Source organism: Ornithodoros turicata, chromosome 8 (genome assembly GCF_037126465.1).
Source record: "Ornithodoros turicata isolate Travis chromosome 8, ASM3712646v1, whole genome shotgun sequence".
NCBI classification, from domain to species: Eukaryota; Metazoa; Arthropoda; class Arachnida; order Ixodida; family Argasidae; genus Ornithodoros; species Ornithodoros turicata.
This window is the reverse complement of record NC_088208.1, coordinates 28,112,202-28,184,290: the sequence shown is the minus strand read 5'-3', so window position 1 is coordinate 28,184,290 and position 72,089 is coordinate 28,112,202. Positions and strand designations below refer to the sequence as shown.

At 48.6% G+C, this 72,089-nt stretch overlaps 1 protein-coding gene across 2 annotated transcripts; it reads left to right on the top strand.

The window, feature by feature from the left end:
* The first annotated feature begins 15,143 nt into the window (after window positions 1–15,143).
* Window positions 15,144–60,077, top strand: LOC135366853 (uncharacterized). 2 transcript variants are annotated; one of them, XM_064599796.1, is made up of 10 exons: window positions 15,144–15,412; window positions 30,291–32,098; window positions 46,516–46,549; window positions 47,995–48,347; window positions 50,496–50,603; window positions 53,671–53,840; window positions 56,763–56,908; window positions 57,015–57,098; window positions 57,672–57,804; window positions 58,459–60,077. In XM_064599796.1, exons 2-10 carry the CDS (start codon window positions 30,305–30,307, stop codon window positions 58,703–58,705), a joined length of 3,069 nt encoding a protein of 1,022 aa, XP_064455866.1. In that variant the 5' UTR covers window positions 15,144–15,412; window positions 30,291–30,304; the 3' UTR covers window positions 58,706–60,077. The 2 variants fall into 2 exon arrangements, with proteins under 2 accessions (XP_064455866.1, XP_064455865.1); XM_064599795.1 differs by having other exon boundaries at window positions 15,145–15,412; window positions 30,291–32,104.
* Window positions 60,078–72,089: the final 12,012 nt, after the last annotated feature.

Below are 72,089 nucleotides of genomic sequence, written 5' to 3'. Positions count from 1 at the left end.
CACCGGTATTCAAAGCATCTACATCCCAATCACGTCTCCGCATACAACGTCCTTCACTCTGCTATGGCGTCTCTGTCTCATCACACAATAATGCAAGTCTGAAGACCGTTTTGGGCGATGCACAGACTCCTTTCCCATCTGGGTAAGCTCAAGGCGCCGGGCGGGGCACTTCGCGTTCCATACGGAGGGCTTCTGATAGTGACCCCAGCGCACTTCTTAAAACAAACAGCCTGTCTCAAAGAAGGAAAGCACCCGACATGCGCCCGAGACTTGTCCGCTGTGCTGCCGAAGAGCAGCCCAGATATCGCGTTCTTGTTAATGTTTACGGCGCCTCCTCGAGGCTGCACGCTTCCATTCAGCTGCAGGGGTCGATGACGTTGAGCGGGTGCTCCGCAGGAGAGTATATGACACGTCCATCGGGGCTGCCAGCAAAAAAGGAAACATGAAAACAGACGTGCCCAAACCGAGGACGATATATGCACGGTGTTAAAATTTTGCGTTCAGTTCCATGATATTTGCTTTGATCGTACACTCTTTAAAAAAAAGGGCGTGTTATAACTCCTTTGTGTGGAGTACACTCTTGCCATATCACTCCCTTTTGAGTGTACAATTACTCTCTATTATGGAGTTAAGGAGTCTTCACTCGCTTCCAGGAGTGAGAAGACTCCTTAACTCCATAATAGAGAGTAATTGTACACTCAAAAGGGAGTGATATGGCAAGAGTGTACTCCCCAAAAAGGAGTTACAACACCCCCGCCCCTTTGTAGGTCAGGTTTCGTAACATGTCTCGTGCGAGAGTGCGCAGTCCAAAAGTGAAATTCAGTGCTGAGAAAAGAAACCCCGAAAGAAATCCACGCGACCGGTGATGCAGGCCCACCATCCGAATAAAAACGAACGAAACAAATAAAGCTGCAGACATGATGCGCACGGTACATCATGTCACTTCTATGCCTTGACAGATACGGTATACAGGATACATAAGGCTCCGTGCGGTTGGTTTGCTGACGTTGTTGTTTTGTACATGAGAGTCAATCTAGACGAACCGCCTTTCAGCTCAGCCGCATCTTTTCCCGTTTCCTTTCGATTTCTATTTTATTTTTTTATGTTCTGTCACAAGTAACAGTCACACACGGTCGACACCACTTTACTTGACATTGGAGAAGCCACTCGTAGTGTGCTGCAAAGTGCTAAGTCAGGTCATTGCCTCGGTCTGGGCTCCTTCTTGAGGATGCGACATGTCGAGTAGGCTCGTGGGCTCGCGCTTCTATGTTATGTAGCAGTTTTCTATCGGTAATTCACTAATTCACCGTCGTTCACATCTGTATCCAATCCCATTGGTTGCACTGGGAGGCTGTTGCAACCATAAACCGCGTGGATGACTAGTTAGCGTGCTGGCTATGTCACGTCGAGACTGGGAGGCACCCGGCTTCGAATCCCGCCGCCGGCTGTGCTGTTTGGGTTTTTTTCCTGGGTTTTCCTCAGACGCTGTCAGACATATATGTCGGCACAGTTCTCTTAGAAGTCTGCCCAGGACGCGCATTCTCCCAGAGCGTTAGTCGTGACGTTGCTCACCTCTGTGAGGCCGACAACGGCGAGGAAGCACCACCACCGCCACCACCGCGTGGATGACACGTTGCTGGACCTGCTCGCTGGATAGCAACCAAAGTCTAGTCTCAGTTTAGTTCGGAGTTCTTGGGTGTGGGCTGTTGTTGAGGTGATCAATTTGAACAACTGCGTGCATGGCGCACTGGTTACTGGCGCTGGTTACTGGCTGGTTACTGGCGCTGGTTAAACTGGTTACGTTTTCCTCTTCTTTTTTTCTGCAGGTGTCGAAAACGGACAGAAGTGGATGATGCGTAAACAGTGTTTTTATACCCTGTACTCGCCGCGTATCCGCTTCTCGTGCTGCAAGCCCGCCAGGCTGATGCCGTCTTAGCTTCTCACCTTTTTGGACACCGTAGGACTTCGGTCTTCACTGTGAGGTGACTCACTATTCCATTTCACTACATTACCGCCAGCAGTAGGGTAGTGCGTCGCCCCTGGCGACGAAAGTCCCCAATCATTGAGCATAAAGTCGTTAAAGTCTTTATTAATTCCGGAGATAAACTTTTAAATTTGGATTCGTCGTTGCCGGCTGGCTTTCGGTGACCCAGACTTCGGAGACGCGGCTATATTTCAGGCTTTCAGGGCAGGGCTTCGTAGCCACATGTCCGTGAGGAAGCACTGTACGGCCTTGTGGCGTGCTCTCGCCGCTGGTTGACGTCTACTCGTCCTTTCCGCCACGTTCAGGGTGAGTGGCCAATCATGTTCTAGCCAGCTCGCTAGGACTGTACTGCCCTCCGCAGCGACCCTCCCGTGTTTGGATTGTTCGCTTGGTATGGCCAGTACGAAAAGCAAACGCGCCCAGAGAATGTTGTTATCTAGCTTGAACGATTCTAACGTGAAGTTAGTGTCTGTCCAAAGGGGACTACCTCCATAGGTAGCTCTCCTGCTCGATGACAATACACGTAATCATAAAGTAAAGTTGTTATTTTTTCCTCTCGCAACACTGATTGGACGTTGCCCGCAAACGCGGTATCGTGTTATACCTTTGACGAGTCTTTGACGAGTCATTGACATCCGTGGGACCGGTAGTCTTCCACTGAAATGCCAGGTTTCTGCATGTATCCCCGCGTATGAGGAGATCTTGTAAGCAGAGCGACAGCGGCGTCAGCTTTCGGTCAAGAGAAAAATGACCTCATGACCTCCTCCTGCTTGTGTGGGGCGCCCGAGCAAATGCAGTCATTCTTTTTCGTTGTGGGCACCGCCGAAATGAGGCCTCGCGACGTCTCGCGAGGCCTAATCGCGCCGGCGCGTTATGTCTGGCGACGTAAGGCCCCCAATTATTATTATTACAACGAATAAGGTACTGAGTAACGCATGCATAGAGTTTTAGCAAACCGTTGATAACAGGACTTGTGTCGAACCGTATCAACCGGGACCAATCAATGGATAAGATTCTGAGTCATACACGACTACGATTGGTTCCGATAGACACGATAACCTTACCAACGGTTTGCTAAAACTGCCTGTCTAGTCGGTACGATAACCTCACGGTAACGTTATCAACGGTCTACTAACATTTTCTGTTAGAACGATGAGCCGAGCCGAGCCGGGCCGAGCCGAGCGGGTGCTGGAACGGAATGACTGCTGACATAGAGAATTTGTCGAGTTTGAATGCACATAGAGGGCGGGGTTTCTGCTGGAGGATGCTGCTGAACGTACCCGTTGTGGTTAGATAATGGCCAAGCGGCATTTGTCCCAATATTGGCGGAATGCTGGCAGGTCCAATATTAGCCTAGTATTGTGCCAGCGCTGCCGATACCCAGCCAACATTGGACCAATATATTATGTTACTTGTGTATTTTACACTGTATGCAGCCGTTCAGAGAACACCTTCACATCCAGAAGACATTCAGGACAGGCGCATTCCTTCTGGACGAAACGTTTATACAGAAAAATAAAGTATAATTTCTTCTAACAACGTACATTTTTATCCCCATTTTACGAATTTTAAATACAAATTAGCGACTATCACAACTGGTGTTATCATTGTGACAATTCGACATTTATACATTGAGATTCGGTGAACGCCATCCCTTCCTTCCCTTGCCTTCCTGTCAAAAAGAACCGACTGCTCTTGGAAATCCTAAGAGCCGCATTCGTTTTTGCCTGCTCTTCTCGCAGCCGCCGTCTGCTCTTTCTATTTCCACTTTGTAATAACGGCTGCGACAGCGAACGCCTAAAACTGCGAATCGTTCTCGGGCCGTTGTTGCTTATTCTTCCGCCTTTGCTGCCAGTGTAGGCGTTCGCGAAAGGCAGAAGCGCAGGAAGGGCTTTGTTCTTGCGTTCCACGTGATAAACAAGAGACAGCAGCCTTCCAGAATGGCCAATGCAGCCGCGTTAATTTCCACGCCATCCGGGCGGCGCCGTGCAATGTGAAAGCTCGGCGGCGCGCTTGAACGTGGCGCTCGTAACGTGAAAAGCATGAAAAGGACATGAAAAAAACAAAAGGTTAAAAAGGACAAAAGGACGTGAAAAGCACGATTGCAACTGCATATATACTGTAAAAGGTGTAATTTTCGCAAGTACCTAATTTTTCGCGATGATTATTTTTGTCTTATATATATATATTTATTTATTTATAGTCCTACGGAATATTGCTTACTGTGACGGAGTAAGAGCATGGGGCAAAAAGTTTAATTTGCAAGGAATAAGTTTCGATAAGTCGAATTAAGCTACTGAGTGCAATTTATTGTAGCACTATTTTAGTATACATTCAGAACACTTTGGCAACGTTTATGCGTTTTTGCGGCCACTTGCGTTTCCCTGCAACCGTATATAGCGAACCGATAGTAGCTAGGTGCTTAATCGCGTATACGTCGTCTAACGAGGTAACAAGGCGCGGGATACTCGTCAAGAAAGGCACGTGATACTGCACGCGCACGGCGCCCTCTGCGCGATACATGAAGGACACATCGTACGTCACGTGCAATGTGTCACGTGCCCGTCTTAACGAATAATACGCCACCCGTTAGCTGATTGAGTGGAGTAGCCGACGCGACATGTTGTCTTCCCATTTTCCCCTTGACAAACTAACTGAACCCATTACCGTTCGAAAGGAAAGGTACGGTTCCATGAGATATTGCGCCCAACAGGCGATGGTGTACCCTGAAAGCGATAAAACCCCGGTGCAGGGGACACAGAGAGACAAAACAGACGAAGCACTGAGTCTGTCTCTCTGGGTCCCCTGCACCGGGGTTTTATCGCTTCTAGGATGTACCACCAAACAGCCCGGTTTTTATCGCTTTTTAACCTACTGATGGTGTACCTCTGTATGCCAATGATGGTGGTGGGGGTGGTGGGGGTGGTACTGTTGAAAGAGCTCGCCGTTGTCCTCACAGAGGTGGGCAAGACCTCACAGAGGTGGGCAACATCACGACTAACGCCCCAATAACTAATGTATAATGCATAAACCAATGTAGACACCAACAAACGTACACATATACACACCAACGCACTTTGCACGAGCATTTCCCAGCTTTTTACAGCTGATTTGATCGCTGCCGTAGGCGACAATATGGAATGTCTGCCAACCGCTTTCTTCCTTGAATCGGTCATATTTCACTACAAGTCGTAAAGGTTCTCTCACTTCCCACCGAGCTCTCAGTGACGCCCGAGTCACGGATACACTGCAGAGGATCATTTTATTGGGAAAAATAATCGAGCACGAGACATGATTCAGAGCCATTAAATTGCGGTAAATTGGAGCCAGAAACTGAACCGTTCACAAGGTTTGCTTCCTCGATACCCCCTCACGCACAATTCCAGCACACGCAACACCATTTTATCTTTCACATGCAACGAAAGAGTTCCTGTGGACCTCGTAAGGTCTGCGGGATGAAAGCCAGGGAAAGGCGGCGGCAAGGGGGAAGCAGGAGCTCCCCCCAAGAGGGAAAAAAGTACGAACCGATAGGTGGTGCTTTCGTTTTGCTTCCCAAGTGAGCCGCGAACAAAAATATTGACTATGCGCTCAGCAGCGAAGAAGCTTTCTTCTTCCAAGGTACCTCTATCTCTCTCTCTCGATGCCCAGCTCTTTTTGGTGGTTCTTATTCGGTTGCTATGCGGCCCTGGGGACACTCAACGGCCCGCCCGCCTCGGTGATTCGAGCCGACGGGATCCGGTTTCGATTTTGAGTTTCACGGTTCTAGTCTGCAAACATAGCCGCCGACTCTATGGCTCTGCCTTTTCGGGGAGTGTGTTGGTCCAGATGAGTGGGCGCATGTGTGGGGAAGCGAAGGCTTTGGGGCAGCTTTGGTGGCGGGGTTTGAAATGGAACTTTGTGTGATGGTTGACGGATGTCATGAGTCAACGGCTCCATCAACGCAGGTGACGCCAAGGCGTCTTCCCTACAGGGATGGATGACAGCGATGTGCCTGTACAGTGGATGGGCAAGTAATGGAAGGAGGGGACAAGACATGGACTGTTTACCATCGACCCTGAGTTAACTTTCTGCACCCCTCAGTCTCTTCCGCGCTCCAAAGGAGTGCCTTATCCACCGGCTCCGCCTGAATGTTCCCTGTACTGCTTGGCTGCTTCACAAGATAGGGAAGGCGGACACTGTGGTGTCCTCGAAGATTCGGAGCGTATACTGATTTTACTTTGATGCCCGATCAAAACTGCAGCGCTCGCTCGCGGCGCTAGACAGTCGCCCCTTTTGGTTTATCTACGGTTTGGGGTACCCGACCCCCGCATCAAATGCAGTTTGCGCTGCGTGCCTTGGTCTCGTTCCTGTGTGAAATTGGTGCTGACGATGCGTCCTTGGTCGACTTCAGGTGGAACTATGCCGACATTCGTGTGGAAAGTCTGCCGCATAAACCTCAGACAGCACAGCCGGTGGTGGGATTCGAACCCACCACCTTCCAATCTTCAGCACGACCTTGGCTATCACTAATTAACGAGAAGATGCTGTTACCCCCTCGGCATTGCCGCTGTTATCTGCTATTAATAAGGATTCCACTGAAAGAACTTATCAATGAGTAGATATCCATGTTTACTGAATCCTGTCGAATTCACGCGCCATTCCAATCCACGTGCCATGTTGTGTCCACGTCAGTTAATTACTAGCCAATTAATTACTAGTTTTGAGAAAGATTACGTCGTACTCTGCACAAATTCGTCTGGCAACATAGCTCCTCCAAGGTCGATTTCCGTCTGGACACTACAGCCGCTGTCAGTCTTCCAACGTCGGGCGGAGAGCGTGAAACCGGGAAGGTGCGCGCGCTGTTGCTAGGAGACAGACACACTGCAGATCTCCATGACGTCACCTACTCTTGGTGAATCCGAAACTATGAAGCCTTGCGGGTTCTTTCGAAAATTCGTGGAAATGCGAAATGTTCACTCACGACATTTACATTTTGCTACTCAGTCTCTCTGAGCGAGGTTGAGTTGTGATACGAAATAAAGTAAATGTAATTTTTAGTCCGTCGCAGTCCTCACCGAAGTCAAAATTTTACTCGTGAATAATGTATACTTTATGTGGTTTCAATCGCATAAGCTGCCATGTATGATAAACAAAACAAAAAAAAAGAAAAGAAAAAGAAAAACTGATTCATGAATTAGGTGTGAGCGATAGAATAATGATACGGAATAATGAAGCGGGACCTTATAAAGACACATTGAAGCCCTTTCAAGTTTTGACACTGTGTATTCCTTGACGCCGTCTAAAAAACGGGGTGTATACGCAATTCTTTGCCCCAGACCTGCGTCCAGGCAAAAAGCTTCCCCCGGTACCCTTGTAAACGAAGTGGTAGCATACAGTTTTTGGAGCGTCGGAAAAGTAATTGATGGTTTCCTGGCTGAGCTCCTCTCCTATACCCCCCCCCCCCCTTTGCAGGGGGGCCTAAAAAATTCTGGCTACGTGCCTTTTCCACCTAGATAGAGCGTAACCCGGGAGGGGCACGAAGATTGCCTTCCTGTGAGAAGCTCAGGAAGCAACAACTACCATACCGCGGTTCGGAGAGTACTTCTCGTATATAGACACCTGCTGTGGGATGCTTTTTCTTTAAAAAAAGATTTCGCATTTCTTTCCTCATGGGAATGCGGTTCTGCAATGTGGAGCTCTTTCGACCCAAAAATATTTTTCTCCTCACTTAGGATCCATCCGGGTCGAGTGTTCTTGTCTTCTGCTAGCCAATATTGAATTTGACGTTTCTCTTCAGAGCTTCGATGCTCAACTTTTCGTTAGTCCATAGCGCGCGATAAATGCTCCTCTTCCCTGTGATTCGGCACGAGCTCCCCCTGCGATGCGAATCGCAACGTCTATGCGAAAGCTGGGCCATCCGGACCATACCGGACCATACCGGGCCATACCGGACTATACCGGCTATCGACGCTGCGACTGGGAGGAGACCCAGGTTCGAATCCGAGCGCCGACTGTGCTGTCTGGGTGTCTTACCTGGGTCTTCTTCAGACGTTTTATGACAAACGTCGGCACAGTTCCCCGTGAAGTCGGCCCACGACCAGTCGACCCCCCCCCCCCCTCCCTGCGATAATCGTGACTTTTCCCGCCTGCGCGTGGTCGACTACGGCAAGCAGGCTGGCCGCGTGCCGCTTGCAACGCGCCAACTTTAAAAGAAAACAAAAAAAGGAAACGATAACTGTTCAGTTCAGCATAGAGCCCCTGTACTCGTGTTGTACGTTGCATTAGCGACAGGTCCCGGCAAACGCCACCTATAGTTGAAGAGAGCCTGACGACTTTAGCGGCGTGGCCTAGTCAGAGTCCACCTGGATACTTGGTTCATCTCCCTCTTGCTTGCCGTAGTTTTGCACCATACCCTTTTCAGACTAACCGACAGAACAAGGAGCTTTTAGCAAATCGGAACCACTCTACGAAAACGATACGACAAAGGATAAGCTGTCAAATCAAAGATCAGCAACCTGATGTCAGCCACTTCAGAGGAGTCAGGGGACCGGCTTCTCACGCTCTCTGAACCATCATCATGGACACCTACCGGTCTGCTTAAAATTCGCTATTCTCCCATACCCACGCCACACGATCGTGAAAGCCAGCTCGCACTAAAAAGAGAGAAGAAAAACGCTCGGAAATGGGACACGTCTGCTGACCGCGCATGTTTCGAGTCACGGAACGCACACACGCGAAAGGGAAACTTTTCGAACGCTCTGCCACCCGAGCGAACGGAAAAGCGAACGCCATTAAAACTTTTGCCTTCATGCTTTTGCTGCGGATGCGAGGAAGATTGGTGGCTGGCTGCCGTTCGACGCGGGCGAAATGCCAGCAGGCTCCAAAGTCCCCTGACGACGCGTCGGCCGCAGGGACGCATCGGGTGACGTGCGCTCGCAGACGCCTTCCGCCCCTTCGTTCGCTCATCCGTACTATCTGGCTTTTATCGTTCGCTGTACCGAACAAAGAGCATCGTTGCTTTCCGAGTTACCGATATCACACAATCGTCACTCGTGCTCGTGGTACGCGTGTCAGGCTTCGGTTGCGAAATCAAAGGAACGGAATGAACATTAAAATATGTCTGATGTCTGTAATGAGTTAGATTACAAAATGTCTGTGCCTGTTTTGTTGGGGGGTGGGGGTGGGGGTTAATGACAGAATCAGCTCGCCGTTGTCCCAGGGGCGGTCCCAACGAAGTATTTGGGGGGTGGGGGGGGGCGACGTCTGCGAGCCTTTAGCCAGTCGCTATTCATTTGGGTGCGAGGAGGGGGAGGGGTTCTGGACATGGGCTCAACCTTTTCTCGCACGAAATCCTATCACTGGTTCCAGTGACCAGAGGAAGAGACGAAAACTGGACCAGGCTATGCTTTTGGGGAGGAGGGGCGACCGCCCCGAACGCCCCCACCCCTTGGGACAGCCACTGCGTTGTCCGCACAAGTGGGCATCGTCACGGCTGTAGCTATTGGTTGTTGCAGGTCAACCGCACGGGTAACCTATCAGGTAAGGTCGGGTGAAAAACGTGAACCCGCATGCATGAACGTTGAGGAGATTCCTCAGTGGTGTCCTAAGTAGCTGCGGTAGTGTTTGGGGCACATGCTACTGTCCTCGCAACGCTGCTCCTTCGTAGAGCATTGGAAAGGTTACTGGAGATGGCACTGGGGGGAGGAAGTTCGTTTGCACGAACGTTGAGGGGATTCTTCTGTGCCGTTCTTGTAGTAGCTTTGGCAGTGGTCTGCACAGGAACATCGCTGAGGACTGTAGCGCGTGCACGAAGCACTACCGGCGCCACTGAGGACAGCACTGCGGTATCCCCTCAACGTTCGTGCAAGGGGTCTATTCGACGCGAGGCAGCGTTCACAGTTCGTTCTTTTGTCCCTTCGCACAAGGTGAAGTGAAAAACAAGCCAAAACCGCAGAGAATATCTATAGATCAGTAAGAAGCCCCCCCCCCCCCCTTTTTTTTCTTCCGAAAACTGTTTCAAGAAAGGTAGGTCCTGGTAAATTTGACACAGCCCAATAGGTAACGCACTGTTCTCTGTATGTTTTCAGCTTTTTTAAGTGTTCCACAAAGAAGAGATGAGTCACCGAAAATTGTGTTAACGACAATTTAGAGCTCAACGCTTTATCTTGTTTGTTTTATTTTGACGTGCATTATAGTATAGCGACATCGAAACATATCAAAAGTACACGTTGTCGAAAGAAAGACGTACCTCTTTGACCGCTGGAAAAATCGGGTGTGTCGGAGCAGAACGGGTGTGTGTGTGGGGGGGGGGGGGGGGATACGTTTATTCAAAAAAGAAGGGGAGACAAGGTTAATCAGGCGTAGGCCGACTTTCTATTTCTTTAAAAAACGGACACATACACACAAAAAGGGGGCCGTAGAGGCTGGTCGGAGACATGAAGAAAGCGCAAGAGAGTAGTCGTAACAACGGAGGGTGGCAGAACGGGCATTCACTCTGCCGTCCTCACAACGCACATCATCCACATTAAAAACCCCAGCGCTGTCTCTTGTAAGGGGCAAAAGGAAAACAAAAATACTTCTCAAACCTATTGCCTCTCAGAGTCTTTTCTCTACTACTTACACAAAATTGCCTTTTTACCGCTTCATCGAAGCCCGTGCCACTCTGCATCTTCAACTAATCGAGAAAATATTTCTTTACTCAAGTCACCAGCTGTCACCTGTCCAGCAGGAACCTGCCGGCACTGCACATCAATGACGAACAGTACTTTAGCATTCCACGCGCGGAAAGCGAGCGAGGCGCTGCAGCAGCTGCAAAAATCGAGACGGCGCGCCGACTGAAGCAAGCAAAAGGACGGAGATGCGGAGCAAGGAAAGGTGGCAAGAAGAACGTTCAGCGGCGAACCTTTGGAAGCCGCACGCTAAGGGGGGGGGGGGGAGTAAAGGGGAAAAAACAGCGGCGAGCGGGCGGCGGCGGTGAAGCGTGCGCACAGACGCACTGGGCCGCGTTGATTCATAGCTCCGGGCGAGTTGCCGATCTGCCCTTTCTTTATTTCCTCGGAAGGGGCGCTCGCCGTCGCATGCGAGATGAGCGGCCGTTGTCGATCGCCGCCGCCGCCGCCGCCCTCGCGATCTCCGAACGGAATACTCGAGGGATTTCGCAACTGTATTCCGCGTGCCAGCAGGAGCGTGCGGCTTTGTTGTATCGTGCTGGGGCACCTTTTCTCCAAACGACGATGAAAATTCGATAGGGATGCTTAAGGGATAGGGATCTTAAAATAAAGTTGTTGTTGTTGCTCAATAGGGAGTTTCCGTTCGGAAGCACGCTGCGAAAGCAATACGATAAAGGAAGCTGTCAAATCGAGGATCAGCAATGTGGTATCAGCCACTTCAAAAGAATAAGGCGATTGGCTTATCATGTTTTCTGAGCCGTTGTGGATGGAAGGATGGTGGCAAGTGCCCAACTGATCTTTTAATGAATTACGGTTCGTGTCGGTGCGAGATGACGACGAATGCAACCGGCGATGTTCGTGGCTGTTCTGCTGCATGACCCGCTGAGACGGCATCCGCGGCATGAGGATGAGATGGAGGTGCAAGGCGCTCTTTGGGGTCCCCCAGAGGCATTGAGCATTGGTAATGGCAGAATGGATGTGTTCAAAATCGTGCGGGTCACCAAATGTTGCGACAAAAGAACAACGACCATTCAGGATGGTGACAAGCGCCCAACTGATCTTTTAATCAATGAACCATTTGCGTGTGATGTGGCGCCCTCTCGAATGTCGTCTGCTACTGGCTGAACACAAATGCACGTGAGGAAGCGCCGAGATTTCGTTTTCATGTCTTTCGTTCCAGCGTACTGCGTGTATTCACTGTTTGAGTATCCATCTTAGGTGTCGATCCTTGTTTCTGCTGCTTCTCTCTGTACGAAGTTTGAGTGTCCGTTTGATGTATGCAACATTACCCTGGAGCCGATCGTGCTATTCCATGCCACACCAATAAGCTGTGCCCCATTGTTTGGAAGAAGAGGCAGAAGAAGATTCTTGCGCTTGTTCGGTGTAATGCAGCCATTCCGTATTAAAGCTGCTCGTTATCGTTCCCGAGTCATTTCCCTACACTTTTGGCACCGAAACCCGGGAAGCGTGGCCTCACTCATTGACGGAAGGATTGCAGGATCGGGAAAATGGTATATACAGTAGCGTCAACGTAGTCATGGTTCCGGCTGTTTTCAGCCAGAACGATAGCCGCGCATGCGCTGTGCATTCGCATGCAAATAGTCCATTGCCGTTCGTGCCGGTACGAGATGACGACGAATGCAGCCGACGATGTTGATGGCTGTTCCGCCATTTGACCCACTGAGACTGCATCTACGGCATGAGATGGAGGTACAGGGCGCTCTTTGGGGTCCCCCATCGATACACCTGCACCATCATCGTATCGTTTTCATGAAGTGTCTGCGATATACTAAAATCACCAAATCTATCTACTTAAAAACCACGCAAGAGCTATGAATACTTTGACGATTTCACGGGCAAAACACCCCCAGCCCCACCCCCAGCCCCTTTGTTCAACCCGTGGTTGGAGGTCAAGCTCTATTTCTCTTCAGTTGCTTTCTGTCAATGAGATTTGCGGTGCCAGTGTTGCCGTTTACATCGTTGCAGTATCTTTTTGACAATCGCATTGAACTAGCAAGAGCGGCAAGTTGCCGAACGTCCAACATCAATGAAACAGCGCCAAGGAGCATTCATAAAGGGGAAAAGACAGGGCGAGCACCATATGTTGGTTCGTGCTATCTTTTTTCTCTTTGTCCGTTAGCGTTACTTCATAAAATTTGATATGTTTAGATGTTCCTCAATCGCGCGTGCTTTAATTGGCGATAAGAGCACGTACCTTTGGCGTGAAACGCACAGGGATAAGTCCCCCAGTAAACAACGCCATATTTTCCTGTTATAATGCTTCACAAACACCCCGTAAATCGATCGCTCATATCGCGAATTGATGGTACCGTAGCGCTGACACCGTTATCCAACGTTCACGCAAAACGTATAGCGACGCACGTACATTGCCCGTGGCCACCGACGCAGAGGTGACGGATGGTTCAACAGTGAGATAAATGAGACATCTAAGTATGAAAAATGGCTCCAGCTGAGCTCCCTCATTTTGGGGAGCTGGATAATGAAAGCACAGAGTGTGCGCATTTTCGTCTAATTTTGTGATGCGTCGAACGCCGCGGCTTTCTTCGAGGTTTCCTGCTGCCACTGAAAACCTGACCTCCATTCATACGCACTTTCCTTGTTGGTGGGTGCGACTAATTATTGTAAAAAAAAACTTTCTCAAATCAATCAAGGTTACCATAGCTGGATGACGAACGCAAATGAATTTTTGACTACACTACAAGGAACATAACCATTTTGCTGTACAGTGCCCCCGGAATTATTTCATTTCATGCTCTCAGAGTTTGTAACAAACGTGCAGGGTAGCCATCCTCCAAAATACCCTAACACCGCCAAAGCTGCTACGATACCCCCATACCTGCCATACCTGCCATACCTGCCAAGAAAAGCCAGCAGATGGGGGTGTCGTACACCTTCTACGGAATTCTAAAAAGCTACCGAGATGAAAATCCTGTTCAAATGGTATACCTTCCAGTACCACTCTCCTGTGACACCATCCCTACAATTGTCCTGTATGGTGCTTTCTGGTACAATCGCCTTGTGTGGTACCATCCGTCAAAGTGCACTGTATGGTGCCTTGCGGTACCGTTGCCCTGTATGTCACCATCCGTTGCAATGTCCTGTATGGACCTTTCGGTACCATTGCGCTCTATCGTACCATCCGTACGATTGTCCTGCATGACCCAGTCACTCTCAGCGCAATTCAGTTTGTCGACTTTTAATAGCGCTCGTCAATTCCGCTTGAGCCAAATTCGTTTTCTTGCCCTCTTTAACAGTATCTATCTATCTAAGTTTTCAGTTCGAGTTTTCTCAAACTGACGTACTTCTTTTGGAAGCTTATGACCATAACTACTCCGCTGGCTATCACCCAGACTATTTAAACAGGAGGCTGGTCTCTCAGCTTTCAAGTCAAGAAAGAAAAGTACTTAGTTAACAGTGTGCAGAGCGTCATGCACTTTGACACTTTGACACAAAATTTCTGGCTACGCCCCTGCCTGCATGGTATCTTCCGGAAATCATTTCGAGCGTGATTGCCATCTCTTTGTCCTCAAGCAAGGTTACTCGTAAATCGCGTTTACATCGCGTATACATTGTGTATAACTCATTTCGTACTAATCACTGTCGTTTCATCGTGGAGTCCCGACCAACAATTTTGTGAAGGCCTTCCCGGTTGACTGCTTTCCACGAACAACGAGAAGCCGACCTGCGACTGCCACGCAGCAAAAGCAACATATGCTTCCCATTTTCACTGCTTTCGATGCCTCCTGAGCGATCAATCAGGACATCATTCCACCCGGCTCCCCTTCGTCCGCTCTCCCAAGTCTGCTAACGCAGATTCCCTTCGTTCCGCGTTTCTTCATTCCGCCCTTCATTCTCTCGAATCCAGCAACGACCGATTCCTCCGGGACCCTCTTCCTCGACGACTTCGCAGAAGAAAAGAAGCAAACTCCCTAAAAATCGACGCAATCTACTCTTTTTTTTTTACTTCTTCTTCTTCGCCGCGCAAAAATCTCCCGCCCGCGCGCGCGTGCGACCAGCCACTCCATCTCCGGGCGCCTTTATTTTATCTCGGCAAGCTTTTTCCCACTCCCTTCGCCGCCACTCATTACCATCCCTAGCGCATCCGCGCCGCCACCGAAAGCAGGAACGAGCGAACGCGTGGCGAAAACCCGCCGCACGCGCGCAGAAGAAAACAAAGAGCAAAAGAAAGATAAAAAGAAAGTGGTGCTCTGACGAGCGAACGAACGCTCAGCGGCCAGCGAAAGAGATGAAAAAAAAGAAAGAAAGAAAAGAAAAGAAGTCCGTCCTTCCCCCTATGCTAGCGTGCTCCGAGGGCTGCTGCGAGACAACACCGGGCACCCTCCGTGCTCCAGCGAGCGAGGCAGCAAAAAGAAGCGGCAGGAAAAAAGCGCGCGCGGCGCGGACACTCCTGCTGTGCGGCGCAGACTGCTCTTCCCCGCTCCTCCTTACCGGAACGACGGCGGCTATTCCCTTCCCTTCTCGCTTGCCGGAATCACTTTTACTGCTCCCCGTTCCCAGCTCCCCTCGCGAAGCTCCGCGCCGACGGTCATTCGGCAGGGGAGTTGCCGTCGCGGAGGGTTGTTCGCTACCACGCTCTTGTCCTTGTTGCTCCGCTCGCTGCTTGTTCCGTGTGTGTGCGCGCGCGCGGCGAGTCCACTCTGCGAATGTGTGTCTGTGTGTGCATCTTTGCCTGACTTGCGGATTAAACGATGATCATCCAACTGCGCTTCCAACTGGTGACAGCCCACTACTGAACTAAGTAAGCATGTTATACCGAACTATATTCGCTCCTGAAAGAAAATTTTTGAAAGGGACACGCAACTTCTCACATCCTTGGCACGACTCCAACAAACCAATGCCTATTGTTTCCCACGCTCCACCTCCCTCCCACCTTTAAGTTATCTAAATCATTTTGACATCCATCTATTCAATCATCTATTCAATTAAAAGGCAGCAGTTTCTGTAAGCTCACATTCTTACTCCAGTTATTGTCATGCCTCGGTAAGATTCAATTAATCAAGCGATGCCGCAAAATAATGTATACGAATGTGATCATTGAGTGATACGAAAGAAACCACGTGTTGTATGGCGCACCTGCTCGTACCTGGCGACCACTCGGACCAGCTGACGAGCTATTGACGAATATGTTTACTTCGCGGCTGTGTGTACTTGATTTTGGAAAGTACCGTTCATTTTAGCTCTCCATACACCAGTAGGTGTTGGCCCTGGTAGTGCTGGATTTGTTTTGGGTCCAAAGGTTTACTCGATGGTGTTTCTTCGTTGAGCGCGCAGTGACACGGTACTCTTCCTCCGCAAAGACGGGGAATACTTAGCGTAACTGAGATCGAAGTAGAGTGAGCATTGGAATCGAATATGAAGTTTCCGGGAACATCGTGAAAAATGGCGTGCGCGAAAAGTAAGAATATTTCAAATTATTGCGATGTAATGGTGTGCATGTTGAACCTCACGAGATGTATTATTTCTCTGTCTCTCTGTCCTCTTTCGCTGTTTAGTCGTAAATCGAAGACCAATCCTATCCCATTATTATCTTTTTTCTCCTTCCTTTCGCGTGGATCGTGGAACAGTACGAATAAACTTCATAAACTTATCGTAAGTTGCCTTCTAAAATTTGCATTGTGAGAACAGTTTTCCGCTGGGATTCACGATGTGGACGTAAACAAGAATAGGAGACTCAGGAGGGATTTTTCCCAACAACCTGACCCATTCTTCCCAATAACTCCCGAAGACTTGACAACGTGCTCCGCATTTGTTTTGTATATTCATGTATGAAATGAATTTACACGGCAGTACCCGTGTGAGATCAGACTCACAACCCCCTCTCCCTAAATAAAAGCCTGCAATCCTTGAGAGTTAAAGCTTTCTACCCTTGTAGATGCGCCATTAAAATCATAATCATCGCCGTTCCTCTAAGTTAACTGATTCTTCATTTTAAAAAAAGTTCTCATTGGTATCATTAATAATCCATCGAGCATGAAGATTTTCAATGCGCTAATACAATATTATATATATATATATATATATATATATATATATATTATAAAATATTTTTTAATAGTCGCATATCCACTGTAACAGGCTCCATGTCTATCACTTCGCCCACAGTCTTCGCTGTACACTGACGGCTTATATTTCCCCGTAAATATTTTCCGGATATTGTGTGGCCTGAAGATGCACGTCGTCTGTCTTCGCAAAATATTGACCGCACATACTACCACGATACACCATCGGTATAAACAAAAAATCCACATTTTTTCTTTCGCCTTTAATCTATAATAACATACTTAACTCTTGTGTAATTGCCACCGAATGTATTACTGCAAATCAGTATTCTTTACACGCGAGTCTGCTTCGATTTGACGACCTTCAACCGAAACTTTTACCAGATATGTTACGTAACGAAAGTATGATGCGCCGAAATGCCTAAACAGGATAACTCACATAGCAGGGATGTCCTACGGACGTCGATGGAGGTGTACATCTTCCAAGTCCTTTCTAGTGCGAAAACGGACGTTTATGCTAGATGACATGATTTCAATTAGCACGTTTTGGACGCGGTACATCCCGTTCTCTCCTATATGCAACGTTCTATGTCGGCTCGCTTCGAATACATCGGTGAAGTGCATCTATGGTTCGTGGTGATTTCTGCTTCTTTTATGCAGTGGTCGGATATTGAGGTAGACCACGCCCGTTAGGACAGAGTAATCGCTACTTTTTCTCTATTTAACCGAGTCGATGTCTATACACGTTAGTATGCCAACCCATGCAGTAAAACTCCTACCATCATTATTATCGTTACCATCAATGTCGCCACTCGATGTTGTCTGTAGCAGAGCTAAGTTTTCCTTGCTATGAGCTATGGAAATATGTGATCACGTGGGACGACCTCGTGGCATTTAACAAGTAATGTACGACATGACATCAACAAACTTTCATTCTACAAAGAGACAGAAGTGTTACAAAATAGAAACTAGGCAGGTGCTGTCACAGAGAGCAAATTGAATTTAAAACAGAGTTTTAATCTTTAACTTCAGCAGCTGACCCGAAAATGCATTCACTTTATTTCTTGAACGTCCTTTTCATATTAATTAGCTCTTCGTCCCTCCTACTTTCCAATTGTAGTTTTCAGTTCAATGTTCAGTTCTCCCGTACGATGACGTCATCGCTCATAGAGCTTTTTTCTTTCCTGTAACCGCTGCCTACTCCATATATTCAACCGAGTCCCTCCTATTGCTGGTGCCAAAGACATAATGGGTCATTACGTGGATCATTCATTATCTTTGAGCAGCTTTAACCTGCACAATATGAACGGTCGCTTCCACCGGTCACTGCTTCTTCGCATGATAAACGAACGCCCCTAGTCTGCTTTTTAGCCGTCGTTTTTTCGCCGCCGCAGCTGGTTTTCCGAGAAGACGACCGAGTGGCCCCCGTCTTCGTTGCACCGCCCGCAGGACGGACGGCCCTGCGCAGCTGCGTTCCGTTTTCACTGCGATCCCCCCTCAGGAATGAAACGTTGGTACACCCTCCGTGTACTGAGTCTGAGTCTGACTCAAATTCCTCTCCGGGAAGTCCGGGGAGCGGTTGTCTTTCCATGTCATATTTTTTTAAGACTGTTTCTTTTTCCTTTCTTTTTTTTTTCCTTTGATGTTGACCGCTTCTTTTTGTCGTGTGCAATGCGGAACGTTTCCGACTCTGAACCTTTTTTTTTTTTAAGTTCCGTGTCAGCGCCGCGAAGCAAGTGTGACTATGAGCAGCGTACAGACGTGGGCAGATGGAGAGAGGACAGCAGGGAGGAGGGGGGACAGGGGGGTTAGTGCACGTCCTTGGCCGACTTCGGGGGGAACTGGGCCGACATTCGTCTGGAAAGTGTTCGGAAAACCCAGGGAAAACCTCAGACAGCACAGCAGGTGGTAGGATTCGAACCCACCGCCTCCCGGTCTTCAGCACGACCTTGGCTACTACCAACGCGCGTCCTTTACTAAAGCTCAACTTGCAAGTAAATTGTTTTAGTCCCGTGGATGCAATCCCTTTGCGTGCAATCTCTCTGCGTACTAAAGGACATACGCCGCGCGCGATGGGACGCGAGAGCGCACTGAGCACCCGCTAGTTTTTTTTGTTTTTTTTTGCATACGTAAATAAATTGTGCGGGCAGTAACTAAAGCTCACTATTGCTATCGAGGACCGCGACCGGTACGCATGTGAACGCCGGGTGGTTCGACGCCAACTTGAGCTCCTTGACCGCATAGCATTCAGCGTGTCCAAAGTACTTGGCCCATGGAGCTGCCCTGCGCATCAGTGCCGGGCTCTTCGCTCCCATTTTTGCTTTCGTCCAGGCTATACTGGTCTCCTCGAAGACCTCTGAACAGAACTCCGCCCTGTCTTCGCTTCGCGCTCACCATTAATTCATCCTCTCATATTAACCTGTGTGAAGTGGGGTAGGGTCCTTTGGCTACCACTGGGAAACATCACATGTCGTCACCACTTTTCCATAATTTATCGTTGTAGTTTTTGTTGTCACTATTGCTGCTGACTGAAATTTCGAAAAATCGATAGAGAGAGAGTTCGCTCAAGGGGCGAAAAAAAGTAGTAATGGGGACCGTACAGATGCCAGATTATTGCGATTAATAAACAAATATGTAACGCAGCAGAGAACTAAAAAGTACGGTAATTTGATGTTTAATTGACATTGATGTTGACATTTCTTCATTCTATGTTCCTTCTCACAGTCGTGATAGATAGCGCATCCTCAGCTTTACTGCACTATATACCAATGTATTACGATTGTTCCAGGACGTAGAAAACTTAGCCAATTTCCAATTACCAAATTAACCTCAATCGTCCGTGATTCTCCGTGTGCGCGTTCGGTCGGGTGGTAGAGTATCGGGGCGGCCCCATCACATCTCCTTCCACCCATTTCTTTTGCCTCAGCACCCACCGAAATGCCGTCCCCTTCAGCATTCCTTCCTCCCATGGCTATCCATCACAACCGAACGACTGCCACGCATCCGGGCGCGCACGTACTGGCCACCGCTGCAGCAGCCGCGCGCGGCTGTAGAGCAGACAGGCCGTCGGGCCGTTTTCCGATAAGCGACACCACCACAGGACCGCTTGCATGGTGGCTGCGTGCCAGCCTTATCTGCCGTTCGCCGCCCGGTCCTGCCGGCCGCTTTTTGCTATTTCTCGTTTATCGACGCCCTGCCGGCGTTTTATCGCTCTCGCTGGGGTCGCCCGCGGCTAGGAACGGCGAAAATGCAGAGTCTCATCGCCGAGTCTGGGAAAGATGCGAGCGCTCGCGGAATATGCCGCCCGGTGCGTTCTTCTCACGAGTTTCAACTGTCCACCGGAAATTGCTACAGTCCGAATCCCGTGTGAAGGTTGCGGTGAACAGCGGACAAACGTGAAGGGATTTTTCGACGATCTTTGCGTTTTGCTCCGGACGAATCTCGTGGTGTTGGAAGCGGGGTTTTTTACTTTCCTTATTTCTTTGGAAATTTAGCTCGTGCTTATACTTCTGGCTCTTGACAGTGATGAGAAGTCGTGGACAGTCGAAGTTCTCGATGGTGCGTCCGTTCGATGGTTCAGGCTCGCGCACGTCACGGTAGTCGGCCTCTGGATTAATTTTGCCCACTCTTCTTCTTCCTATATGTATCAAGAGTCGTTAGCCATGATGAAAGACTTGCTACTCTCGGCGCACAGCACACCGTATTGAACGTTTTTCGCGGAAGACGGCGTAGAACTCCTAAGGAACTTGTACCAAGACGCCATGTTGCTGGCGTTTTCGGCGAGATTCGAACACGCAATCTGGGGATCAGTGTCAACTTATCCAACCGAGGCCAGTAGTCACTCATGTACAATCTTTGCCGGCATAGACACCTGGCGTGACTATAATAATAGCCTTATACGCAGTGACCGTCATTTTTCATTCTATTGTATTTCTTTTTTTTTTCTTCCATAATTAACATTCCAGAGTTTAAAATTCACCAAAGTACACTCCAAGAACGTCATTGTATCGCAACACCATCCTTGTAACTCCAGGTAAAGACTTTGCGCCTTCCTTCCTTCACTGCGGATGTTGCGGAACCTTAACGACCTTGAGCCTGTTCTCAATGATGCGGTACGGAGTACCCGGACGATATCGTCACTTGTTTTCTGAGACGACGTTGGCGAGTGCAGAGGCGTGGTTCTCCTTGCTTAGCGTCACGGCAGCGCATCCCCTCGGAATCGGCCTATTTCGGTCGCCGGAGCTGCGAGCGTTGCGCAGGGGGAAAAAACAACGAGCTTTTGTCCCGCCAAGGAAATGTTCCGTCGAAGGGGAAATGTGTCGTTTCGGAGAATAATATTGCGTTACAACTTTGGAGGTGAATCACTTCTCGAAGAGTAACGTGAAAGCGAGACTCGTGAAAGCCTTGAGAGCACAAGGATATATACGGATATTGACTTGGGGGACTACTGTTAGGTAATAGATGGGTCACGAAAAGACGTGCACCTCTTCCTCAACACCAGGGACGGATCTAGGATTTTCCCGAGAGGGGGAGGTCCGTTATGGACAAGTGCCACGTGCATGCTGGGATTGGTCCACTGAACCCTATGTTCAAGTGTGTGGAAGTGAGTGGGGGTCCTGACTCCTGGACCCCCCCCCCCCCCACGATTCGCTCCTGCTCAACACTTATCTCACTTACAGTCGAACGTCCTCTACCTTGAAGATAGTCCAAGCACCAGGGTACACATTTCTACTCAACATCTAAAACACCGTGGTATCACAACAGTTAAACACAATTAAAAAACGACAATTGATGATGGAACTAGCACACGTTCCGAAACGTCAGTTGTCCTTGCTCTTTAACTGTTTTTAACTGTTGTGGCGCCAGCGTGTTTTAGACGTTGAGTAAAGATATCCTCCACATTCTTAACGGACTCAACAACTGGCGCAAGTTCTAAAACAATCAAACTGACCTCTAACAAACAGCTGTTAGACAATTGGTCCAATGAGAAACGTGATCACAGGTCGTCGGCGCTATACGCTGCATGGGCACCTTTTCGGGACATCGGACAACAAGCCGAGCACGCCGGCACTTCAAATCAGTGTCTGTAGCCGACTCTCAGCCAAGATTTAGCACACCATCGTCGTTTCTTTCACACACTCAGCCCCTCCACCTTCTCCTCCGCATATCCCCCCCCCCCCACACACACACATTCATACATACAACTTGCAACACAGGACGAGGAAGCGGCTTGACCTGTCAGAAGCTAGGGTGCTTTCGGCATTTCCCGAAACATGCCGAAAAACACCCGTCGAATGCCTGTTTGAAAATTCACCATTTCCAGAATGTCCAACACATGTCCTTTAGTTGCGTTGTACTCCGAATATATAGCCACACCGCTAGAAAGTGTCCGGGAAAGATTTCTTTTCATTCTCGAAGACGGCAGAAAAGCGAGATGGCCAAATGAACTCCCCATGAAATATAGGTAGGGTTTCGGTTTAAAATATCCGGAAAACGTACGCCGGCATGTGAAGCAATGTGAAGCAAAATGTGAAGCAATTCAGATTTATCCGGAAAACTCCTTATTTGTGGGTTCCAGTAAACTGAGCAAGAAAAGCCATGCGCTTGACTGGTTGGATCGCTTCCTCTGGTGTCGAGATTACCTTGCATCGCGGGTTATCAGCCCCTGCGACAAGGAAGGGCGGCTCTGTTAAACCAAATCCACCGTGCAGCTGTCTTTCGTGAAGCATCCCCGCGAAGCACCCGTGTAATGAGGTGAACCCCATCCTTGCAAGAAATAATTCGCCATTGGAGTCACCGGATAGGGTACCTGATTTAGTGACACTATTCGACATGGGAGAATTTTGAGGACATTTCCCAGGTCAGCTTGGAAAACGTCCGGCTCCTAGGGTTGTTCTTTTTCTGTGAATCGTGCTTTCCCCTCAAAGTAGACAAGGAAACACAGATGGCATACAAAATTTTCTTCACGAAAAGGCAGCTCGATGTTGCAGCGCTGATAACATGATCGGACGCAAGCGAAAGCTGAATACCAGGAATGCAAGGTGTTCACGTCGCCAGATGATTCTGGCATAGATGTCGCCGTCTGCAAGTTCCGCACCATACAGGGCCGGAGATAAGAAGGGTGGGGGGCGAGTAAGGCGACCGCCTTAGGACCGCGCTTGCTTAGACCCCGCGCACGAAGCCCTCAACCAGGGATTACTTCAATCTCCCACTGCGAAAATCTTATCATTTCTTATCTATTCAATACTGCTGCTGGTGTGGAACAGGCCCCGCGACGTGCCTTTGCCTCAGGCCCCGCACATCCCTAGCACCGGCCCTGGCAGCATAACATCAGCAGCCCTCACATTATTGCGCGTACGGCTGCGTACAGCATCTTTCGTGTACCTTTGTTCCATCCTGAAGGATGTTCCGCTGGAATAGGGAGTTTTAGTACGTCGCACGCAAAGGCAATAGCGTACGTAACAGATAGCGTTGGTGGTTCTGCTCACTGCGCGAAGCTCTCTTTCTGTTATGGGCGTGCGCAGAACCACCAACGCTATCCCTTACGTACGCAAAGGCGATAGCGTACGATGTACTAAAACTCTGTAATGATTTGCTGTCAACGGACGTAACACGCAAACGTAACCGTAAACGCAGCAGCGTCTCTCTCTCTCTCTCTTTTTTCTTTTGAATATGTCGTTTCACAGCTATAGCCTTTTCTCCTAACTTCGCGTATTAACAGCGATATGATCAAGAAAAGACGAAAAACTCCGAATCCTCGGGACATCCTCGGGACATAATAGACTCCGAAAAACATCCGCCATACATGCAAAAAAAAAAAAAAAAATCCGAAAACCCGGAACCGCAAATATAGCATAAGCACCCGAATTGGGGCATTGATATTGTGCTCCGAATGTTAGCACCAAAAACAAAAAAATCTGCCCTTTTAAAACGGGGTGGATACCAAGAAACGTCCCTGGGACGTTTCTGGGAAAATAAATGTCGAAAACCGGAAAGCCTACTCAAAAGTTAAATTGTCAGGCGATGGCAGCCTTTAGGGTAACCGACGTTTCAACGTGGGCGTGCTTCACAACGAAGCCCGACAAACACATTGTCGGCGCGGAACGATGCTTCAGATGCCAATCCGACTTCGCGAAATGATCGCATTCTGAAGACGTCCGAACGCGCGCGCATTCTCTACTCCTTTGTCTCTCGTTTCTCCCCTCGAGCGCAGGAAGAATGAGAATGTATACCCCGAGTAATCGCGGGTCTCCCGTTCGCCACTCCCGCCTCGGGGATTAGATTTTGCTTCTCTTTTTTCCATCGAGCGCGCTGATAATTTCGACGCTCCCAGATCGAAGCGCGCTTCGCGCCCGCACTTGGCGGGCTTGTCCCGGTGGGAGTCTGCGGGAGGGAAAGCTATACGGCTTGTTTACGCCGCCAGTGTGCTGATTGTGCCCTGGATTTCGAAGGACGGGGATATAGAGCTTGTTGGCTGGCGGCGTGGTAGATGAGATTATTACGTCCTGCCGAAGTTGGATGCGGTTTCAACCGAAAATGGTCGGGACGTTCGCGTTACCGATGGTTCAGGATATAAGAGGTCAAGCTTTCTTGGCCTGGCAGCGGAACATAAATACTTTCGCCGCAGAGCAGTTCTCTTCGCGAGCTGTTTTCGAAGACGCGAAATAGTGCAATTTTTGTTGTCATTCGTTCTTTTCTGCTTTTCATTAAATATGGTAATCGAAACTTATTTTCTTAGTGCATAATTGTCTCATATGTGGCTGTTGGTTGAACGCCTAATGCATAACGTGAAATTATGCAGATGCTTCGAAGTCAGATGCTACCAAGAATGTATTGACTTCAGTCGTTCGTCAAACCAGCTTTGGATTCGAATTCCGTTCCTTTCTTGTTGGCGGCACACACTCACCCCGATATGACCGCTGCGGACCAATCAAAACCGTTCTGTTTGACGCGACGGTATCTTTCTATACTGTATCACTATCTTTCTCGAAGTCCCCTATAATGAAGAACACTGTGACATACCGACTTCATGCCCCCGTGAATTAAACAAAGCCAGAAGTAATAAAACAGTCAACAATCAATCAATCAATCAATTCAATTGTCTTTATCACGTCACCGTCACCACCATTTCAATTAATTTATTTCCTTGTTTTCAAGTGAACTGTCACTCACGTCAACTACGTCTACATCTGGGTTGCGGAGTTGCCATTCCGGAGTTGGAATGATTCCGGAATCATTCCGCGTTTATCAGAGCCCGGAATGGAATCAGAAATGGAATGGCGGAAATTGTCCTAGGAATGGAATGGGAATGGAATTAGGAATTTTTTTCGCAGGAATGGAATGGGGTTGCCGAGCCATTCCGGGAGTGGGAACTGACCATATACATTTTCATTCCGAGGAATTGAAAGGAATGGAATTATCACAAATCTCCATTCCTTGGAATGGAATTGGAATGGAATGATTCACCCCATTCCGCAATCCTGGTCTACGTCACAATCAACAGCACTCATTCGATGTCGTCATTGATGTTCATCGAAGACAACGAAAAAGGGAGCAAATAGGGGTGCCTCAATACTACCGGCATTCAGGCACACCCTAGGAGAAAATCGCCGCTTCGTTGAGGAATCACGAAAGCGCGACGAAATTCTGCCAGCCTTTGTCAATGTGAGGAGTGGCCAGAATTTAATGCGCGCCGTGTCTATGCACCGTGGAGGAGAAACTTGAAAAGTTCATATGTAGCATTGCGCAACCTGCCGAGCTCTCTCTCTACCCGTCTCGAGGGCTTCCGTCTCTTGGACGAGCTCATCGTAAAAGCGTCTATGACGCTTTTCTCGCAATTATCAGGCGCGCGTACCCACGCACGGATATTGGAAGCCTGAAGAGGCGGACGGACGGGCTTTGCCGTTATCGTCCCAGGCTCCCATGGAAGGTCGCACGTCGTTGCGTCGGAGAAGGCGACAAAAAGATGGCACATCCGGGTAGCCGTGGGTCTCGCGGGCATTATATAAGCAGTGAAACACGTGTCAGTATAGGTGTGCTCGTGATTTTGTCGTTCTTTCCCGTTCGAAAAATCCTTTTTCTTTTTTATCTTCTTTTTTTTTTAGGTTCTATGTGACGCAAACTGGTTTGCGGGATGGAGATTCTCTTTGGCGGCATGCAAACTGGGTATCAGGGGAGCAATATATTTCCGTCTGTCTCAGACCTTTTTTTTGTTATATTTGCTTTTTATTTTTTATTTTTTATTTGTGCTTGTTGGGGTTTGTTTAGCTTTTGAGGTTCTTCCAACCCATGTGCCGGCTGAATAGACGGGTGTTTCGAGGCTCCTTCTGGATATGCGGCGTCATGCCCTGGATGAGCTTAGCTCGAATGCAGCGGAGTCGCCGAGATGATTCAGCGATTCAGTGTTCACTTATTGCTCGCTCTTGTACTTCCATTCTTTGCGGGTATTCTATTTCCGTGGTCTTCTTCTGCCGTAACCAGGTCACATAGATTGAGATGTGTTAAAGCAATGTTTCTGAAACTTATTCCGGTACGTGACCCCTTTGAGTAGCACCAAACCTACCATTACCCCCCCCCCCCTCCCCCACTTTTATAAGCCTTCCGAAAATTTACTTTTTTCAATTACGCAGATACATTTACATTGTAATTTATTTAAAAGATATTAACCTCAGAGAGAGCTACAAAGAATGCTTATTAATGTTTTTAACGAGGGTTGATTGAATCGTGTATTTTAACGAGAAGTATGTATTTGCTTTCTTGATACAAGCAAACCAACATGTTGGTCTGTGTGGCTCAAGGCATATCGCATGTCTGCTCGGACCCTCCATGAACCCCAGAAAAAGGCTCATGACCCGCGGTAAACACAGTGTTAACGATTAGCGAGCTGGTAAAGTTTATCTGACACGCTAGACGTGTTGCTTTATTACGCAAACGGCAAAGGAGCTCAGAGTTGCATGTATACACTCTAACTAAAAGGGGATTAAACTGGAGAGTAATAGCAGCTTCTATAGCCTTATGGATCCCAATTGCCTCCCATTTTAGTCCCTTGACCCTGAAATCTACTCCTCACCATGCAAATGGTACTCTCTAAGCTTAACAGTCTCAGTGCAGTGCAGTCTCAGCGAACTAAAATTACTCTTTTTTTTTCTCTCTCGCTCTCTCTAAAGAATGTAGTTTGTAGTCTAAGTTCACCATAATGCTAATCCCACTACGTTGTGCGGACGGCTGCATAACGAAAGCTAAAAGTGTTTCACCGGATATCGTAAGCGCTCTCCGATTCCGTATCGTTGTCAGTCAATCAGATATCGGCAACATGATGGCTTATCGTGTCTTCGGAAACGTTGTCGTGGGACAACGAAATTTGGGCGAGGCAGACCACACTTAGGGACGACACAAACAGTTGTTGCATTCGTTGTCGTTGGACTTCTACGTTTTCCCAAAACTCGCTCCTAACGACACCCGTTCCGGTAAAAATAAACTTCAAAGTTACAGAGTTTCCAGTGTTACAACGGAAATATTCTAAACAAACCCCGCGTGCCTCTCGGTAACCGACACTGTTTAGTATTCCTGTGAGCGCGCTTCGTCATGCCGTCTGACATGGAACCACTGGATGTTTTTCGTTCCCCGGCGCGTCGCACGCTGGCATGGGCGAAACCTGCTTTCACGCGAACTCGCCCGTCGGTTCCGCTTTATGTCCTCCACGTGCTGACGTTCCCGTCGGTCCCTCGCTCGCGGTGGGGTGTAGAGCGGACGCGTCAAGACCCCCGGAGCGCTTCCACCGCTGCAGCGCCTGGTCTGCGGCTTAAATATAGCCTGCACATCCGCGTATATATTTGCGGCTGAATGCTAATCCGTGGGTAGGCAGCGGCTGTGGAGAAGGACGTGGCGTCTCGACAGAGAACAAAGAGAGTCTCGTTGGGGCTTACTTCCAACGGAACAAAGAAGGCTGCAGTTATGAAAGACTTTGCGCGTAACATTGCAGAAAGGGTTTTATATCTCGTTGGAGTTGGAGTTGGAATTAGGAAAGAAAAATAAATATGGAGATGATGGCACCTCGTGATTCACTTTCTGCACATGACTTTCTTACCTATGAATTGCAAATGCTTCTACTGACAATGAGGGCGTTTTTGATCGGAGAGTGATTATGTAAACGGACGGCGCGCAGTGGGCAACCAGCGTTGTTTGACTTTATCAATCAATGATCAGTTAATCTTTATTTGATCCCATGAATCTGTCCAGCTGTGTGAGAAGGTAATTTTTGATTTTTTGATGACGGCCGCTTTCACATCTAAATTCATAGTCCTTGTAGAAGATCGAAGAGTCTGTGGTCCGAATGCAGAAAACAAACTAAAACAAAACAAAAAAGGTGGCCTATGTTGTAACTCTTCTCGGAAGTTTCTCGGTCATTTCCTTCGTGCCTCTCTCAGCATTTTCAAGTGGACCAACTTCTACATATAAGAATGATGTAAAGTAAACTCTCTTTAAATCGAAGTAATCGAGTAATCGAAGTATCGTTAATTCGATAAAACACGCCCACAAACTCACTTGTCTCAGAAGCGCGTGGGAACACCACAGCAGCCTTAAAAGAAGTATTTAAGAAAGCAAACGAACATTAGTAGTGAGCACATTTGTTTACCTTTGAATTTATATGGAGAGATAGAAACGAAGACGTAAGACGGGTTCGCTTCAAGTTCACCCGTCGCACTCAGCGGGGTATGACACTTCGAATAATCGGATTGGAAAGCCTACATTTCGATCGGGACAGCGTGTGGCTTCGAATAAAGCGATATAATTCGAAATAAAAAAGTTTTCGTTATAACGAAGCTTTACTGTATATCCCCCTAGCAGAGCAAGACATACCATGGACCTCATTACACCGCCGCTGCACTGCTGCGGTCAACCCGTGCACAGAATGCGCAAAACAACACTATCCCATCCCGCTACCTGCATGGCCTATTTCGCTTATCCCTGTATGTTATAATTCCTTTTTTGCACGCCGCTGGCACCCGAGGTAACGCTGACGGCCGTTGCTGTAGTAACGCCAGCTGCACCCAGTAAACAATTTATCGCCTACAGTCCCAGCCGCGTCGGCACGCGAAAATAAAAGAGAGACGAAAAGGGCGCATCGCACATTCCTTCCGCACCGCTTTGTCAATCACCGCGTCCTGATTTATGACTGCCCTGCTGGGGAAAAACTGCCTTCTCGCTCGACATTGTAGGTAGCGTCTATCGTATCGAGGTCTCCCGTCTTACGGGAAGGGCGGTGCACGTTGTCTTAGGGATTAATTAATGTTTGCACGTAAGAAAATAAAGCGAACCTCCTATCGGTCAAGGTTCGCCTTCATTGCGCAGTGCGTACGAGGGGGACATCGATACGGTATACGCTATGTAGCAAGCAAGGTACGCCGTAAATTTTTGTACACCTTTCGGGTGTAAACGTCTTGTCATATGACACATGCATATGGGGTGTAAGTTTCGCATCATACAGAAAGTTTTGTAAGACGCCCTTATACATATTGTGTATTCCACAAAAAGCATCATTTCAGAAGGCACATACTGCAGAAAACACTGTTTCAAGGGCTGTGCTCCATTAAAACACTGCTTCAGATGGTATGAAGGGAAGTGCCTCAGGACGAGAGCCGCCGATATTTCGTTCTTCTTTTGGGCCCAGAAGAAGTCGTCTCTGTTCGAAATATCGGCGGCTCTCGTCCTGAGGCACTTCCCTTCGTACTTCCTTTACCGGTTCGCTGGATTTTCTACCCGTCTGCTTCAGATGGGTGTTGTGCAATCACCCTTTTCAACGCTGTCATTGCATTTGTCATGTGAGCCCGCGGAATAAAAAAGGGTGTTGATTTACGAAAACATCCCGTTTACACGCTGGATGGCGTACAGGATTTTATTGTGCAGCATGACACAAAGACACTGTTGTCGCTGACGATGTCCGAATTCTCCATATTATCAAGTTTGAATTTGCTTTGTAAATTCGCAATTTACACAATAATATGCGGAAACTGTGAATTGATTGCAGTAAGTCCAGATGGAAAATGGCAATTTTGTCAGCAACCACTATGGGGACCATTCACTCAAAATTTCAGGCTTCTGCAGAACACTAATCATTCTAACTAATTACTTCTGATTGCCAGACCTCATGAAATTTGCATTGTAGTGCGAACGATAAATGTCAATTGTGTTTGAAGGCTGACTGGACGCAGACTGCTTTTTATGCTCGCCTGAAGCATGTGGCGGTTAATCTGGTTTCTCTATTCGTGAGCAGCAACATATCATTCGGCCGCAATTGTGATATCAGCGCATGTTGCACAAGTCTTCGTTCCCATGTCCCATTCCATTGCCATACTATATTATGACGTTGCAGCAGCTTCTAAGCTTTACGACCATTGTGATGTTCGAGACATTATGCCAAGTTTTGGACAGATATTACGCATTCTGTTCGCTGCTGCAGTTCCCCGATATGTAATATGATCAAAATCGCCCTGTCTTTGTTGGTTTGAATGGTTACTGCATTTCCGTCCTTCACTTTCGTGGCGACGTTTCATTTTTACTGTATGTACACGTGTGACGATTCAACATACTAATTTTAATCGCATTTTCCCCCCGCAGGTGTTTGCGGCGCTATGTATTATGCGAGCTTCTTCCCTCCGCCCATGCGTCAGCTTGACGGCATGGCGGCCTTGGTCGGACGCGGAGAACGGGGCGAAATCCCACTGGACCTCTCACTTAAGCGGGGTGATGCTGACGCTGCCGAAGAACTGCTGCTGTTGGAACACCGGAAGCTAGCAGCGGCCGCCTACGCTGCCGGTCGCCCACTGCTCGACCCGGCCACCTACCTCCGCCTCCAGCAACAATATCAACAACGTGTCGCTGCCGACGCTTTCCTTCAGCAAGCTGCGGCTCAGCACCATGCCCTGGCTGCTGCAGCGCGCCTGGGCTGCTTGGACCAGCATGTTGCTGGCGTGTACCCTTCTCCAAGGACACCTTTCTTGGAGCCCGCACTCGCTGTCAGCATGAGAGGCGCTGGTGCTCCGGCCCTGGCTCCTGGAGACCTCGCTCGCTCATTTTACCCACCGACGGCGGCCACCGCGTTCCCAGCTGGACTGCCCCAGGGCTATTCGTCCATGTTTGCAGACCTGTTGCCAAAGCCGGAGCATCGGCTTGCGGATGAAAATGGTTTGGTCTCCAGCAAGAGCTCTTACCTCAGCACGCGCTCTCCAGTGAACGGTGAGAAACCGTACGATCCAGCACGGTACACGGCGGAACAGTTAGCACAGGCCAAGTACGCGCCTACCACATCATCGTCCTCTTCGTCCTCGCATTCTCGGGACCACAAGCGGTCAAGCAGCACGAAGCACTCTGAGTCAACGTCAAGACACAGCGAGTCATCATCCAGGCATCCTGCGGCATCAACAGCCCACTCTGATCCGTCACCAGCGTTGTCGTCGCCAAGCCTAAACCTTCTTGGCCCGAGGCCATCCCTCGGAGGGGGACTAAGCTCAGCTTTCGGCGAGACGCTAAAAAGGGACGACTACCTCCCAGCGCATCTGTCCTTCTGCCCACCGTGGGGTCTGCCACCTCTTGTCCCACCGGTGTCTGCAGCATCTTCAGGATCTCTGCTTACTCCGAGTCCGCAGAAAAAGAAGGAACCTAAATCTGAACGGGAGTCGCCAAGGAAAAGTCACCACAGTAATAGTCACAGCAGTCGCCATGCGGTCCCTCCAAGCAAGAGGGAAGCGAATCCAACTGCTGACGAGAATGGCGATATCATAGTCATCGATGAAGAGCTGCTTTCATTATCATCCCACAAGACGTCTTCTGCAGGCGGAGGTCGCCCTCCGCCGCCTCCTGAACCACAACGAGCCCGAATGCCCCGCCTTGAGGCAATGCAACCTCCAGATGAAGCTAAGACTTCTCACCTGGACATCAAGCGCCACTCAAAAAGCCCTCTTAGCCCCCCACCCCTGATCGCTGCTGTGCCTCCTGCCACTAGCCCAAAGACGGGCGAAGCTGCTTCCATTGCTGCCATATTGAAAGAAAGTCCACCCCACAAGTCCAGCCGACCAAAGTCACACCACGACGAGAAGCCCACATTGAACTTTTACCACACAAAAATTGGTGTCACAACTACAGCTCCGTCGACCTTGCCCACCGCGACGACGACAACCGACGCCAGTTACCTGCATCAGCACCGCCATTATCTCAACCACCACCAACTTCACCATCATCCACTGGTAAAGCCAATTGTCAACTCTGATGTCCTGCCTCCTGGACTGTCGGAGTCGAGTAAAATATTGGGCGACGGGGACCGCAAGCCAGCTGAGCGCTCCCCAGATGTCCGATACACGAAGGCAGTCTCCGACAAGACCACCGTGGCCGCGAGGCGAGCCGAGGATCAAAGGAAAGAAGAGAGAAAGGTGGAGGTGAGTTTTATATGTCTCAGGGGAACTGTGAGAGTAGGCGTGGGGAATCGCGTTAGTGGCTTAATGTTATTCAGGCGAGTTCTGTTTTGTGCAAGAAGGCAAAACGGTAGCGGAGCGTTTGGTGAGGCACCGTATCGGTTAAGCGTCAAGTAACACGACGCAGGTATAATAGCCTTGTGTTGCGACTCGGCTCTGTGGAAGCGAGCCGAATGGTTATATTATCGACGAGGGGGCGTCCTTGGCAGGCGTGTTTCCCACGGGTTTCGGAATCCTGTCTCCTTGAACAGAAGCGCGCGGTCAGCAGTTGTGATCGGATGTCCAAAGTCCCTTAGCATCTTCAGTGAACATCTCAAGAGATATTACGGTGTTGTGCGTGCTTGGCGTTGTCGTGCGTGCGCCGACTTGGCCGATGGCGTGTCGTCCGGAAGGGCACTCCATCGGAACACTAGGTGGGGACGTTCAAATTAGAGCACTGCACGGGCCGAACTTTTAGGACCAGTCCCGGCTCGAGCAGCCCTTCCCTTGATGTACCCGCCCGGGCCCGGGCCGAAGGCTGCATACCTAGACTGGGCCCGGCCGAAGCCCGAAGGATCCCATGTTTCTCGGCCCCGAGCCCAAGAAATTTATAGGATACCCGGCCAGCCCAGTGTATTAGGCTGTAAAATTTGACTGTGGCTATCTAACAGAGGGGTAACATAGGCTCGAGACCGACCTAGGCCCGGCAATGCACGGGCCCGGGCCCGACCCGGGCCCATAATGGTCAAACCCGAGCCATGCCCAGGCCCGTAAAAAGGAAGCTTTACCCGGCCTTGCGGGCTCGGGTCTTCGGGTAAGCCCGAGCCCGTGCAGTGCTCTATAGTTCAAATAAGCCTTCGAAATGTGCTTCGCAAGCGTACAGCAGTCGACGAAATACGTCGAAGTTTCTTTGACGTTCTTGTTGTACCCACGTCGTAGTTGTGAGCAATTAATCAAGGACATATAGTTGCAGCAACGGGCGCGCATCGCATCAATACCGTCGACTTCCGCTGCTAAATGAAATCGAATTCGCCAGGGGGCCGTACCTTGAACGTCAAGCTTCCACTGCAGCGCTTCGTGTATATCACCAGCTGCCGAAACCACCCGACCTGGACATCTCTCCCTCCACTCTCATCAACAGCCTTTCCGCTTGCTGACATCAGCTAGTTCCGAGAAGAAGAAGAAGAAGAAGAAGAAAAGAAAAAGTTGGGTGTCACCCGCGGGCGCAATCAAAAGCAACCCCGTCGCCGCGCTTTTTAGAAATGCACCGCGGCGCTCCGCGCGAGTGAATTGCGTCCGCACTCTTCCCATAATTTCCGTCTGACGCGGAGAAGGCATACTATCAAGGGCGCGCACGTAGAGAGTTTTATTTATTTATCCCGCGAGAGTCGGCATTTTTGCGCGTAGATGAGGCTTTGTACCCTTAATTGTGCGGGGGAGGGGAGGTGTTGGCGGTTGTTGAACACCACAACGACGTTCTTGCGGTGAAGTGGATGCTGAATAGGACTAGCGACAGGGGGGAAGACTGTTGATACAGCGGGAAGATGTCGAGAGATCGAGGCAGAGGTTACGTGGCAGTAGACAACGTGCTAAAATTGTGCAGAACGGCAGAAAAGATGCCGTGAGTTATCGCGGGATTCAGACAACGCAGCACACGGGCGGTGTGCGTGTTATCTGCTAGTACGAGGACCCAGGAGAATGTAAAATGTATCACGATCACCAACGCAGCTCGCAGGACGCGCGTGAGTCCTGTTTGGCTCGCGCACAAGCACGAGAGAGCATGCAAAATCCTAAGTAGCAAAGAAAAAGAAAAACACATGGAAAACAAGAACAATCTCGTGTTTGTTTCTCTTTTTAAGGATCGCGAAGAAAATGAATGTGCAAGTCTCCGGCGACGCATAATCAAAAATAACGAAGACGATTAAGAGCATCAACTGACCACTATATACAAATTACAACTAAGTCTTTCGTACAGTAGGCTGCACTTCTTCAGGTTTGAGGGCCTGTTACGAGCGGTGAAGGATATATCGAAGTCATGTCACGTGGTACAAGAGAAAAGGGTGAGGGCTGAGAGAAGAATACAAACAAATGCAATATGAATACAAACAAAATGTTTTTGCTTTTGTTTGTATTGGTATTGCATTTGTTATTTGTTGTCTGTTTGTATTACATTTTCACGTTACGTTTAGCCGTCAGTAGTGGAGTTCATATTGAACGTTGCCGTGACAGACACGGTGCCTTAACTTGCACGTTACGTTACGTTTCGTGAAGTAATATTATGCTGCCCGTATGAACAGACATTGGGGCACCGACTGGTCCGCAGTAATTCGATACATCCTTCTAGCGAAACTTGTCCCCAACTTGAACAACACCTCTTCGATATATCCTCGCCAAAGAAAGATCCGCAGCCATCGATTTACCCCTGGCTTGAACGGACACGCTATTGGCAACGCGCTCGGACGACGCGTCGTCGTCCAGGTCGGAAACCGACCCATCGATCCTCGAAGCAGGTGTTCCAAGCGCTGGAACGGAAAAGGAGCCGCACGAAAAACTTCCAGCAGGACAAAAATAAACAAGAAACACCCGGGCAGAAACTTTGCGAGAGCTCGCGAAGGAAGAAGAGCTTATCTAGGCGGAACGACCGGGGCTTCCAGCAATCTGTTTTGTTTTTATCTGTTTGTTTTTTTCCTTCGCGCGGTGGCGGGGTTTTGCGTTATTCCACGATAAGAGCGGCAGGCGGTGATAAAAATTTGCGTGCGCCTCGTAATTATTCATGCCCCAAGCGACGAAGGGCGCGCACGGTGGCTTTCAGGTTGACGGGAGTTTGACGCGCGCGCGCGCAAAGGGGGAATCGAAACAGCAGCGGCTGGTTTCTCCACTCACTCCGTTCGACGTGCTGTGAATGGGCGTGGAGTTTATTGACGCTGGATAATGTGTGTGCGGTCTTTCGGCGCCGCAGCTGCTATTGCGGTTGTTGAGACGGGAGTGTTGGTTCTTGTACGCGGTCCGTCTCGCAAATGCGAAGATTGTTAAAAGCGCTGTTGAGAAAGGTGAAAGAGAGAGCATGATGGCGAACAGGAAATGTCCAAAGCAATTTTTTTCTCTAAGAATGCCTTACCAAGCAACGATTCAATTAAGCGACAAATGATGATGTCACGAGGCGTTTTCCCGGTTAGGCTTCGGGACCCTACTCCATGTAGTTCATGTGGATTTATATTTTTTGACGCGTTTGAGTTAGTTTGACGCGTACGCGAACGTAATATAGGGTAGAGGCTTAGAGTGCGTCTAGCACCATGTTAGGAAGATCATAATTGATAACAAATGGTAGTTCGCAGCTAAAGACACGGATTGTGGAAGTTCCGGACACAGGAGTGTTCTGTGCGTGTCTTCTTATGTCCGTGTCTTTGGCAGAGAACTATAAGATATTATTCAACGACGCCAACTACCCAACGCATCAGCCTCTCATAGTGATCGAAGAGCCCAGCGCTGGTGAAGAGCCCCGAAGAGCCCATTACGCCAAGGTCCAAGAATCTCGGCTATATTGAATGACCTGTATGCGATGGTTTCTAGTTGACGCTTGAGGCTGTGTCATTCCCCCGAGTATCGTTGGCAGGTCTAATGAAAATGGGCTTAATGTTAACGGGACAGCGCAGGTTATGGTACAGCATTGTGTCGCTGAGACCAAACTTATATGCCGAAGCGAAAGGGTAAAGGCGACGTCCAGCCGCGGTGGACGCACAAGTGACGGCAGGCGACGGGGAAACCTGCTTGTCATGCTGAACGATAGTATGAGGTCCACTTGTGCTAGAATGGAAAGCTTTAGCAAAAATGCCTCATGACGTCGCATTGTTGGGCCGCTCCAAGACGATGGTACGCTTCGACTCTACTTTGTTTGCATATATGCGAACATGGATTGTTATCTGTATGGGGGGGGGGGGGGGAGTGAGCGAGGGGCGCAACGAGACAGGGCGAATAATATTACTGAGGCACCGTTCACGTTGGCACCAATGCTAGGTCCCTGACCCACTATCATTCAGCACCGTCACCCACCGCTTTTTCTTCCTGGGCTTCCTAACGGAAATTGATATTTCTAAGGGGACACTATTGACACTCCTTAGTAGAACTGGACTTATACGAACTTTTATGCCTCTGTGCACTGACATCTTTTGGTAATGAGCACTTGATGTAATCGCAAGGATTTGGATGTAGTATTATTCACCCATCACCTCATCATTTCATCTGATACTAACCAGTGTGTCCTGGGGTAACGAGTCGTAAATTGAGCGGCAAATTTACTCACTCGTCATCACTACATATTTGTTGTTTTTGGGCGATATCGATCGCTATGTGATTGATGAATGAGGCGAACCTCCAGCTCGGCCAGAAACGAGATATTTCACGGCTCACTTTGAATTGAGATATTACGCAAAACGAACATTTCATAGTCTCCAGCAAAGGCACTGCCGATCTACTGAAGACTACTGAAGATTGCCCACGTCTGCGTTATTGACCCTCCGGAGTCTTTCGCTGACGAGTTCGCGCACTATTTCGATCCGTGCCATTTCATCGGTCTTCTAAATCAGCCGTTTGCGATCTTTTTTTATTCCGTGCTAGCGCTGCGAAGCGACTGGGGCTATGAGCGGCGTACAGATGTGGTCGCACGGAGAGAGGACAGCAGGAAGGAGTGGGGGACAGGAAGGGTTAGTATGCGTCCCGGGCCGACTTCAGAGGGAACTGCGCCGACATTCGTCTGGAAACTTTTAGGAAAACCCAGGGAAAACCTGAGACAACATAACCGGTTGGTAGGATTCGATCCGAGCTCCTCCTACTCTTCAGCACGATCTTGGCTCCCACCAATGAGCGGGGCGCCTTAACCCGCTCAGCCTATAGCCGCTGATGTTTGCGATGTCTGCAAAACGTGGCCGCTTTGGCCGAGGAATAGAGCTGGCTCCGGGTTCTTTCGGCTAACGTCTCCTCTTTCTTCTTTGGTATTCTGCCACCCCTCCAGACATGGTCGATGTCGCGTTGCTTGCTTGCCTCTATAGCTGTCTGCGCGCATTAGGCGTCGGAACATCATCGTATGACATTTGAGCCGCACTCGCCGTCCGTGCGCGGCTTCGGTATCGCACTCGCCCGTGCAACAATGCTCTCCGTACATTCCGTTGTCACTCAGCTGGAGGAGGCCCAGCAAAGAGCAGCTGTTGCTCCAAGGCACCGAGAGGCAGTGACACGCAGGTGGTGCACTTCACGCTTTCAGTGTCATCAAGGAGATACGGAAAAAGCGTTTTTATTGACTCGCTCGCCTCGGAAGTGACATCTTCCGAGGTTGCCGCAGGGTATTTCATGACGGTGTATCACTGCTTATATATTTGGTATTTCCTCGGTTTCTTTTTCTGTTTTTGTTATCTCTACAAGCAGAAGCCATTACACACGTTGTTGTGGGCTCCTTATATGATAGCATTGCGAACTTGTCTGAGGCGGTTTGATTGGCACTCGCCAAATACATTTTAAGAAGAAAAATGCAGGAGTAAGAAGGAGAGTAATTACAGCTTCTAGTCACCTAGGCTGCAGTTACTTCCCATTTTAGTCCCCTAACCCCGAAATTTACTCCCCAAGACTGCAGAGTCACGAACTTTGCAAATGGTCTCCTGAATGCAACAGTCTACGTAAAGACGTGCTCCACTGCGCACTGCCACGTGATTATGCACACGCGTCGCCTTCTTTTGCGTTTTGAAGTTATAGGTCTTGTTTGTTCACCTCTGTCTTAAGTTCATCTAAGACATAATTGTCGAACTTTGGAGTTTCACAGAGTGAACTGGTCCATCTGTCAGTAGCCTCATATTCAAAATACAGCAAGCTGCTCAATCAAGTAAAAGATTGACGTTTACGGCGGAGTTTATTTTGCGGAATCAAATCGCATTGACAAGGCGTGGCAAAACAAAAAGAAAAATTAGGGAGAGAAAGGACTGGTTCGTTACAGAAATAGAACTGTGCAAGTGTACGTCTGCATTCTTGATCAAACTCTGGAAAGTGTTGATAATGCATCATGAGGTCGCCGTCACTGGCTGGCATATTATACTCAGCACGTGTCATAACCCTACTTGGGTTAAGCGGTTACACAGAGCTGCGGCGTTCTTTCTTTCTTTTCTTTTTTTTTTCATAACAACACCAGGTGCGTTACACCGAAGGCTAAGATGACCATTTTTACGCACTTGCCTTGAGAAGGGTGTTTATTGCTGTCTTCGACTGTCTATATACAGCACAGCGCTGATTGAACGACGACAAGGTGGTACACCCCCTACATTCTGCCAGCACCCCCAAACAAAATTAAAGCCCTGGGAAAATCCCTGTAGACGGGTAGAAATCCAGCGAACCGGTAGGGAAGTATGAAGGGAAAATCTCTGGGTAGGAGCCAACAAAACGTGAAACACACGAACGGAACACGTGTCTAAGCACATACAACTCCTCGCGTGTTCTGATAACGTCCAGCTGAACCTGCGCCAGGACACGGGGCCCAGACAACTTGCCAGAAGCAGGTACTCAATGTCAATCACGCCGCATCTGTTCCTGGGCCATCGCCCCAAAATCCACATTCTTCAGCCCCGACCACCGCTCTCAACGATATTCAACCAATATTCTCTTCCTGCTGTCCTACACGGGTAGCTATCTATATACCGAAGGCGTTCCACGAAGGAACGAAAACCTTGAAGGAACACCTTCGCCACAGGCTCATCGTCTACACACACGCGGAGAGCCGAGACGGTTTTGTGTATCGACCGATGCCATCGATCATGCCGGCAGAATTTCCGACGATCGCGGCTGACTGGCGGAGAAATTGGATTATTGCCCAGCTGGACTGAAGCGCTCTCTTTCGCAAATCGCAAGGTACGGACATCTTATCTTACGTCCGTCAGTCGCAGGCTTTACCTCTCGTTTGTACCTTGGAGCATTCGTGCGATTCTGGGTTATTCTGCGTTGAACGGGCGTTCCGGATTTCGCTGTGTCTGCCGAGACGTGAAAGAACGTTCGCTGTTTCCACGCTGCCCTTCGGCTTTGAAGTACGAAGGGTGTGGCTGCGGATGTAAAAATGCTCGTTGTATGTTCGTAAGCGATGTCTCAGAGACCCATGTTCGGAGAATAAGAATCGCTTCGATTATCATCAGCATCAACTGAGTGGGACCAGCCGGACGAACCTTCTCCAAACTTCCTGAGTTTCGTGTTGGTGCTTAAATAACAGCGTTCATTCCTGAAACGATATTCGCCAAAACGCAGCACGTTCTCGTTTTCTCGGAAGTGTTGTTTTCTTAATCTGGTTTGGTTTGGCTTGATGGATGGAAAAAATGAAACCAACTTGACCACATCTGTGGGCTCGTTAAATTGAAGGGCTTCGACCCTCAATGGCCATTTCACCGCTGAAAGGTTCGAGAAATTGAAGTGTCGACATCGCGCGCTTTGGCGCTGTCACATTGTTTCCCGTGTAATTGCCTTACTAGAAGCTTTTCTAGCCCATTCGTTGCTCTATCGACAACGGCGATTCATACCATAGTGCGCCTGAATGTGAGCACTATGATCAGTTTTTTTTTTTTTTTTTTTTCAGGAAAATTGCACCAGAAATGCCATTATGCGGTTAGCTCCCGTTATATCAGAGTGGAAACCCACAATTCTCGCGTCCGATTTGACACGTTTCTGGTGCAAATTTCGAAATCGAACAATCCTTCCGTACATGTTACGGTACATTAGAGACCTGCCGCACACTTATTGTACATGAAGAACAATAGCTTTGCTCCTTGCGCCATCGCAGTTCTGTATGCGACACTTCCGAAAGGTTGCACTGCGCCTCCAACACATTTTGACAAAATTTGGTGCTGGTGTCATATATGTCTGACGCATGTCAACCCGGCAGTCATTTTCATCTGACTACCAGAACCGGAACAGACTTGAACTGGAACTACAGAACCAGAACACGGGCGACAGGGCGACATTCCCCAGAATACGCCAGCGGAAGATGCACAAAACGTCATATAGCTTTCGGCTGCCACGTCAGCGCAACGGCTCAACGTCGTGTCTTTTCTTGCGCTGCTAATTGTGGGGCATGTCCTGTGACTCAGCTACAAGACATTCCGTATCAGACAACAAGGCCGATGGTGTCGTCTGCAATGTGCGCAGTACTCGACATCGTGTGTTGCTGAGTGGTAAAACGTGGTATATCAAAACCACGAACTACTATATTATAGCCACCACGTCATAATCGGCAAACCCAATGAGGAGCCCGTCCGCACGATCCGCTAGGGGCGCTACTCATCGGCCCGCGAGAGCTGCATCATGATTGGACGATGGAAATTCGAATTTTGAACGCGCAAAAGCGGACGAACGATTACCGTAGCAGACGACAGCAACAGTTCCTATGAAAACGCGTAGAATGATTATGATAATCAGCTTTAGAAGGAAGCATCTCACGTGAGACATACACCGCTTGTACAAAAATACTAAGGTAAGCTAAAGTACAAAGTACTGTAGAAATTGAGGAAGCAATGACCGGGCCGATGAGTAGCGTCACCGCTAGCCTCCAAATGCGGCGCTGGGAAGGCGTCCGTATGACATTGTCGCGCTATAATCTAGTATGTCATGATGAAAACCCGGACACTGCTCCGACGGGATGCCAGCGGTGACGCGCCAGAAACCCAGCCGCGACACCCGATACCAATCCCTCGGCGACGACGCCACGCCGCACGCCATACTTCCATCTCGGATGACCGTGTTGCTGCTGCATCGCACACCCTCCATGGGCAGAAGTTGGCGCATTGCATTTGCGTTTGTAAATAAGTCTCACGCGAAGCACGCGTGAAAGGCACTGTCTACTCCGCCTTTCTTGCACGAAGCCATAAAAAAAAAAATGAAAGAGAAACGAAAAGAGGAGGGAAGGAAGAAAACCGTTCGCCCCCTTTTTGATGGACGCTCCGGATGCTTTGCATAACGCGGACTGCTTTTCTCCGTTCACGACGTTCGTCCTTTTTGCCCGTGTTTCAGATCGAGTATTTTAATATTTCTTTCTTTTTCCTTATCTGTGTCGATTTGCCCTTTTCAACCCCTCTTTTCTTTTCTCAAAAGAAGAGACACTCACGCGCGTCAGCGTCAACAAGACACTTGTTGAGACACTACCGAGCGCCTGAGTTTGACAAAAGATAGTGAGAGCTATATAAAGCTGAATATATTCAACTTGTTCAACGCGCACACTACCATGTGATTCGGTATGTAACATGATGAACAAGTTAAGCACCTATGAAGGGAAGTGCCTCAGGAGGAGAGCCGCCGATATTTCGAACAGCTAGGGACAGCCTCTGTTCGAAATATCGGCGACTGTCGACCTGAGGCACTTCCCTTCACATTTCCTTACCGGTTCGCTGGATTTTTTACCCTTCTACCCTTGTCACTGTTGCTCAGCCGCTGACAGGGCTCTATACCGTATCCGTTCTGAGTTATTGATATTCCTCCTTGAACTTCTGTTTTGCAGTCTGTCTCGTTACAGTCTCACTGGTCGCCCAATGTCAGTAAACTCATCAGCTGTGTTAGAACTGTTGTCTTCAGTTCAAGATGTCGTTTAAGGCTATACCTTTCTCCTTCGCTCTGTAGCTATCGTCGAACGAAGTCGTTTCTGAAACCTTAGTGAAAAAGTGCCTTGCGAAATACGTAACGAAGATATTACATTAGAAGAACAGTTTCTGGTAAAAGTCTCCAGTTCATCCAACTAGCAGTCTCCAGATCAGTAGGACATTGTCTGTTCGAAGTATTGATGGATCAAAAGACTTAAAAATTCTGAAAGCCACCTTTTCTCTCTCTCTCTCTCTCTCTCTCTCGATTCTTTCTTCGCGCTCGAAGTAGAAAGAAAAAGAAATCTACAAGATTTTGGGACATAACTTTCTGTTACAGCACCATCTGTTTGTGCTATCTGTTCTAAGCAAAATTGTGGGAGGGCGTACTCGCCAGTTCCAGTTACAAGCGGACGTCTACAATACCTTCCTATGGGTTCACCAACGCTATGGCCACGATTTTTCACGATTATTGAAGGTCCATTTCGACATAATCCCTTTTCTTCCCTTGGTCCTATAGAGCCAGACAAATTATTCAAGTATGGTCGATGTCATATATGCCACGTGGCACGAAACAGTCCCCGCACTGGAACGTGCGTGTCTGTCGGGTCTGCGAGAGGGATCTCGGATGCTGGTGTGGGTGTTCCGCGATGGGACGGAGCGCGATGCGGACGGTCCGGGAGGGAAAGGATCGTTAGGCCCAGCTGGCTATCGTGGATGATGAAGCGGAAACCGTCGGTAATGCGAACGAAAGGGAACGGAATCAGATTTGCGCGCCCTCGCATTCGTGCTTGACACAGGTCGTAGCAGGCGTGGTAGCAGGTGTCGGGTGGCGGCTCGCACTTTCGATTCGTCCCTCGCTACGCTACTGAGAGGTAGCGCATGTAGCGCTTCCGAGACCGTGGCAGCGGGACTGCTCGAAATTAAGTGGCTCCGCACAAATCAGGTCTGTTGAACGACAAGTATACTTAGACGTGAAATAGACAGCCATTAAATGAGACGGTAATGATAGCAATTTCGCATCGGTATATCGATTTGACGGAGCTCAGACCTGCGGTCGCCTCTGGGATGAGATCTGGTAGCTCCAAGTGCGTTTTCCTGAAATGTCTTATCATTGTCTTTCAGTGTGATATGAAATTTGGCGTCGCGAAGCTTCTGTCTCGCGCTCACCGTTTTGCGTTTCATTTGCATCAGCTTCTACTACGACAGAGTGGTTGAGCTGCCACCTCAAGTGAATACTGTTTATTCACATAGAATATTCATCCAATGGTCTCCTTCATTGTGCGCGGTCCAGCGACAATAACTGAGTACCGGATACGTACCCACAGTCACTTTGCATCCAACAGAATTTAGATTGCGATATGCTGTGGCTGGCGGAACTTTATTTCGGTATACCAGAATGTGGTGAACCACGTGATCCGCAGGTTTTCGTTTCGTATCGCTGGCCTGGAAATAAGCGAATACGTGTCCGACAATGTATATTTTTGGCGCAGGGTTCATAACGATACCCGTGTGTAACGAAACGTTTCACTGCCGCAAAAGAAAAAAAAAGTAAAGGACTACAGAGCGCCGAGCTGAACGAAACCTCCATTGGTCTGAAATAGAGATTCTTGTATCGCACGTCCGCAACGGAGCAGCCGCGGGCATATGGACATCACGGCAGATCCTACTGCTGGGTCACGCAAAGCTCTCACGCACAGCTGGCTCAGACATGCACAAGTAGTTTCGCCCTCTTCCGCTGTCTCAGGGACGCCATATCTTTCGTCGTATAACGTCTGATGCAAAAGGTTCTGTCTACGCACGGCCTCTCAAACGGATATCGCCTGACAGTCGCTCCGTATCTCCGTCTTTGTTCCTCGCATTTCCTATCGCATTACGTAAATGAAAAGAATCCTACAGATAATGCGACAGTTATCGAAATAAATCACGTGCCACAGCGTCAGCGATTTCGTTTTTTCTTCTTCCTTTCTTTTCTTTAGCGAAGTGCATTCTTTCGTGACGGCCTCACTGTTAAAGCAGAACTTCACAACGCGACAGACTCCTATGCTGTTAAAATAGAACTTCAACACATAGCACGTTCCTAGCCAACCACCATACCCAATGATATCATTCTCTGTCACGATTCTTTCAAAACAGGGGGAGGAGCCTATCTGGGACAAGCATAATGTGCCCCAGATAGGCGCCTCCTCCGGTTTTCAGCAAATAAGGACACAGAATGATATCATTCGGAATGAGGGTTGGCTAGGAGCGTGCTATGTGGAAGTTCTGTTTTATCAGTCTAGCCAAACCATTTATTCCAAAATGAAATTGTACTCTCTCCTACAATCTGTTGAAACTGGGATGGATCCGCCAGTTTTGAACACCTTGCATTCGGCATACTGTGTCCACAGTGGGCGTATCCATCCCATTTTCGACAAATCCCGTGGGACGAGCCAAGAACAGCATCATTCTGAATGACGGTCGGTTTCAAGCCGTGCTATGTGGTTAAATTCTGCTTCAACAGTGCAGAGCAGTATATAGAACGACCTGTGCGCTTGTAAAGTAGACACTGCGCGATACAAGATATATCCGGCACTGTAATTAACGCTGGAACATCCTTCAGTATACGGCGTGTGACGACATCTGTGCTGCCATGCGCTAATGGCTAAATGATGACGACCATCCGTGGTAACTTTTAGCTATAGGAAAATGTTAGTAACTAAATATGTTAAAGAGCATCGCGCTACCCACGCGGTGTTACGTTGATGCATATTCATGAAATTGTTTCGAAACACCGCGCCTTGGACGAAGAGTAAAGCAAGCAAAACTTAACCGTAAAATGATCGAGCCAAACAAGGATGAGTGTTTACTTCGCTCTGTTCACAGGTGCATTAATACGTACTGAGGCGCATTGAAGCAACAACGTGTAAGTTTAGGATGGCGCTTGGTTTGCGCGGTGCCCCTCACAAGTTCTCAATGCTCACACACTTAAAAAAACTGGAGTAAAGTTAGTCCCTTTAGGAAGTACTGCTGCAACAATGAGACCCTTTCCAGACTAAATGCACGGGCGTTTGCACGAAGAACTGCATGCAGTACAGAGGAGTAAATTGCAGCAATACGGGACTAAAACGGGACGTAATTGTGATCTAGGGAAATGTAATTGGTCTAGTGACTCCCTTGCACTCAGAGTTCGAGGTCTCGTTACTGTAACTAAGTTCGTTTTTCTGGTAATTTATAACTTAACTCGGTACTTGCGCCGTGGTAACTTTCAAAGGAACTCGTTTCCTTTTCAGGTAACTTTCACAGGAACTCGTTTCCTTTTCAGGTAACTTTCAAAGGAACTCGTTTCCTTTTCAGGTAACTTTGCCAAAGTAACTTAAGCTAAGTTCTTCACTCACGTTCACATATTTTCTTGCTTTCTCACCGGTCCTTTCATTGTATTTTATGCTATAAAATGTGATATTCAACCAATGACAGTATTCTATTCAAGGAGTGACAACCGCTGCCATTGAAATGAAGCTGAACCTTTGTGTTCCCACAAGGACTAAGATGCAAAGCGTTCCAATTGTGGGACATAAACGAAAACGAAATCATGTTGCACTTCTCCGCAGGCAACTCAAGCTCTAACTCAACTGCTCACGCACGCTGCACCTGTGTAGTGCTATTTTGTGTCCGAAGTAACTTGGAAGTACTTTTTCTTTTAAGTAACTCCGTAGCTGCGAGTTACATTTCAGGTTGGAGAACTTCGATATTAACTTAGTTACATTTTTCACACGGTAACTTAACTCGTAGCGAGTTCTCTTTGACGGGTAACTTGTCGATCTATGCTTGCATTCCTCGACATATCATTTCACCAAGTACACTAACTTGCTACGGTCATTCAGTTATTCCTTTCTTCCTTTTTTAGATTGCAGAATCACTTTCGACACAACGCGTTTGATATCGACCGGTGCTTTGGACACTTTCTTCCTTGCTCTTCTGTGTAACTTTATGCCGCTATTTACAACAGAAATACTCAGGTATAAGGCTAGGAACAACATTTAAATAATAACATAATGCGCACTTTGAAGGGTTTATGCTGCGTACTTTCTTCTGCGACTTCCGTCCCGTGTCGGATTCGGAATGGAAGCTGTTATTCTCCACATCTGGACACACTCCGCTACCCACTGCTTCTTGTTGAAAGGCAATTTCCGCGAAGCCTTCAGCCATGATTGTCCGCTGCCTTCGTGCGCCGTTTTTATTTTCGGTTTCCACCGCGAACTGCACGTTATGCTGGGTCGTAATTGCCGTTGGCGATCGTCGACTTTGTTAAGCCAGCAATTTCATACCCGAAGTACCCTCAGAGTGGTTTCGCTTTTTTAGGGCAATGTTCGTGCATGCTTCGTGGCTTAACTCTTCGTGGTTTCGCTTTTCAAGGCGTACAAGAGAAGTGTGTTGCAGAATTTAATGCGAAATAATGCAGTGATGAGCACTAATAAGAAACAAAAGTACTTGAAGAACACTGTAGAGGCTCTTTTGTTTTCCGACTGTTAAGAGTTCGCAACATTTGACAGGAACACTGTGGCAAAACAGCCACTACAGGGAAAAAAAATTCCGAGGTTCATAGTACTGCATCCGCACTGCTATAGCGTATTAGGTTAGGCTTAATGTTATTAATGTTTCGTGTTCCAGTAGCATGCTGAAGAAGAAAAGCGCTATTGCGATTGCATCGTGTGCTCGCGCAAAGTGTTAGGAATGACAGTGTTTTGAAGTTATACATTTCCGGTTGCGTGACAATCAAGAAGCGTTGGGTAGAAGCTGTCTAACTCTGTTGTTTTACGTCGTTCGCAGGCTACCACGGTTCGGATACAGAAAGAAAATGGCGGTAAGACCACATCTTTCACTCATTTCGCTGTTTCTGATGCACCTGCATAATACTGAGACTATATGGCGTCGTCGTAATGTCGCACGTTTCTGTTACCGCGAACGGCGTTGACGCAACACAACACCTCAAGCCCCCCCCCCCCCCCCTCATGCCACGCAAGAAAACACACTCCCCGCCACCGCCGTTATATCTCCTGACTCACAAACGCGTATCTCCGACCTGCAACCGACTGGCCTGACTCAGCCAACCTTGTCTGTTGATGAACGTCCCACGGCGTTCCCCCGGTGGAATATAATTAGGCTCCCTTCTTATTCGACTGCATCGGGCGCTGGCGGGCGGCCTGCCTGCCTGCCTGCCGGCCGGCGGCGTTCAATGCGGGTCCTTCGTGCCGCGGGGACCCTTTGGGGAGAGATCGGACCGACGCGAAATTGCCTCATTAAATGCGCGGGGCCGACGTTTTCGAGAGGCCGCCGCCTGTCTCTGCCTGCCCGGAAACCGCTTCCCCCCTCCCTTTCCCTCCTTCTGCACCACGGTTTCCCTCCACCCTGGCAGAGGCAGAGCTCGTGTATGTGTGTGTGTGCGCGATAAGAGCCGGGACTCGTTATTGGAAGGCAGGAGCGGGACAGAAGAAGAGGGATAAAAAGATAATAAAAGAAGTGAAAAAAGAAACCTGCGCGAATTAAAGCACAGAGGGCGTCTGTCCGATGGGCAACGGCAGCCTTTTATTATTTTCCTCCCCACGTATTGAAGATGGTAGGAATAAGGTGGCGTTAATGCGGACTAAAGTCTGAGGTGGGGGGTTTCAGACCGCTGCTGTCGGGGAGTGAAATCGGTGCGATATGTGTATAGTTGTCAAGTGCGACGTTGGTCAGGTCGGTCCGCGTTGCCTGCGCACATGATAAGTGGTGAATGTGATCTTCCACACCGAGATGATATCATTATAATAATCAAGTGCCAGTTCGCGATACGCCGTATGTTGCGCTGTTCGTGCTATCAGTACGTACCGACTTATAACGATATTATTCGGCCATGTTTTGTGCACGATTTCGAACTTCGGCAATTGTGTGTCGACTTTTTGTAGTGTAATGTGTAACACTGAGAGTATAGGACGCACACTCTGTTCACCACAGTAAAATAGAAAAACGCGCATACACACGTACGAGCTGTTGCCCGTACACACATCGGTCATCGTGTCAGGGATCGGTCCGTTCTGTAATTTAATACAATCGTATTCACACCGACACCTTACATGACATTTCATCCTGTATAATTCGTTACATGACACTACAGCCTAAATATAAAAAAAGCTGATGGATGGTGCATGCACACGCCTCGACAGGTATAGGCATCCTGCAAGGAAGAAGATGTAGTCAAGCATTGAGGCATTGCCATCATAATGTCACGGTGTGATTGCTAATGGTTCATTATCCGCTCTTGAAACGCAGGCGTTCGCTACTCCATACATCCCAAGAAACGAATGGTGGAAGACGACTCCTCTTCAAGCAGCGGTAGCTCTAACCGAAGTTCCCCCAGCGCCCTACCCAAGTCCGCCGAAAGCGGACCGGTCACGAAGAAGGCCAAGCGTCATATTCGGCACCAGTTCCTGGCAAGGGCCACGTCAGCGTCTCGATGCGTCGCCGACGGAGACCTCCAGTCACTGAAGCCGGAATTTCGTCAGAAGCGTCTTTTCTACCATGCCGTCAGGAGACGACGGTTGCGTTCTGGCCTTGACATGATCCACCGGTACAAGAAAGTGAAGAGTGGTCGGTACAAGGTCGTCCGGCGAGCGCCGAGGAAGGTGAGCGGGACGTTTTCTGGCTCAACTACGGCAGCGACGCTTCTACCACGCAGCGGCAATAATCGGGGAGGAGGCGGCGGCGCTCGTGACAATGATCTCTAAATCGGGTTAGATCAAGTTAGGGTTAGACTTGGTTACGTTTGTCAAGCGTCCGGGTGGTGTCCGGGCACGCGGCTGCGGCTCCACCTTCAGACTGTGTCGCCGAAAGTGGCGTTGCCGAATGATCTTCCTTACGGCGATGTGCTGTAGCATCAAGGTCGCGCCCCTTATAGACGACCTGTGCCCCCTACGTCACTGATCACGTAACGCCGTCGCGCAAAGCATGCTGGTGGGCAGTGGGCACTATCAGCTTCATCAGTACATCTGTAAAATAAATAAATAATGTGGCACCCTACATATGACGTGGGCGACACCCTCGTTTTCATGCCGTACGATATGTGATGAACACGTTCCCCAACCAAGTAGCTTTCTTGCGTGGAAGCAGAAAAAACGCCACCGGGCGCGCAAAGTTCGACCGCAAAGCCCGTCAGGATTCGACGCCAGTGCCCGTGACGTTGATGGAAGGCGTCCTTCAGCCCTCGGCTTCTTGAATAGAGGCGCGGAAACTGGATGGCTCTTTTCCCCGACGAAATAATTGCCGGAGAGGCCGCTGTCATTGCCGATGGCGTCCACCTGCCAAGCAGTCCTCGGCATCTTTTTTTTTTCTTTCTTCTTCTTCTTCTTTCTCTGGCGCTGACGAGTCGTTGCCTGTCCACTGGTAATACTCGTGTCGACTGTGAGAGCGCCGGTGAAGTACGCAAAACGCTTCTCTTTATCGGTGCAACGTCCAGCGGGCTAGCCCGAAATGAAGGTCGGAGATAACGCGTTGGAGAACACGCCTTCGGTGTTACAGGAGTGTGTGCTTACTGGCATCGCTCCCGAGTAAACGACCTCCGTAGCGAATGCGCGGCTTCAACTTCAGTTTAGACGGACGGAGGAAAAATATGTGCTTTCAAAATGGTCTCTGTGCCAGGGGCGGTCAAAACAGAAGGGTCCATGTTTTGAGGCAATATAGCTCTATAGTGCCAGCCACTTTGTAGGTCCGTCCGTAGCTTCAAGGTACCTCGTGACAAGGGACCACGTGACCCAAAATGTATCAAAAGGATGCCGGTATAAAAGTAACCTAATTTAAACTCGTTTAAATATGCGGCCCTTGTTTTCTTTTTTTGTGTGTGTCTGTATATTGTTCTATGAGCTCCAGTTTTCAGCGTTTAGAATATGTAAATCTCAGTTGACAGCCAACAAACACGTCTTTTTTTTTTTTTCTTTTTTTTTAACACGGCACTCGGAGATCTAATGCACATATGCACACATACTGAAATAGGATTGATCTATTGGGTAGCAAGAACGCGTCTCCTTTTACCTGCTCGCTCAGTTGTCTAACGGCTAACGCAGCACGTTATAGAAGACGGTTCTTCTTTTTCTTTTTATTTATTTATTTATTTATTTTTTATTTTTGTTGCTGTTGTTGTTGCTACGGCGAATAATAGTTCTAACCAACACGCTAGTCTGAGTGGAGGAGTACCACAGAAGCGAGCAAGTCTTGCACAGTCGCCATCGCAACGGTTTATGCCGGCATCCATTCGTATGCGCCGGTACCAAGTCGTCCCATTTCGTGGGTAGCGCTTTTACATAATCCAGCGCACGCATCCAGGCATGCGACTGCCAGCCGCATATATATCCCGCTGAGAAACGCGTTGCGGATGAGAAGCCGCGTTGCCGCGGCCTTTGTGCTGGCGTTATTATTAGGACCGCTCGCGCAATGCAATCGCGGAGCGTCCCAATTGTATTCACACAGACAGGAAGTTAAAGGGAGCTATCGTCTCCAAATGACTCCTTCGGAAACACCTGTAGCGCCAACACTCCTGTCTCATATAAAGGCCGCGTTAATTCGTATAAGAGGGAAGGACAGCCATGTAAGGAAGATGATCGACGCCGTCTCGAAATGTCAGCATTCCTTCAAACTGCAAAGGCACTTATGATTGCGTCACTGTATAAGCCGTACTTACACGTGCATGTAGCGGTATCTAGTGTATAGTGTATAGTGCATAGATATTGCGTTCTTGAACAATCTTCATATTCCCAACGCGTTGTTGTTTTCATTCACAGCCTTTCAAGGAGGTGAACTATGGTACTCCACCAGATCTCAAGAAGTTCTTGGTCAACAAAGCCTTGGGCGAAACAGTTCTGCACCGAGCCGCACGGCTTGGATATACTGTAAGTACGCAGTAACAACGTTACCAAACAAATAACAGTGTCCCCAGTTCGATATGACCCCTCCCGCCCGCGCAGATCCTGTCCGTGATAGCTGTATATGGCGTCAAGGCCCAGGGGTTGTTAAAGATACTTCGTCATGGATATTTTCCGGACACTTGAAACATTTATTGTATATAAAATCACTACAGGTCGGGAACCGCCTATATTTCGGACTTGCACCCCCAGTGACATCATGCCAGCCACCCCCCAGCACCCTGCACTGAAAATCCTGCGCGGTATTCTTGCATTTTACACCACCGATATATGGATGGGCGTGCCATCATTACCACCACCGCTGCTGATGATTCGAGCTTTATCCATCAATCGCCATCAACATAGAGCGCCGCGTCTCGCACTCCCGCTGAGTTGTCTCCCACCCAGCGAAACTTTTACCACCCAATGTGCAAAGCGGACAGGCGCACAAAACAAGAACTGGACATCTTCCAGAGGCCGGTCACGCGTCAAGAGCGCGATCTTTTTTCAACCTCTCTCTCTCTCTCTCTCTCTCTCTCTCTCTCCGGCGGTCATGCTGGGCAAGCAGATGGACAAACTCGCCCTGCGAAGCGGGTCGAAGTGGGGGAACCAGCGGCGGCGGCGTCATGCGGTCGAGCGATAATGATAAGAGAGCGATGCGCCGTGGCGTCGTCGCTGGTCTTTTCAGCCGTCACAGTCGACGGCCGCTTTGTTTCCCGCCTTTCTGTTGCTTCTGGCAGGTCGTCGTCTGCACAGTCTCAAAATAACTCCGGCACAGGCAAAGATCGAAACGGGCGCGTTCGTCCTCGTTTCGATGGCCTCCCAGAGCGCGTTTGTTGCGTCGGAGTGGCCCCTGGAGAACGCCCAGGGACTCCCCGCGAGCGCTGCTTTGCCCGGTGATTGAAGACTGCAGTGCTGAATAGACGCAAAAATGGGATCTGGCGGAATGAACGCGTGGGGTCTTGGGTGCACTTCCAAAAGCACGATGTGAGCAGCGTGGTATAGCTGGAGGGGTGGCGGGTCTGGGAACGATGCCAAGAGCAATGTGTATCTTGTTGCGACATCATCGAAAAGCGGTCCATCTCGGGGCTCCTGCCTGTCGCGGTTTCGCAGTTCAGCGTCAGGGATACATAAATTCATTTTGCGACAGCGCAAGCACTATACCATCGGGTGCTATACACGCAAAGTTCTGAATGAAATCCAATAACAGAAGGACCAGTCGCGGTGTTTCGTGCTGCCCACGTTCGTGAAAAGATAGTTGTGGGCTGCTTCGACAGGTATCACTGTGCAAGTGCTTTTATCGTTTCGTGCCTTGCTGAAATGCAAACTCATCATCCTCATTTTCGGCTAATGACGACGAGGATGTGATAAATTTGAAAGTTACGTTGGAAAATAACTGTTGTGAGGCTAGAACATACAAATAGACGAGCACGTGGTTCCGTATCCGCCTCTGTCTGGCTTCTCCGACTGCCATATTCAGTCGATACGCTTACGACACGACCGGGTGTGAACGACCGCTTCATCTGCAATCTGTTGAGTTCTTCCGCGAATTACAGCAACACTCGCGTCATAATATTCGAGGCACCACATCTGAGCGGGCTATAAGACCCGCCCGTGATGCGTGATATCCCAAAGACTTGTCAAGTCTGTTTCCCCGCATCGCCTAACCAACTAAACAATCATCTAGTGCATCACCGCAGTCCATAGATAGCCTGCATCCATACGATGACTCCCTCGCAGACAGTAAAAACACCAGACTCGAAGCAATCTCATCATCGATACAAACTGCACCTCTCTCCCAATTACAATGGTTGACGTGCTATTCAAGGGCCGCACAAACAGACGGGCACACAGCTTCGCCTCATCTTCGGCTTCCTCCACCCAACTAAGATGCAACCTGCCTCTGACCTTCTCAGTCATATTGCGCTTATCACGCAACATTGCTTTCCTTTCGCGAAACAATACAACGAGATCGGTGGAGTTTTGCGAGGAAAGACTGGGCTTCTGCAGCAACACGCATCCGTCGCGTCCATAAGTGTTGGTCCTAAAATAAGAGAAAAGCATTGGCGGCTGGGAAAAGCTGGCTGCCGCCGCTGCGTCCGTGGGGATTTCTGGAGGGGGCGCAGTCGTGTTTGCCGAGCGCCGCCCGTCAAGCTGTGTTTACGCACTGGTGGATTGAGCCTCGTTGCCGTGCCTCGTCGTTGGACGCACTATCGGTGCTGCAGTGTTGTAGAATGGCGAGCCTTTGGGCCTCTGAAGCTGTTTGCTATCCCTGAATGCGGGTCCCCGTCCGCATTAATGGTGTCGGTTTGAAGTGAGTAAGGAAGGTGATGTCGAGGGTAGAGTTGAGCGCACAGGTGCACAACCCAAGCAGTACAATGTACTCAACGTCGGGTGCAATAGGGGTGGACGTGTAAATGGAAGGCCTTGAACAGACGCGTGAAACTAAAGAACATTGATAAGGCACATACCACCCCTATTGCACTCGACTTTCAGTACATTGTGCTGCTTTGGAACCTATGATACGGGCCTACTCCAGATATCCTTTTGCGAGCGGTTGGGGGCAAACGCGGAATTGCAACGCCAAAGGGGATTGGGGCACTTCAAACGATGACATACACAATGAGCACTCGAACGTCTCGTGACATTTCGCCGGCTTCGCCTCACCTTCTGCTTGGATCGTGCACAGTGATGCTGCTGAGAGGCAGTAGGCCACGATGCAGACAGTGCTTTATTACCTGCCGACATGTTGGGTTAGCCAGAAATAATTTTGCACCATACGCAACGTAACACAATATCCAAGGGGAACCTCACACAACTGAGTAAGGACGGTAATTACGGGGGCATCCTTTTTCCCTGTAACGATTGTCTGTTGCTACACCAAGAGTCCTTTCTTGCGAAACTCTTAAAGGGGCAATAAATTGTAAAAGTTTTCATTACCTTGATGCCGTTACCCTCACACCGACACAAAAGGAACTGGAATCATCCCCCCCCCCTTCTTTAACATGACAGCTGCATGCAGTGTTTTATAACGTAGTGGCTTGTTCGTTCCCAGGATCTGGTTTTATATTGCTTGGAAAGCGGAGAAGGCGGGCACGTCGACGCCAGGGACAATGCCGGTTACACGCCACTTCACGAAAGCTGCTCACGCGGCCACCTCAACATCGCACGAGCGCTGCTCCAGTACGGCGCCGACGCCAACGCCAGCTCCGCAGGGGGTGTCCGGTGAGTAAGAATAAACATTCTTCCTTGTCCTCAAAGATACTTGCGCACTAGAAAGATTTATGTCCCGATCCCGAGGTCACGCTTGGTCCGTGAGCGACTGACGTCCTCTCAAAAGCGCGTAAACCAAACAACGTGACAGCGTTCGTATAGTGTCTGCCTCGTCCTTGTTACGATTCGGCTGAACTGTATTCTTCAACGGAAGGAAAGTGACACAGCTCGTGCGGCCACGCTTTTCACTTTACCGAGCCTTCCCAACTTCTGGTTGTCTTTTACGGTCCACTGTCTCTTGTCCACGAATCCACTGTCTCTGGTACTCTGGGAAAATCACATCGAATGACGAGGATACCAGCAAATACCAGTAATATTCCAGTGAGATTGGAGTATTGGATACGAAAATGTGAGAAAAGGCACCTCTTGTAGCTTCTTCTGTGGCTGAATATCCTGTAGCGTCCCTCGTCTCAAGTGCGGTTCCAGAGATCGGCTTGACGCGTGTGTGGCTGAATAGTTTTACGAAAATACTTGGAAGCGAAGCGAAGGTAGGCTGGCCACCCTCTTCACAGTTCACAAGTTGCAGCTCGCTGTTTCTGCGGAAGCCTACCAGTCAGAAAACGTCTTCTCGTCCCCCACACATCCATCGTCTCAGCTAACGGCCTGCCCTCAGCGCTCCTTCCTCCGGTCTTCTCTCTCTAACGTCCGTTGAAACTCCGGTATGACGAGGACGAGGAGATGCTGGTTTTCAGTCGGATATAATAACAAAGACTTGTATTTTCTGTTGATTTACTCGTATTCAATTTCGACGAGGCTAAAGTAATTTAGCGACATAAATTTTTACACATTTCGTAAGGAAGGACATCACCTTATGACAAAAACGAGAAACTGAAGATATTTGAAAGGGGACGATTTCGAGAAATCCTAATGCTCCAGATTGCATCCTATACGCATATTATCACTCCGAGGAAAGAATAGCTCTTCAGGTTTCGTTTTTACTATACGTGGCTATATGAGTCGAGAGAGTTTTTTTTTATTATAATGTGTTAGCGCCGCGACGCAACTGTGGCTATGAGCGGCGTACAGACGTGGATAAATGGAGAGAGTACAGCAGGAAGGAGTGGGCAACAGAGGGGTTAGTATGCGTCCTGGGCCGACTTCAGGGGGAATTGTGCCGACATTCGTCTGAAAATTCTTCGGAAAACCCAGGGAAAACCTCAGACAGCACAGCCAGTGACAGGATTCGAACCCGTGTAACCTCCCAGTCTATGCCTGGAAAGCAGCCACCCTAACGACTATGCCACGGGAGCAGGTCGAGAATCGAAACACATCGCGCACTTTCTTTTCAGTCCTGATTAAAGTTCTGATTTAAGTTCCCACAGTTGAAAGCGGCGCTATGTTTTCTTAAGATATAGTTTGTTAAAACCGTCCCGATTCTCACCTTTGCCATTCTTAAATCCACTGCGCGTTGTCGAAGCGGAAGAGTCAGAGGCCTTCCTATACTTACATAATTTCTACTCTTTATAACACTTGAGCCAAGCCAAGCCAACCCCCGTGTTCGCATGCCGCTTAGACGATGTAAACATAAAGGGTGCAACGAAGAGAAAAATGAAAGCTGCATTCCATCTCATTCACTTCAAGTGGGCAGCGCGCCTTTCGAAGGGAGCAGACGAAACTTTCGACAATATATATGTATATATATATATCTCTCGGAGCAATTCGATCCGCGCTCTTCCTCGAGCCCCCTTTTTCTAACCCGTTTTTCAGCTCGCTCGCGCGAACTGTCACCGCTTTATACATTATTATGTCTTCCTGCTACTGTTTTTTTTTTTTCTTCCTTCCTTCCTTTCTTTCTTTCTTTGGTCCTCCTTTTCGTTCGATCCCAACAACGACGCCAGTCGATAATTAACTGCTTCGCAATACGCGTGCCTCGGACTGAGCGTCCTCAGATGCGACAGGTCGTGCCATGTGTTATCGATTTTACGAGTTCGCTTTATATGGTCGCGGCGTTTCGCGAAATCTGTGTCATTTCTCTTCGCGGGAATTCGTCCGTAGCGCGTTTTAGGATGTAGCCACCCTCTCCTCCTCGTGCCTTTAAAAATGTACGGTGGCCGTTCGGGCGACATGCTACTGTTCCATTGACAGTTTTTGACGCTGCTGCTCCTTTACTCGACAAGTTTCGGGCTTGGCCGCTTCTAACGTGTGAGCAACTTTACACATTTTCGCCCTCGTTGTTTTCATTGATATCTTCTTTTCTGACGTCATCATACTCGCAGACGCTTAGCTGGCCAAATGTTTGGGTGCTTAGGTAGATGGAAAGGTGTTCATGATAACGGTGTCTGGAAGCATGTGCATGTATTACATGTATCTGTTGCTCCTTGGCGCGTTAATCTGCTGCTATTATTATTATTTATTGGTTTAATTAATATACGTAATTAATTGCTGAATGAGACAAGAATGATTTGTGAATTTTGCTGTATGTGTACGATCGACACGCGATGGTTTCTTTTTCTTTTTTGTCTTTTGGGTTGTACTAATTATCCTTCCTCTACTATAACGCCTTTAGCTAGGGTAGGTCTATCTGTAAAGAAATAAATAAATAAACAAACAAACAATCCAATCTCCTTATTCCTTTGAAGTGGTTCATATCACGCCACTGGCTCTTGTTTTGACAGCTTCTTTTATCATAGCGGTTTCTTTCTTTCTTTCTTTTTTTTTTTTAAGGCCTTGCGGAGTACCTATTATCGCCTCTCCTTGTTGGGAAAGTTGCCGTCTCAGTTTTTACTTCTATACACAAGCACGCGAATATAGTTCAGAAACCGACGTTAAATGGTCAACACCCAAAGGCGGCTATACGATGGGCTGCGCTGAATGAATTGCACGAGCTCGTTCCGCTGAGCCACGTTTCTTCAACAGTCACGCCTTCTGTTTCAGCCCGTTGCACGACGCCGTTGAAAACAACCACGTGGAAGTCGTCAGACTGCTTTTGTCCTACGGAGCCGACGCTACCATCTCCACCTACGCGGGTCTGAACGCATTGAAGCTAGCGCGGAGTGCTGTCATGGTTGAACTGCTGAGAGGTGGGTCTCGGAGCATGCGTGATACAGCGTTGTATCTGTGTACGGGCACAGCCATGCACTTTATTCTGTAGATCCTACAAATTTCGTTTACCATTTTTATTTTCAGGATTCCTTTCCGACATGTCAGGAGAAAGCGTCGATGGGAAACCAGTCCTTCCGTGGCACTTCTCGGGGACAGCTTCGTTAATGGGTATGGAGCTGTTTATAGACCTCTACTCGAGCAACGTCATCATGACGTTGGTAGACAGACTGAAACCGAAACAAAATCGGTAGGGGAGGGCTGGATTCCACGAATGGGCACGTGTTCGCTGCCTCCTATTGAAAGAAAAGTAGAAACGAAGGTCGCGTTCCTTTCTGGGACCATCGTAATCCCTTAAAGACCATGGCTTTTGGGCGCGACCTTGTTCGTCCCCTAGCTTCAAACGTAGTTCAACTCTACCAAATTGGTGGCGCTGTCGAACACTATGACGTCATTTGTTTATGTTATTGCCATATGTTCACCCCGGCTGATAATCACGTCACACTCATCATCTTCCTATTTGTTTCTGGTTTCTGTTTATTAAACAAACGGCTGGCTGCAGCAACGCTCGCGCTGCTTCTCGTTCCTTCACTTAGCACGCAGCCAGCGAAGCGCACGGCCGTGTCTTCTCTTACATTCTTACAGTTTACAAACAGGGAGAGGTCTATTGTGCGAATAAATGAGCCTGGCACGTCCTCATCCATGTTATTTATATTATACGTTTTGCACTTGGCTCCTTCGCAGATCCATGTGCCACCGGTTACGACGTCCTGTCTGGTGCACCCGATGAGGATGACGGAGACGACTTCCTATTCGAGATCAGCGACGCGCCGCACATCCCGACGTTCCGCCTGCCGCTTGAGGCTTCCACTCAAGCGTAAGCATGATTTTTGAGACATCTCCTTGCCACACCGCCGCGGAGCTGGCGCCGGCGGCCTTGGATAAGCTGTTCCACACTCTGCTGGATTGCCGCCAGATAGTTTGCTTGTGCGACCCTCCGCTGACGGAGAGACTAGGGTGTGTCGTAGACGGTTTAGGCTTCCTCTAACGACAGAAAGCACGTTACCTGGAACGAGGCCTTATAGCGGGAACGGCTTAGAAAGCTGCCTTGAAGCCAGCTAGCGGAGCGTAACGCAAAAAACAGAAAAGAAAAAGACGTGCTTTTAAACGTGTTCGCTGCACGTAGACCCTATGTGGTGTCTTACAAAGAAGCGCATTCCATTAAAGCTTGGCCGAAGTTAAGTTTGAAGATAATTACTCAACATGTATTGTCTTAGACTTTGTCTTCAGTGCCATTTCAATATTTTTTATATTAAAAGTATCTTGCAACGATTTCGTGTGCCCTGAAAAAATGCACGTTCCGGTTTCTTCTAAGTACAGTGATCAGAGGCTGTCTTGCATGCGTGCGCCATTCTCCGACGTGTGCACATCGTAGCACGCGTTCAGTAGCTCGTTAAATGTGAGGACATGTGAAGTGCCGTACACCGCTTTCAGTATATTTACACGTACTACGACTGCTTCTTTTCTGCAGGCTGTATAACTGCATGCGGCTCTCAGACGTTCTTCTTCGAGTACGTATGACTGCGGAGGATTTCAAACAACGCTACCCCGAGATCGAAATTCTCAGCTTTCCAAGCCACGAGGTGGACTCCCGGATAAGCCCGTGGACCTCGGACATGACTCGCCCTGGAGTTTCCTCTGACAGTTACGTGGACGTCATAAGGCTCGACGAGCCTGTTCGGCAGCTTCTCGGCATCGAAACCGTAGCCCTGCGGTGAAAGCAACTCTTTGCAGCTGCCTTCGTTGCTGAAATAATGTGCCACGGTGTACGAAGGTAGAGGGCGCTGCTGTGTTGCATACGGTGTCGTGAATGGACAATTGCATTCGTCAGGACTTCGGCGCTTGTTCAACCAGGAAGGAAATGTTTTGTGGGTTCTTGAGCATCAAAAGCAGGGCGTCTCGCACATCGGAGATTCGGAGTTTTCTGCTGCAAGAGTCACGAACTGAAGGTGCGGCAGAACTCCCAGTGATGTGGGCCTGGTAGCTATACATAGTCAGCAAAGCAACGCTGTAATGGATGTTGTGTTTCCTTCTACAAACAGCTGTCTCCAGAGCTACTGCGCGTCTCTTTCCGGCTTTTAAACTATGTCGTACACTGTTACTTACGTTTTTTCAGAAGCAGTGAGCTCTCTCGCATCTGATTTCACAGCCTTAGCTTTCTGCATTCGTCCAGAGTGTATCATTATTTTCTCTCGCTCTTTCTTTCTAATATACGAATAATAATAATACGAATGTGTCCTGCAATATCCTGAGTTGAGGTCTTGGAAGATAACATGTGCACCGTCTGGCAGAAAAACACGTTTTATTCTGCTAAAGCTGAGCTAGCATGCCATATACCTAGTCCATTTTTTATGCCTTGCTGCCCAGCCTTAGTGTTACACTGTCGCTGTAAAGGTGCATAGCACGTTGAGTTAGGGTAACACTACAGTTTTCACGCCTCCACCCAGAATTCCTCATCTACGAAACCAGTCTAAATGTTACATGGCTGTCAAAAGTTCACCTTGCTACACCGCGCCTCGTGAGCAGTTGCGCACCTATAGAGTTAGGCAGTGTGTTTACAATCTTGCCAAACCGACCTGTTTCCCTAAGTTCTTGCCGCTTGTAGCCGTCGCAGCAAAGCATGAATCGCAGAGCTATCGCATGTCTGAACGACGTGTTCCAGATAATTTATTTCTCATAATCAGTACACATTGTCGCGAATCCTTCCGAGGGCTTCTGTCCCCGGTGTACTGCTGTTTATCGCATAATTTCATTTATTCTGTACATAATTAGTCCGTACATTGTGGTTTCACAATAGTCAATACAGGAACCGTCCTCTTCGCCATCCCAAGCGTGTCGCCTATGCGGTTAATTAATAGGAGTGGGTGCACAGTAAAATCAACGACACTATCGTACTGTACATGCCTTTCTTGTCACACCGAAACGTCGTTGATGTTTCTTTCTTGTCACAAGCGTGCATCCGATGTCCGTGGATGCCGCGTAGATGTGCTTTCTCCCTTGTTGTATTTTTGGATGTATTATATCTATATATTTTGTAAATATGTCATGTAAATATATAATGAACGATAATATACTGTATTCATGGGATAATTACTTCCCGTTTCAATTTCCTCTCGCCCTACCAATGTGACAAGTATGGTACCTTTTCTTTCTTGCTCTCTTCCTTCAAGTTCTGACTTCAAGAGATGACTTCATAGGACCACGTGACTAAAAATTACCTCGAACAAATAAAATGCTAGCACATTTCACACGTTTGGCACAATGCCCAATGATGCAGCCTATATATATATATATATACAAGGTGTTCAAAATTAAGCTTTCACGAGCGCTACGCAAACACAGCGATGACAGAAAACCGGATGATAACTTTACGCTACTTGTGTAAGAAACAAGTGCTGCTAATTATGTAGCACCTGTTTCTTACTCAAGCAACAGAAAAAGTAGCACCAGTTGTTTTTTGTTCCCCTATTCATAAAGTGCTAGTGAAGGCTTTATTTTGAACACCCTGTATATATATATATATATATATATATATATATATATATATAATTCCGTCCTTCTCATAAATTGCCAGGCTTGGCGTCCGTCGATTATGTTTAAATAATTGGTGAAATAGTTTAAGGTGCAAGGGTCAATGGTCATCGCACTTGCAACTACTTCCTAACATTCTTCTGGTGGTGACGCTGTCATCAGCTCAGCACGGAAGGAACAGGCCTGTCGCACACATATTGGAACCTCCTGAATTCACTATAGAAGATGGAGGTCACTGAAAAGGTTAGCCAGCTGTAGGACTCGAACCGGATTACCGATCCAGGGCTGTACGTGAGGCCTTGTATGTATTTGTCATTTCTATGTTGTTCCAGCCTCAGAACATCAGTTCTATCATGTTCACTAGTAAAGTTTGCCTCGGGTAACGATGCCTTCGTTTTTTTTTTTTTCTTTTTTGTTTATGTGCCAAGAACAGGAAGCGCATCCTAGATATCCGCCATAGCGTCATAAAAAAGTACGCTTTCTAGGGCAATTGTAGCAGTTGAGAAAAAAGAAAAAAATTGAAAAACACCATTTCCGGAACGACAACACTTTATCGACCTGATGGTGTGAACGGCACTTGCAACTACTTCCTAACATTCTTCTGATGGTGACACGCTCTCATCGGCACAGCGCGCAAGGGATTGTATTGTTTCTGGCGCAGCGTCGCCATCTGGGGACTAGCGGAGCTACTATTAACAAGTACCGCCGCAGCATTCACTGAATTTTGATCAAGAGGTCTGTCTTTCCAGACTTCCCCAGATCTCAGTGCAGCCACGTTCGTGATCTCCAATAGCGTTCAAAAGGAGAGAGGTACTTGAGGACTTGCACCCTTTTAAGGCGTCCGGACTTCACCATACTTTATGCGTACGTCCAGCAGTGTCCACTGTCACGTGGCATCACTGAGGCTCTTGACAACGAGAAAGAAGAGGGAAAGGGAAAACTATGCTGTAAATTGTTTTTCTGTATCGTTCTTTTCTTTTTTCAAGCACTATCACTGTTCACCGCATGCATCTATGACATTCTCTTATCTTCTCTGATAAACGGCGGCATAGCCAGAAAAATATTTCGGGAGGGGTTCTGTGGGGACCCTACATGGGAGAGGAGGGTTTCCCTTCGTTTCCCTCTCCCAAATGTATTACTAAAGGTGTCATTTCGAGGGTTTGAATACCCATAGCAACACCCCCTAGATAGCATCAGGACTGCGCCCCACCCGACACAGCGTCACACACGAAGGCCTGCTGTGGATGCTGCTATGACGTCAGTGAAAGAGCGAACAAGGGAAAAGCACGATGCAGCTCGCAAAGCTCACGCATGCCTCCGTGAGTTGGGCAGTGCGCAGGCCTTCTACTGTCTAGGAGGTGTTGTCCATAGGCCCCTCCCCGTATGACTACGCCAGTGCTCTTCACTGCGGTCATGGCACATGCCTGAACTTGACTTTATTATCTGGTGATGCCGGCTGGCAGATACGCTTGCGCAGTACTCCGACAAATAACTTTTCAAGAACCGGTGGAGGATGACACGAGGAAGGCAGACGAGATCGTAGTATGTACACCAGGGGGCCTGATTTAATTCGCATCATTGCACCTTCTTCACGTAGTTGTAGACGCGATGCGAAGGGTCACAGTGAAAAAGCAAATGGGAGTTCGCAGTCACCATTACCGTCCTAATCGTAAGGTATAACGGTTTTAGTTTTAAGACGTGTCGCCTGGTGCCTACGCGCATGGTAAGGGTTTAGAGTGCGGTTTTGAAGAGGAAATGTCATTGTGGCATTAGACGTTCGAGTGCCGGCACAGATGACCACATCGCCAGCCTAGTGCAGAAAAGGGATTCATAATGACCGATCTAGTGGCCTGCATAAACCAAGGGACCTTGTGTTGGTAAGTACAGTAGTTTACTGCCTTCGATTGTACTTTTCTCGCGATGTAAGGTCGCGCAAGCCTCGTTGTCTGTTCACAGCACGCAGGAGGTCTGCAACACACATGAAACCCGCGCCACCTGTTGAGGAACCACAGTTTTCCAGTATACCCTCCACCGCTTTTAGCGCCCTAATGCGGTTACCGTAACGATTGTCCGCGGTAATCAGCGTGATCCTCTAAGCAGAGAAAGAAAAAAGTTCGTTGCAGTGCGCAAGAAGAAGAGAGAGCCCCGTAATTGCCCTTGTTCCGTTTGGTACATTTCCTGCTCTAGAAAGCTGTTGTTGTTCCTCGTCAACGCTCGGTCGGCCTCGAGTGGGTGGACGACTGCTTCGGAGTAGACGGTCGTTAGTACCAAGGCTGCTTTCGCAGTGGTCGCGGCCAATGTTATCTTCAACGACGAGGAAAGGCGAAGCTCCCGCATCGAATGTTACTGCGTTGGACGAGTGAGACTATATGAGACCACGCCAGTGCTTTGGCGTGGGCGCACAGTCGTGGGTGGAATTCGCGGTCTGGGAACTAACTCGCTACTCATTGGATAAATGAATTGATCTTCGAGTGAATTATTTTTGATCGTGCGTACCAGCTCGCGTGACTTAGTGGTTAACGTGCTGGCCATGTCACTATAATGGACTGTATAATGTCACCTCGAGACAGGGAGGTACCCGGGTTCGAATCCCAGTACCGGCCGTGCTGTCTGAGGGTTTTCCTGGGTGTTTCTCATTAGCTGTGAGGCACGTGTCGGCACAGTTCCTCTAGAAGACGGCCCAGGACGCACATTCCCCCAGAGCGTTAGGGGTGACGTTGCCCAACTCTGTGAGGCCGGCAACGGCGGGTTCTTTCATTACCACCACTACCTTGATCGCCCGTGCGGTTATAAGTCCACGTTCTCCTCGCAGTACATCGAATATCGCGTAATTCGATATACAGGGTGATTTCGTTTAAACGGTGCAGATTTTTATAAAAAGCTACGACAGCGGCATGGATGCCGTTTTTTCAGGTGGATTATACGGACATGCTGTCGGAGAGAATACGGGAACTACTATACGAGTATAGTTATCTAAAATTCCTTAATTTTTAATTCGATATTTTCCGGGAAATGTGAGATAGCAGAATTGGAGCCAGTAGTTATTTGGAGCCAGAGTTGTACGTAACGCGTTACAAGGAACTCGTTACTTGGCAACGCGTTACTTTTTCTGGTAACGAAGCAACGACTTCGTTATTTTTAAAAAATGTGTAACTGGTAACGGAATCCGTTACAAAAAATTGGTAACGTGCCAACGCGTTACCCGTTACTTTTTCGGCATGTTCCTCCAATGTACGATGGCAGGCGACGCGGCACAGCAAAATTTTCGCGCGTTCCGCGTCCTGTGAGCACGTGGCTGGTGCGTGTCGTTGGCCACTGGATTTTCTGGGAAGTTTTTTGGGAAGTTTTTTGGGACCTTTTGGGAAGTGGGCATATCACATCTGCGCACGAATAACAGCGTGTCCAGAGAATAAAAGACCAGCATTCTGGTTCGTATCTGTTCAAGATCGGTTTAGCTCCATTTGGGAAACGTTACACGTTGCTAAAATGACCAGCCTTCCGTAAGGCGCCCTTTCTGGCTTGTAACCTGTGACACAACTCAAGTAGGGATCATCAGGGACCTGCTTCAGAGAGAACTTTGCGACGCCCTGCCAACATCAGCGAAGATACCTGGGAAGGCAGCCACAACATCAAGCTCCTGTGGAGACGACTTTTTCATGTTTGCACGTGATCCTGGACGGCCGGGTTGTGAAGATGCTGGGCACCCTGAGATCACTGGCTTCCTGGCAACTCCGGAAGATTACCCGTTCTCGAAGATGAAGGCAGACTTCCCGCGACTTGACGACCTATTCTTGAGGGTGAACACCGCTGTTCCTTCGAGTGGGTCCGTGGAGGCCTCTTTAGCTGTGCGGCAGATATTTTCACAAGGAAACGTGCAAAACTCTCTGACCTCCATTTTGAACATCAGTTATTACGGAAATGTAATAAAATAAGGGGGTCCATAAATCGCCTACTATGAATAAAATATGAGACGCTCCTACTGTCCGGCTCATTCTTCTTCAGTAACGCGATGAGTAACGTGAATGTAACTCGTTACTTGCGAGTAACGGGAACGCGTTCTTTATGCTTGTTCGGTAACGGGTAACTTATTTCGTTCTTTATTTTTCGACGTAACGAGTAACGGTATTCAGTTCTTCTTCTTCTTTTTTTTTTTTTTTTTTGTAACGTGTACATGTCTGTAATTAGAGCATGGTGTGGTATGAGAGCAGGTATGAGTCGGGCAGTTGGTGACAGATCACGTTTTGGTGAGTGCGTCGTACCACACCATCTGTCACGAACTACCCCGCCGACTCATGCCTGCTGTAGACACTATTTAGAGCCACCGTATTTTTTTTTTTTTTCTTCCGGGAAATGTGAGATTGCAGAATTAGAGCCAGTCATTATTTAGAGCATGGTGTGGTAGGATGCCGCAGCAAAACACGGGCACAGGGGTACACAGAGTCGGGGTAGTTGGTGACAGATCATATTCAGCTGAGTGCGTCGTACCACACCACGATCTGTCACGAACTACCCCGACTCATGTCTGTTGTGGATATTATTTAGGGCCACATTGTTTTTTAAGAATCTTGAAACGCGCACGTATACTTTGATATATTCATAGCCAAATTTGCCTCTGTGTGTGTGACTTCTTTGTAGTGCCTAGACTTTGAATTATGAGCCAAATTTTGTTATGCAAACGAGTTGAAACTGGAACGAACCGCTTCGTGAGCACAGCGCTGATATACTACTCTACCTGTGATATATGGAGCTTCTGTAGTGCATAGGAGCGGGATTCACTCTCTCCTTTGCCTTCTCTCTGTCTTTATTATTATTATTATTATTATACCATTGTCTTCTTGCTTAATAATAGCGTTTCAGACCAAGACAGGAAACACTTACGTGATTTTCTTTTTCTTCTTCTTTTTTGAAGAGTTTCAAGCCAAATATTGGCTGACCTCTCTCAACACCTAAAAACAACAACAACAACAACATTTACGTGGTGCCGTCATCACACCACCCCTTGGTTGTGTTTTTTTATGCATTTACTCGCGCGTAAGTTCATGGACGTATGACAGTGTGGATTTTTTAGATTTAATTTCTTTGCCGGCAAAGGTTTAATGAAGCATGCCTATCTGCATCTTCAAGCGGCGAAATTAAAATAAAGCTCTAGATATTAGTGTTGTTACTATAATCATTGGTATAACCGTCGGCTTAATGAAACGGACAATTTGCAAGTATCTCTCTTATTTTCGGTTCACATTCACAATTACGTTTACGTTCCGCGCTGCAAAAATATCGCTCATCATTACGAAAAAACGAAACCGTAAAGAAGTATTCTCCTTGGCGTGTTCCACATTATGGCTCGCACTAAGAAAAATTATCACTTTACCAACGCAGCCACCACCACCTCCACCCCACCCCCTACCGTGCGAATTTCGCAACTTCTAATTTCGCAGACGGACGAAAATTGAGAGAGACGAAAAAATTCTCAGCTGGACGTCGCTGCACTCTCCAGAACCAGCACGACGAAAAAGAAATAAAAGAAAGGACGAAAAAGAGAGAGAGGAGGAAGTGCGCAATCAGGAAGAGGAGCGAAACGACGCTAAAAAAACTCGTGCGACGCTGGAGCACACGGCAGCTCGATATTTTGGGCCAAGTCAAAAAGGGCTGGCGGCGGCAACGCATATTGGTCGCGTTAATCTTGCGCCAGCGCAAGGGGGCGCGCCGCTCGGCCGCGCCGTTATGGATGAGAAGCTCGGCCTGCCTGCCTGCCTGGTCGATAGCTCTGGGGCTTGCAACCGGAGGACCTGTTATCCGGATCGATCTCTCAGCACGCGCCCTCTCCGCGCGCACAACAGAGAACGTTTTCTCACAAAAAGTTCCTCGGAGGGCGAGAACGGCACGTTATTATACGGCTCTGACACGTCCCGCGCGCAGTATATTTCTGTCGCGGCTGTTGACGAGCGCCTTCTAAGATACGTCTTCGCGTGTGCCTAGTCGAGTGTACGGCAGATGATTGGAATATTTGGGATACTTGTACTTTCAGAAAGACTGTGTACAACGATCTTGCGTGAGATGAAACAGTGCGGTGAAAACAGTAAAAGCACCGCCCGTCGGCTCACCTTCGTTGGCAGCACAGTCCTGTACCGTACATAGCACCCAGATGGCGCCCGGTGCTTCTGCTACGTCCGTGGTCCTCGTACCGGGACACAAGCGTCTTCCTCTTGGAACTTGGTTCCACTCGACCAGTAGTAGAGTGCCTTCGTCTTATGTCGTGCATGCAGTAGCGGTCGCGGAGTCTGTTGTGTAGGTCGCATGTGTTGACGTCATGAGTTATGAAGACTGGGACGAGTATAGGCGACGGATGCTCCCTCGAGATGCAATACTATTGCGCTTTCCATGCTCCCGTGTGGTATTCAGGGCATGTATTACAGGGAATTTGGAGTCGCCAAAATACAAAAACTAAAATGAAAAGTCCCCGATGTCATCGCACAACAGGAATAACCATTACCTGAATACAATACCGGACGATCAGTTTCGTTTCGTTTCTGTGTTTCCGCAATGGAGGACCATGGTATGCGTTTCCGTTATCGTTACATCCTCCAATTTCGGTAATACACCGTTTCTGATTCTTTTACAATCACCCAAGCAGCAAAATGTACTGAAAGTCGAGTGCAATAGGGTTGGACGAGTAGGTGTAAGGCCTTGAACAGACTCGTGAAACTAAAGAACATTGATAAGACACATACTGTCCACCCCTATTGCACTCCACGTTCAGTACATTGTGCTGCTTGGGCACAGTTACCGTTCCCTGCCGGTGGTGACGCCCCTGCAAATAGAACTTCACCGCACAACCCGCTCTGTGCCAATCATTGCGTCCAATGATACAGCTATCGCTTCTGATCTCGGCATAGAGCAGGGCGTACGTCCCTTTGTGTAGCAATTCACCATTAATCGTGGTTGACGGCGACGTCGCCAGGACTTGCTTCCTGCACTGCACCTGGGTCGATGTACACGGGCGGAAACGAAGCTAGATAACCACCGCCACGGATGGTCCGATTATATGTTATGTAAATAACGAGAGCTAGCCGAGACGAGCTCCGTCCAGGGAAGACACAAGCACATAATCTTCCAACGTCCAAGAAGCGGTGAAATGCAAACATTTCCACCTTTTATGAGCACCTGTTTCCTGAGTTGGTTCCACAGTATATTAGGACCTGGACCTGCTAGTCCAAAGGTAACAGCGTGCATGTACGTAGCTGACGCAGTCAATAGTCGTAATTCAGAGACCACCAAAATAGAACGTCGATGAAGGAAGTTGACCGCCTATCCTGCCACCTTCTTTTCCTTTTTCTTTTTTTTTGGCTAAGAAGTACTTATCCAGTTTAGCAACGAAAACAACAAGCCCTGCGTTGAACGAACAAATCTGAAAGGAGATAGTAAAATTAAAAACCAGCATCCCGTGTGGTTTCTGCAACCATTACAACACAAAAAGTTGCACGCCTCGCATAATATTCTGACGTGTGTGTGTGTACAACAGACGGCACAGTTCCATCGTAGACGGTACAATGCTGGCCTTAAACTGCGTGGTTCCGCTGCAGGGAACGCAGTTTTGGAGTTGCAGCCGACGTCTCATCGTTGCCATGGTGACACCATGAAGAACTTTTCCCTCCTTGTTTTTTGTTTCTTTTTTTTTTTCTCTCTCCTCACGAAGACTTGCCTGACCACCGCCGGACGACAGCATCTCCCTCAGCCACACACTCCTCCTCTGTCTTCCCTTCGGCGGTATTTCCGTCTCCGTTCGCGACTCGCTGCTGGTTCATCTCTCGAGGGGAAGCGGCCGTCAAAACCACTATCGGAAGTCGGAGAATGGTGGGATGGGAGGAGATATGCTCAGAGCAAACGGGTCCGAGGACACCGAAATTGTTCCCACGCGCTCTCCCCCACCGTCCAATCAGAGATTCACCGCCGTCGCGTTGGAGTGGCTCAGCCCTGCGCAAGTTTGTTTTGCTTTTGCTAGTATAACGCGAATATCATGCTCGGTGCGGAATATAGATGGATCCCTCGTTGAAGAGGCGATATATTTGAGGAAAAGCGACACGTTATTTCCTTACGTCATTGCGATTTCCGGTTAGGGTTTACATGTGGGGACTGCGGAGCTTCTACAGCCTTCGTTCCGGATGCTGAACGCGATGCTCTTGAACTGTTGGGACATTGCTGCTGCCGTGCAATCAAAAAAAAAAAAAAGAAGAGAGAGAGAGAAGAAGAAAAAAAAAAAAGATCGTCATTCATTGTGAAAGCCGAATACACGGCGACCCCCCCCCCCCCCCCACTCTTGAAAAAAAGGGTGTACTTTAACTCATTTCCTTGCCACATATGTCACTCTCCGTTTGGAGAGTACTCTCAAAAATGAGTCTGCTCACTCCCTTCAGACCCTTACTGGAGAGTAATATTACTCTCCAGTAAGGGTCTGAAGGGAGTGAGAACTCATGGATGTCACTTTTTGAGAGTAAATGTGCTCTCCAATCGGGCAGTGATATATGTGGCAAGGAAAGGAGTTAAAGTATACACTCTTTTTTTTTTTAAGAGTACACCCTCCCTCCCCCCCCCCACCCGTGTGACGAGAAACCCAGCGGTCTAGCGTCCTCATATTAAACTTTTAATGCGTACACAGCAGAACACGTCCGAGGGATCGGGTTAGGGATCGCATCTTACATGTATCGTGCACGCCCGTTCGTTTGCGATTTTCGCTCTCTTCTGTCCGGAACAGCTCGCATCCGACGGAGTGGCACTGCACAGTTGAAGTAGGTGGTGGTGGTGGTGGTGGTGGTGGTGATAATGGAACTGCTCGCCGTAGTTGGCCACGCTTGTGCGGGCAACGTCACGGCTATCGCAGGGGTGAGGGGGGGGGGACCGTGCGTCTTGGGCCGTCTTCACAGGGAACTGTGCAGGGAGTTGAAATATAACTTCGCCACATAGCACGCTCCTGGCAAATTATAATTCCAAAATAACACCATTACCTCTCCCGATTTCTTGAACGTAAGATGATCCGCGTTTTTCTTTTTTTCCTTTTTTTTTTTTTTTGACACTTTGTGTGCATGATGTGCCCAAAAGAGGCGTACGTACAATTTCTGTTTTTAGCATGTCAGGAGTCTGGCCGATGTCATTCTGAATGACGGTTGGATGCGGGCGGTGTAATGCGGCGCTCTCTTTTAAACGTATACATTTTAAAATCACTATATACTCCGAGACAAGATAAGAGCTACAGTCACAGAGGTATACCTCCGCCAGCGGAGAATGTAGTCCGCAAATTGAGAGTGAGGAAGAAGAGATGATGGCGGACACCTGGCCGACAGGGAAATCGATTCACGTGATTTTGTTAACACGAACCTTTCACACGCTTGCTTGAAAAGCACGCCAATAAGTAAGTCTCCGAAGATTGTTCTCGCGACATTGTCAGTGTAGAAGCAACAGTTTGAAGCGTGCAGGCGCACTACGCTGTGGCTCGGAGAAGTCGTGCACTCGCCTAAACCAACCAGAGGACGCCTTTAGATTTTTGGCCGAAGTTGACCTGTAGGACTTGACTTGTTCCGAAGTACAGGTTTAGCTGTCGAGCCGAAAAAAAAGCAGCAAGAATGGTTTGTTACACCAATAAATTTCATGACCACACAAAAGTGCAAAGGTTCTGTGTTGTGATCTTAGCTGTTCCGGGCCCCAGACGGCGCCACCAGCAGCTCTGTCCATCGCCAGGGGGCGAGAGAACCCGTCAAACTGTTCTTGGCCAGCTCCCGATCTTTTATGGCCACCCCTCTGATGTCTGACGGAACTTGACGGCAGCTGAGGTCGTCACGCCAACCACCACCCGTTTTCGGAAGCTGCTTGCCGACCCATTAAATGAAGCAGTAAAAGTGCTCTAACGAGCAGTCCAGGTATCGCCGGTGGCCATCTTCCAGAGAAAATACAACGGAATAAACTTTTGGGCGCCACCGAATGTCTGTGAGCGTTTTAGAGTATACAGCTTGCGGTTGCAGATGAAACGTACGTTCCGTACTGGGCATTTTTCTTTTTGGGAGTGGCCGTGGATTGAGATGTTGAAAAACCGTTCAGGGCGTTCAGTTCGGCATCGACGAATATGTTAGGGTAGCTGGTTTCTACGAAAGGTACACGGCCCCGTTGCCTTGCTCCAGATTGATTGGTCGGTTGTGAAGCTCCAAGTTCGTGATGGAGAATATGCTTGAGGCATATGGGTTCTTGGAAACTCGGCACTCCGATGCGCATTGGGTCAGGGATGAACGCAGGACAGAAATCCTCATGAGAGAGGGGACATTTCGTGCAGAAAGGAGCTGTTCTTTACCGGAGAATAAGGTAAGAACCGATAACTTTCAACTACGTTGAACTTGAAATGTCGGGAGCCACTAGAAAATGCTGATACTGAAAGGGACAGCACAAGTTTGTTTACGGTGTCTCTCACCTCGTCCATGTGCATCTTCTGCACCAACCTATGGTGCCTTACTCTCGACACAGCAATCCTTGTGCCATCAACTCAATAATATCGATTCGCCTATTTTACGCCAGCACGGCACGACGTTTGTCTCAGAGTAATGTTCGCTGGCATATGGGACATTCCCAAGGTGATCTTTCGTTCACTAATGACAGGTCATATTTCCATATATACATACATAATCCTGGTCCCTCTAAAGTCTCCCTTTCAGACACGCAACTGAAACCGATTCTACCAGCAGATAGCGCATCTTCTCTTCTTTATCTTATTGACAGACACAGAGGGAGATGACGTCCTTCCTTCCCTTTTATCTTCCCCGTGGCGTCGTCAACAAGACAGCATCCCCCCTCACTTCATCGTCTGCTGGCTACGAAAATCCGTCGGCTTTTTTCTCCCTTCAAACGCCGATCGGATTCCCTCGAAACCGTCTTCTTTTTCTCTCTCTCTCTTCCTATTTTTTCTTTCTTTCTTTCTCTTTCGCCTCTTTGAGAGCCTTTGAAATCGCAGGGCGTTCTTTCTCGAGGTGCGCTTTCGGGCGTGTACGCTTCGAGACACGGCCTTAACGATCGCGCGCGCGCGCGGACAGCGAAGATCGCGAAAGAATGGGGAAGGGCGGCTAAATGAAGCCCCCCTCCGTTTTCATCGCCCGGAGGAAGCCGAGGGCGCCGCAGTTCTATCCGCCACCGGCCCGAGGAGAAAAAAAAAAAAAAAAAAAACGGGCTTTGTCGCGAGCGCTCTCTCTTCTGATTAATGCATCGGTGCCGCCGTGCTCATTGCAAATAGACGCAGGCGACTCCCGTCGCAATAAAGCGAGACTCCGGGCGGGCGAACTCTCGTCTTCCCTCTCACTGAAGGCACGGTTTTAGAGTCGTAAGGAAACAGGAGTTTCCTACCAGGTTCTTTTCTTCTCATTTTCTTCTTATTTTTTTATTTTTTGCTACAAGTATTTTTGCTCGTATTACTGGTGGCACCGTTATTATGGTCAAGGGGTGCGTGGAAGTAGGTCAGCCGTCAGCGCCGCTCTCCAGTTTTCCTCTCTCTACTATTACCCATGGAGAGAGAGAGACCTCACTGGCCTATCTCCCGTATAA

Coding starts and splice junctions, on each gene's coding strand:
- LOC135366853 (XM_064599795.1), top strand. CDS start 30,305: ATGTATTATGCGAGCTTCTTCCCTCCGCCCATGCGTCAGCTTGACGGC. Junction 50,604..53,670: donor CCGCACGGCTTGGATATACT/GTAAGTACGCAG, acceptor GTTCGTTCCCAG/GATCTGGTTTTATATTGCTT. Junction 53,841..56,762: donor AGCTCCGCAGGGGGTGTCCG/GTGAGTAAGAAT, acceptor CTTCTGTTTCAG/CCCGTTGCACGACGCCGTTG.